Below are 70,999 nucleotides of genomic sequence, written 5' to 3' on the forward strand. Positions count from 1 at the left end.
TAAGATGACTTTAGTTCAACATGTTTCTGCGTGTCTGTCTGTCTGTCTGTTTCTGTTGGGCTGGCTGTCTGTTGGGCTGTGTGTCTGTTGAGCTGTGTGTCTGTTGGGCTGGCTGTCTGTGTGTCTGTCTGTCTGTGTGTCTGTTGGGCTGTCTGTGTGTCTGTTGGGCTGGCTGTCTGTTGGGCTGGCTGTCTGTCTGTGTGTCTGTCGGGCTGGCTGTCTGTCTGTGTCTGTCGGACTGGCTGTCTGTCTGTGTTTCTGTTGGGCTGGCTGTCTGTCTGTCTGTCTGTTTCTGTTGGGCTGGCTGTCTGTCTGTCTCTGTCTGTCTGTCTGTTTCTGTTGGGCTGTGTGTCTGTTGGGCTGTGTGTCTGTTGGGCTGTCTGTGTGTCTGTTGGGCTGGCTGTCTGTTGGGCTGGCTGTCTGTCTGTGTGTCTGTCGGACTGGCTGTCTGTCTGTGTCTGTCGGACTGGCTGTCTGTGTGTCTGTCGGGCTGGCTGTCTGTCTGTGTGTCTGTTGGGCTGGCTGTCTGTCTGTGTGTCTGTTGGGCGGGCTGTCTGTCTGTCTGTGTGTCTGTTGGGCTGGCTGTCTGTGTGTCTGTTGGGCTGTCTGTTGGGCTGTCTGTCTGTGTGTCTGTTGGGCTGTCTGTCTGTGTGTCTGTTGGGCTGTCTGGCTGTGTGTCTGTTGGGCTGTCTGGCTGTCTGTCTGTGTGTCTGTTGGGCTGTCTGGCTGTCTGTCTGTTGGGCTGTCTGTCTGTCTGTCTGGCTGTGTGTCTGTTGGGCTGGCTGTCTGTCTGTGTGTCTGTTGGGCTGGCTGTCTGTCTGTGTGTCTGTTGGGCTGGCTGTCTGGCTGTCTGTTGGTCTGTGCGTCTGTTGGTCTGTGCGTCTGTTGGTCTGTGCGTCTGTTGGTCTGTGCGTCTGTTGGTCTGTGCGTCTGTTGGTCTGCGTCTGTTGGTCTGTGCGTCTGTTGGTCTGTGCGTCTGTTGGTCTGTGCGTCTGTTGGTCTGTGCGTCTGTTGGTCTGTGCGTCTGTTGGTCTGTGCGTCTGTTGGTCTGTGCGTCTGTTGGTCTGTGCGTCTGTTGGTCTGTGCGTCTGTGTACCCTGTGTGTGTGTAGGTGGTGGAGTGTTTCCCAGCCCAGTGGTTTGTAGGGTTGAAAGGTCAGCAGACCCTGCCTCAGCTGGAGCCCTTCTGTCGTTACCTCACGCACCTGGCCTCTGCTCTGCTGAGAGGCTCTCTGGGGGGGTCCGACATCGACAAGAGGAACGCCAAGTACGTGATTACATGTTATAAAGGCTTTTTTAAAGGAGGTTATATACACATTATGGATGCTATATACCTGCACTAGCGCCCTACACCACGGGCCAGCTCAGTTCCCTACACCACGGGCCAGCTCAGTTCCCTACACCACGGGCCAGCTCAGTTCCCTACACCACGGGCCAGCTCAGTTCCCTACACCACGGGCCAGCTCAGTTCCCTACACCACGGGCCAGCTCAGTTCCCTACACCACGGGCCAGCTCAGTTCCCTACACCACGGGCCAGCTCAGTTCCCTACACCACGGGCCAGCTCAGTTCCCTACACCACGGGCCAGCTCAGTTCCCTACACCACGGGCCAGCTCAGTTCCCTACACCACGGGCCAGCTCAGTTCCCTACACCACGGGCCAGCTCAGTTCCCTACACCACGGGCCAGCTCAGTTCCCTACACCACGGGCCAGCTCAGTTCCCTACACCACGGGCCAGCTCAGTTCCCTACACCACGGGCCAGCTCAGTTCCCTACACCACGGGCCAGCTCAGTTCCCTACACCACGGGCCAGCTCAGTTCCCTACACCACGGGCCAGCTCAGTTCCCTACACCACGGGCCAGCTCAGTTCCCTACACCACGGGCCAGCTCAGTTCCCTACACCACGGGCCAGCTCAGTTCCCTACACCACGGGCCAGCTCAGTTCCCTACACCACGGGCCAGCTCAGTTCCCTACACCACGGGCCAGCTCAGTTCCCTACACCACGGGCCAGCTCAGTTCCCTACACCACGGGCCAGCTCAGTTCCCTACACCACGGGCCAGCTCAGTTCCCTACACCACGGGCCAGCTCAGTTCCCTACACCACGGGCCAGCTCAGTTCCCTACACCACGGGCCAGCTCAGTTCCCTACACCAGCGCCCAGCGCCCTTCCCTACACTAGGGCCCAGCGCCCTACACCAGCGCCCTACACTAGCGCCCAGCGCCCTACACCACTGCAGGCTAGCAGTGAGTTTTTAGATGCTTAATAGACTAGTTATAACTGTCTCTCGTTCTCTAGGGAGCAGATCAAGGAGGTGGTGAAGCTCTTAGCTCGGCTCAACGCTCTGGATCACCTCATCACCGTGGCAACGGAACACGGCATCAAGGACATCACACCTCTACTGGACTCCAAGTGACATCACTGCACCGCTGTGTGTGTGTGTGAGGACATCTGAACTCTGTTGTTGGGTCAAACTGCAAGGTTTATCATAATGGACTTTAGTGTGTGTCTGAGAGTGAGAGGTGTGTGTGTGTGTGTGTGTATATATTGTGAATATTGTACATGTGTGAAAATGTGTCGGGAGAACTAGGAGACTAAGAGCAGGTCTGTTAGATCAGGAGGACTACAGATCATCACACACTTCCTCATCTGGAAGTGCTCTACAGGGGAATTCTGGGAGATGTAGTTTCTCTCTACAGTCCCCAGATGGGAGTATTGCTACTTTCTACACCAGAACTAATTTAACCATAAACCAACACCTTCCCTCGTCACCTGAACTGAAAACTTCTAACATGGTGTTTTGTCTCATAGCATGACCCCTCCCCTCTCGCTCTCTCTCTCCCGTCCTCCTCATGACGATCAGATTAATCCGCACGAAGAAGACTACTTTATTGTCCAACGGACACTTGTCTTTTTATTTAAACTGTCAGCTGTCCTCTCGCCTGCTCTTCTCGTGTTTTACCCCCTATGCCATGATTTCTCTGCTTCACTGATCCCAGATCAGCTTATTGGTTGTCGCCCTAATTTGAAAGGGTTGAATGTAACTGATCCTAGATCAGTACCTAGAGTCAACTTCATTCTGTTGACTGGTGTCACACGAGCCGTTCTCCACCACGATCCTCTGATTGGATGAGGATGTAGGAGGATGACCCTCTGATTGGATGAGGATGTGGGAGGAAGGGTTTCTATTTTCATTTGGCTGATTTTTGTGTACAATGTTTTTTTGTTTTGAATAAAAAAATAGCTTTGGAATAAGATTTGTAGCTGTGTGAACCACGTGTCTGAGAGGAGGGAATGCTGGGATACGTCCCACCTTGCTGTCCAGATATTGGATATTTTTTATTCACTACGATCTATAAGGAAACGCTGATCCTAGAGCAGCGCTCCGACTCGGATACATACAGCCTCTGGTTTTCATTGGCGCGTTTGGAATGTCCTACTGTTCCCGTGTCTGTTGGGTCTCGTTCATAGGCTTCATTTACACAGGCAGCCCAATTCTGATCTTTTATTAAACCATTATCTTTTTGACGAATTTAGATCGGCTCTGAGAAAGAGCTAATGTGAATTGGTCAAAAGACCAATAATGGTGAATTAAATATCATAAACCAATATGGGGCTGAAGTGTAGCCTAGTGGTTAGATCATTGGGCCAGGAACCGAAAGGTTGCAAGATTGAATCCCTGAGTTGACACGGTAAGAATCTGTTGTACTGCCCCTGAACAAGGCAGTTAACCCACTGTTCCCTGAACAAGGCAGTTAACCCACTGTTCCCTGAGAACAAGGCAGTTAACCCGCTGTTCCCCTGAACAAGGCAGTTAACCCACTGTTCCCTGAACAAGGCAGTTAACCCACTGTTCCCCTGAACAAGGCAGTTAACCCACTGTTCCCTGAACAAGTCAGTTAGCCCACTGTTCCCCTGAACAAGGCAGTTAGCCCACTGTTCCCCTGAACAAGGCAGTTAGCCCACTGTTGTTGGAACAAGGCAGTAAGCCCACTGTTCCCCTGAACAAGGCAGTTAACCCACTGTTCCCTGAACAAGGCAGTTAGCCCACTGTTCCCCTGAACAAGGCAGTTAGCCCACTGTTCCCCTGAACAAGGCAGTAAGCCCACTGTTCCCCCTGAACAAGGCAGTAAGCCCACTGTTCCCCTGAGAACAAGGCAGTTAACCCACTGTTCCCCTGAGAACAAGGCAGTTAACCCACTGTTCCCCTGAGAACAAGGCAGTTAACCCACTGTTCCCCTGAGAACAAGGCAGTTAACCCACTGTTCCCCTGAGAACAAGGCAGTTAACCCACTGTTCCCCTGAGAACAAGGCAGTTAACCCACTGTTCCCCTGAGAACAAGGCAGTTAACCCACTGTTCCCCTGAGAACAAGGCAGTTAACCCACTGTTCCCCTGAGAACAAGGCAGTTAACCCACTGTTCCCTGAGAACAAGGCAGTTAACCCACTGTTCCCCTGAGAACAAGGCAGTTAACCCACTGTTCCCTGAGAACAAGGCAGTTAACCCACTGTTCCCCTGAGAACAAGGCAGTTAACCCACTGTTCCCCTGAGAACAAGGCAGTTAACCCACTGTTCCCCTGAGAACAAGGCAGTTAACCCACTGTTCCCCTGAGAACAAGGCAGTTAACCCACTGTTCCCTGAGAACAAGGCAGTTAACCCACTGTTCCCTGAGAACAAGGCAGTTAACCCACTGTTCCCCTGAGAACAAGGCAGTTAACCCACTGTTCCCCTGAGAACAAGGCAGTCAACCCACTGTTCCCCTGAACAAGGCAGTCAACCCACTGTTCCCCTGAACAAGGCAGTTAACCCACTGTTCCCCCGAGAACAAGGCAGTTAACCCACGGTTCCCCTGAGAACAAGGCAGTTTAACCCACGGTTCCCCTGAGAACAAGGCAGTTTAACCCACTGTTCCCGAGAACAAGGCAGTTTAACCCACTGTTCACCCGAACAAGGCAGTTTAAACCACTGTTCCCCTGTGAACAAGGCAGTTTAACCCACTGTTCCCCTGAGAACAAGGCAGTTTTACCCACTGTTCCCCTGAGAACAAGGCAGTTTTACCCACTGTTCCCCTGAGAACAAGGCAGTTTAACCCACTGTTCCCCTGAGAACAAGGCAGTTTAACCCACTGTTCCCCTGAGAACAAGGCAGTTAACCCACTGTTCCCCTGAGAACAAGGCAGTTAACCCACTGTTCCCCTGAGAACAAGGCAGTTAACCCACTGTTCCCCTGAGAACAAGGCAGTTAACCCACTGTTCCCCTGAGAACAAGGCAGTTAACCCACTGTTCCCCTGAGAACAAGGCAGTTAGCCCACTGTTCCCCTGAACAAGGCAGTTAGCCCACTGTTCCCCTGAACAAGGCAGTTAGCCCACTGTTCCCCTGAACAAGGCAGTTAGCCCACTGTTCCCCTGAACAAGGCAGTTAGCCCACTGTTCCCCTGAACAAGGCAGTTAGCCCACTGTTCCCCTGAACAAGGCAGTTAACCCACTGTTCCCCTGAACAAGGCAGTTAGCCCACTGTTCCCCTGAACAAGGCAGTTAGCCCACTGTTCCCCTGAACAAGGCAGTAAGCCCACTGTTCCCCTGAGAACAAGGCAGTAAGCCCACTGTTCCCCTGAGAACAAGGCAGTAAGCCCACTGTTCCCTGAGAACAAGGCAGTTAACCCACTGTTCCCCTGAGAACACGGCAGTTAACCCACTGTTCCCCTGAGAACACGGCAGTTAACCCACTGTTCCCCTGAGAACACGGCAGTTAACCCACTGTTCCCCTGAGAACACGGCAGTTAACCCACTGTTCCCCTGAGAACACGGCAGTTAACCCACTGTTCCCTGAGAACACGGCAGTTAACCCACTGTTCCCCTGAGAACACGGCAGTTAACCCACTGTTCCCCTGAGAACACGGCAGTTAACCCACTGTTCCCCTGAGAACAAGGCAGTTAACCCACTGTTCCCCTGAGAACAAGGCAGTTAACCCACTGTTCCCCTGAGAACAAGGCAGTTAACCCACTGTTCCCCTGAGAACAAGGCAGTTAACCCACTGTTCCCCTGAGAACAAGGCAGTTAACCCACTGTTCCCCTGAGAACAAGGCAGTTAACCCACTGTTCCCCTGAGAACAAGGCAGTTAACCCACTGTTCCCCTGAGAACAAGGCAGTTAACCCACTGTTCCCCTGAACAAGGCAGTTAACCCTCTGTTCCCTGAACAAGGCAGTTAACCCTCTGTTCCCCTGAACAAGGCAGTTAACCCTCTGTTCCCCTGAACAAGGCAGTTAACCCACTGTTCCCCTGAGAACAAGGCAGTTAACCCACTGTTCCCCTGAGAACAAGGCAGTTTAACCCACTGTTCCCCTGAGAACAAGGCAGTTAACCCACTGTTCCACCAACCAGGCCTTGTCTCCATGCTCCACCAACCAGTGCCCGTCTTCATGCTCCACCAACCAGGGCCCGTCTCCATGCTCCACCAACCAGGGCCCGTCTCCATGCTCCACCAACCAGGGCCCGTCTCCATGCTCCACCAACCAGGGCCCGTCTCCATGCTCCACCAACCAGGGCCCGTCTCCATGCTCCACCAACCAGGGCCCGTCTCCATGCTGCACCAACCAGGGCCCGTCTCCATGCTGCACCAACCAGGGCCCGTCTCCATGCTGCACCAACCAGGGCCCGTCTCCATGCTGCACCAACCAGGGCCCGTCTCCATGCTCCACCAACCAGGGCCCGTCTCCCTGCTCCACCAACCAGGGCCCGTCTCCATGCTCCACCAACCAGGGCCCGTCTCCATGCTCCACCAACCAGGGCCCGTCTCCATGCTCCACCAACCAGGGCCCGTCTCCCTGCTCCACCAACCAGGGCCCGTCTCCCTGCTCCACCAACCAGGGCCCGTCTCCCTGCTCCACCAACCAGGGCCCGTCTCCATGCTGCACCAACCAGGGCCCGTCTCCATGCTGCACCAACCAGGGCCCGTCTCCATGCTGCACCAACCAGGGCCTGTCTCCCTGCTCCACCAACCAGGGCCTGTCTCCCTGCTCCACCAACCAGGGCCCGTCTCCCTGCTCCACCAACCAGGGCCCGTCTCCCTGCTCCACCAACCAGGGCCCGTCTCCCTGCTCCACCAACCAGGGCCCGTCTCCCTGCTCCACCAACCAGGGCCCGTCTCCCTGCTCCACCAACCAGGGCCCGTCTCCCTGCTCCACCAACCAGGGCCCGTCTCCATGCTCCACCAACCAGGGCCTGTCTCCATGCTCCACCAACCAGGGCCCGTCTCCATGCTGCACCAACCAGGGCCCGTCTCCATGCTCCACCAACCAGGGCCCGTCTCCATGCTGCACCAACCAGGGCCCGTCTCCATGCTGCACCAACCAGGGCCCGTCTCCATGCTGCACCAACCAGGGCCCGTCTCCATGCTCCACCAACCAGGGCCCGTCTCCATGCTCCACCAACCAGGGACCGTCTCCCTGATCCACCAACCAGGGCCCGTCTCCCTGCTCCACCAACCAGGGCCCGTCTCCATGCTCCACCAACCAGGGCCCGTCTCCATGCTGCACCAACCAGGGCCCGTCTCCATGCTGCACCAACCAGGGCCCGTCTCCATGCTCCACCAACCAGGGCCCGTCTCCATGCTCCACCAACCAGGGCCCGTCTCCATGCTCCACCAACCAGGGCCCGTCTCCATGCTCCACCAACCAGGGCCCGTCTCCATGCTCCACCAACCAGGGCCCGTCTCCATGCTCCACCAACCAGGGCCCGTCTCCCTGCTCCACCAACCAGGGCCCGTCTCCCTGCTCCACCAACCAGGGCCCGTCTCCCTGCTCCACCAACCAGGGCCCGTCTCCATGCTCCACCAACCAGGGCCCGTCTCCATGCTGCACCAACCAGGGCCCGTCTCCATGCTGCACCAACCAGGGCCCGTCTCCATGCTGCACCAACCAGGGCCCGTCTCCATGCTGCACCAACCAGGGCCCGTCTCCATGCTCCACCAACCAGGGCCCGTCTCTATGCTCCACCAACCAGGGCCCGTCTCCATGCTCCACCAACCAGGGCCCGTCCGTCTCCATGCTCCACCAACCAGGGCCCGTCTCCCTGCTCCACCAACCAGGGCCCGTCTCCCTGCTCCACCAACCAGGGCCCGTCTCCATGCTCCACCAACCAGGGCCCGTCTCCCTGCTCCACCAACCAGGGCCCGTCTCCCTGCTCCACCAACCAGGGCCCGTCTCCCTGCTCCACCAACCAGGGCCCGTCTCCATGCTCCACCAACCAGGGCCCGTCTCCATGCTCCACCAACCAGGGCCCGTCTCCCTGATCCACCAACCAGGGCCCGTCTCCCTGATCCACCAACCAGGGCCCGTCTCCATGCTCCACCAACCAGGGCCCGTCTCCATGCTCCGCCAACCAGGGCCCGTCTCCATGCTGCGCCAACCAGGGCCCGTCTCCCTGCTCCGCCAACCAGGGCCCGTCTCCCTGCTCCGCCAACCAGGGCCCGTCTCCCTGCTCCGCCAACCAGGGCCCGTCTCCCTGCTCCGCCAACCAGGGCCCGTCTCCCTGCTCCGCCAACCAGGGCCCGTCTCCCTGCTCCGCCAACCAGGGCCCGTCTCCCTGCTCCGCCAACCAGGGCCCGTCTCCATGCTCCGCCAACCAGGGCCCGTCTCCATGCTCCACCAACCAGGGCCCGTCTCCATGCTCCGCCAACCAGGGCCCGGCCCAACCAGGGCCCGTCTCCATGCTCCGCCAACCAGGGCCCGTCTCCATGCTCCGCCAACCAGGGCCCGTCTCCATGCTCCGCCAACCAGGGCCCGTCTCCATGCTCCGCCAACCAGGGCCCGTCTCCATGCTCCGCCAACCAGGGCCCGTCTCCATGCTCCGCCAACCAGGGCCCGTCTCCTCCCTGCTCCGCCAACCAGGGCCCGTCTCCCTGCTCCGCCAACCAGGGCCCGTCTCCCTGCTCCGCCAACCAGGGCCCGTCTCCCTGCTCCGCCAACCAGGGCCCGTCTCCCTCCGCCAACCAGGGCCCGTCTCCCTGCTCCGCCAACCAGGGCCCGTCTCCCTGCTCCGCCAACCAGGGCCCGTCTCCCTGCTCCGCCAACCAGGGCCCGTCTCCATGCTCCGCCAACCAGGGCCCGTCTCCATGCTCCGCCAACCAGGGCCCGTCTCCATGCTCCGCCAACCAGGGCCCGTCTCCAGGGCCCCGTCTCCATGCTCCGCCAACCAGGGCCCGTCTCCATGCTCCACCAACCAGGGCCCGTCTCCCTGCTCCACCAACCAGGGCCCGTCTCCCTGCTCCACCAACCAGGGCCCGTCTCCCTGCTCCACCAACCAGGGCCCGTCTCCCTGCTCCACCAACCAGGGCCCGTCTCCCTGCTCCACCAACCAGGGCCCGTCTCCATGCTCCACCAACCAGGGCCCGTCTCCATGCTCCACCAACCAGGGCCTGTCTCCATGCTCCACCAACCAGGGCCTGTCTCCATGCTCCACCAACCAGGGCCTGTCTCCATGCTCCACCAACCAGGGCCTGTCTCCCTGCTCCACCAACCAGGGCCTGTCTCCATGCTCCACCAACCAGGGCCTGTCTCCATGCTCCACCAACCAGGGCCCGTCTCCATGCTCCACCAACCAGGGCCCGTCTCCATGCTCCACCAACCAGGGCCCGTCTCCATGCTCCACCAACCAGGGCCCGTCTCCATGCTCCACCAACCAGGGCCCGTCTCCCTGCTCCACCAACCAGGGCCCGTCTCCATGCTCCACCAACCAGGGCCCGTCTCCCTGCTCCACCAACCAGGGCCTGTCTCCATGCTCCACCAACCAGGGCCCGTCTCCATGCTCCACCAACCAGGGCCCGTCTCCATGCTCCACCAACCAGGGCCCGCTCCACCAACCAGGGCCCGTCTCCCTGCTCCACCAACCAGGGCCCGTCTCCATGCTCCACCAACCAGGGCCCGTCTCCATGCTCCACCAACCAGGGCCCGTCTCCATGCTCCACCAACCAGGGCCCGTCTCCATGCTCCACCAACCAGGGCCCGTCTCCATGCTCCACCAACCAGGGCCCGTCTCCATGCTCCACCAACCAGGGCCCGTCTCCATGCTCCACCAACCAGGGCCCGTCTCCATGCTCCACCAACCAGGGCCCGTCTCCATGATCCACCAACCAGGGCCCGTCTCCATGATCCACCAACCAGGGCCCGTCTCCCTGCTCCACCAACCAGGGCCCGTCTCCCTGCTCCACCAACCAGGGCCCGTCTCCCTGCTCCACCAACCAGGGCCCGTCTCCATGCTCCACCAACCAGGGCCCGTCTCCATGCTCCACCAACCAGGGCCCGTCTCCATGCTCCACCAACCAGGGCCCGTCTCCATGCTCCACCAACCAGGGCCCGTCTCCCTGCTCCACCAACCAGGGCCCGTCTCCCTGCTCCACCAACCAGGGCCTGTCTCCCTGCTCCACCAACCAGGGCCTGTCTCCCTGCTCCACCAACCAGGGCCTGTCTCCCTGCTCCACCAACCAGGGCCCGTCTCCATGCTCCACCAACCAGGGCCCGTCTCCCTGCTCCACCAACCAGGGCCCGTCTCCCTGCTCCACCAACCAGGGCCCGTCTCCCTGCTCCACCAACCAGGGCCTGTCTCCATGCTCCACCAACCAGGGCCTGTCTTGGTTCAAGTCAGGATTTGAAATAAACATAAAAGAATCGGTGATATGCACATCCTAATATAAATGTATAAACAGAATATTTCCTACTTTATTAAAGTAGCTCCCTAGACCTCTGTTTATCTTGTTCTATTTCCATAGTGTGTGTGTGTGTGTGTGTGTGTGTGTGTGTGTGTGTGTGTGTGTGTGTGTGTGTGTGTGTGTGTGGCCCCCTCTGTAAGGGTTAATTCTATATCCTGTCTGTCATCAGTGCTGTAGTCATGTACAGCTGTAAATAAACCTAGCTTTTCAGGATGTTGACTCCATTGAGTGTGTTCCGATGCCTCGGTCATAATAGTAACCAATGATATGATCGTAACACTGCGGGGTTTATTAAATAGAATGACATATTATGAATCATTTTAAAATATTATTTTGTGTTCAGAATGCCTGTCTGTGACAGAACATGCTAATGATTGACAGTTATTGGCTCTTACTTCACATGGTGTTATGAAGTAAGTCACTACGCTCCAGCCATGTGCCCGTTGACCCCCGTTACAGTGATGACTTCACATGACTGACTGTTAGTCACCACTGGTTGGGCTAGTTACCCGACCCTCAAGGAAGTATTTTTTTTCTCTCCAGCAATCTACCTTGTGTTCAATCAGGTAAGTTATTCAATAATAATTCAACAAATAATCATTTTTACTCTAATATTTGTCAATAATAACCTGGTTGTTGAAATATACACTCGGGTTTACCAACGGTTGACAATGAACATGTTCAGTTTCATTTACAGCAGAACCAACATGCGCTCATCAGTCAAACATTTTCATGGATAAGGCTTATGACTTATGACCTTAGATCACCTGTCATGTGATGTAAATCGTTGCCAGTCAACATTCCATGAGGCTGTTTATACTTCACGACACGGGTTTGAACGATAAAGATGTATTTACCGCTCAACTACTGTGATATCCGTTGGAACAACTGTTGGGACACATTTACCGAAGGTAAACACTTTAAAACCTCTTGAGCTAACAAACAAATGAATGTGCAGGCTAGAGGCTGTTTTTAAACCTCTCAAATAAAACACAAACTACAAGTGTGACTGGTTTGTTGTACATGATACTATTGTGACCAATAAGCGATACCAGACCTCCCGACGCATCGCGCCAGTAGATAAAGACCACTTGATGCTCGTGGATATATGTATACGGTATTACATGACGGTGTCGTAACAGTTCCTGGAAAGTATGTATTGCCTCATAGAAGGTATTGTAAGGTCAACAGCTACACACGGAGTTCCGTGAGAGGTAGAGGGGATTGGAAGATACCGTTTAATCAGCTGTTCCGGGAGTATCCAAAAATATCGATTGCTTTGTAGGAATTGACATCAGCCCCCCCCAACAGACCTATACAAAGCTCAAATACAATAACATGTTCAATAAATGTGCGTGTGTTTGTTATATAATTATGGACACCAGTTGTACCAAACAAAGCGTCTGGGTCCGGTGAGTGTTATGACAGCGCGAGCCGACGCTACAGTGACATTCACGGTGCCTCAACATTTTACATTTTAATTGAACAATTACTCATAACTTCATAATACATTTGAACAGTATAAGACGAATAATCTTTAATGTAAGGTCATGAAAAAACACTCCCGTTTTGAAAGATTATTTGTAAAAGAAGGGGTAAAAGCCTTATTTATTCACAAAATTATTGTTGTGATGAATTTGAGCCCGCGCTGTGCCATTTCAGTAAACCTCACACAGATATGGACCGATCCACTATTCTACAGCTCTCAGGCATTCTGTCTGTATACGTGTTTACTCGTCTATTTTTCATGGCCTCCTCTATCCTTTCTTATATCCACTTAAATATAGGTGAATGTTAGGATGGCTGTAGACAGTTGGTACAGGACAGAGTATTTACACGCGTTAACAGTGTATCCATAGAAATCGAATTATATTTACAGGCACTGAGGCTAATTTGATATGTATATAAATATATTTTAAACTGATGTAAATTCACTATGTGAATAATAATAATTCTTAAATATTGATGTTTAAATAATCGGAGGAATTTGTAACGGTTTAGGTGTTGTACCTAGCCCCCCCCCCCTCCTCCCCCAATCCAGTCACATTCCTGTTACCTTCAACTTTTTCTGATATGGTTTGAGAGATATCAAGTGATCATTTCCTTTATGGAACTTCCTGACTGGTTGGTTATCAGGTTGTACTTAAAGAGAGAGGACCGGGATGCCATTATGGAACTTCCTGACTGGTTGGTTATCAGGTTGTACTTAAAGAGAGAGGACCAGGATGCCATTATGGAACTTCCTGACTGGTTGGTTATCAGGTTGTACTTAAAGAGAGAGGACCAGGATGTCATTATGGAACTTCCTGACTGGTTGGTTATCAGGTTGTACTTAAAGAGAGAGGACCAGGATGCCATTATGGAACTTCCTGACTGGTTGGTTATCAGGTTGTACTTAAAGAGAGAGGACCAGGATGTCATTATGGAACTTCCTGACTGGTTGGTTATCAGGTTGTACTTAAAGAGAGAGGACCAGGATGTCATTATGGAACTTCCTGACTGGTTGGTTATCAGGTTGTACTTAAAGAGAGAGGACCAGGATGTCATTATGGAACTTCCTGACTGGTTGGTTATCAGGTTGTACTTAAAGAGAGAGGACCAGGATGTCATTATGGAACTTCCTGACTGGTTGGTTATCAGGTTGTACTTAAAGAGAGAGGACCAGGATGTCATTATGGAACTTCCTGACTGGTTGGTTATCAGGTTGTACTTAAAGAGAGAACCAGGATGTCATTATGGAACTTCCTGACTGGTTGGTTATCAGGTTGTACCAGGACCAGCATGTCATTATGGAACTTCCTGACTGGTTGGTTTATGGAACAGGATTCATTATGGAACTTCCTGACTGGTTGGTTATCAGGTTGTACTTAGGACCAGATGTCATTATGGAACTTCCTGACTGGTTGGTTATCAGGTTGTACTTAAAGACTGGTTGGTTATCAGGTTGTACTTAAAGAGAGGACCAGGATGTCATTATGGAACTTCCTGACTGGTTGGTTATCAGGTTGTACTTAAAGAGAGAGGACCAGGATGTCATTATGGAACTTCCTGACTGGTTGGTTATCAGGTTGTACTTAAAGAGAGAGGACCAGGATGTCATTATGGAACTTCCTGACTGGTTGGTTATCAGGTTGTACTTAAAAGAGAGGACCAGGATGTCATTATGGAACTTCCTGACTGGTTGGTTACCATTTAAGGATGTCATTACAAATTGTGCATACACTTATGACAACCAGTGGAACAGCCACTTGCATCTAAATCTTGGTTGAAGGATTACTTACCCTTATGGAACTTCCTGACTGGTTGGTTATCAGGTTGTACTTAAAGAGAGAGGACCAGGCTGTCATTATGGAACTTCCTGACTGGTTGGTTATCAGGTTGTACTTAAAGAGAGAGGACCAGGATGTCATTATGGAACTTCCTGATGGGTTGGTTATCAGGTTGTACTCAAAGAGAGAGGACCAGGATGCCATTATGGAACTTCCTGACTGGTTGGTTATCAGGTTGTACTCAAAGAGAGAGGACCAGGATGTCATTGTTGTGGCCAAGGTTAATGAAGTAAGTACCTATGACCTTTACACTGACAACACAAAGAAAACAGCATTATGCTCAGAGTGACGTTCAGGACTTTAAAATAGTAAAAATCTTTCTGTTTTTGGAATCTTGTACTTGTCCCACAGTAAAACAGCACTACCTCCTAAAATGAGTCTCTCAGAGGTGAACGAGGCAGGCGCTGACGCAAACAGGCGTATCTTTCAGGACCGTGACGCTGTAAAAGAGGCTGAAAGGTGAGTGCAAACAACCACAACAAGACAAGACAAGAGTGCGCTTGTGTACAGTTGATACTTTTAAAAAAAAATGCTTTGCGATCCAACATAATACATTTTTAATGTTTCTAATGCTATTCTTTAAGAACTTGAGATTTCATCCATAATTATATAGTCATTAAATGAACGTCTCTGTTGTGCCTGTTGCGTCTATGGATTCAACTTACAACTTAAGAGACAAAGACAGGTAAGAGCATGAATGAGTTAATTGATCCTCCTGAGATTTTCCCACTGAACTAGTTTCTCTATCGACAGTCTAGATATTGAATCACAGACTCTGTATTCTACAGACCAGTCTCCCCTGTACCCAGCTGTCTGTCCATGAAGAGTGACCAGTCTAAGGATGTACCTGTGTTTTTCGGACCGGAGAGGCCAGTCTCCCCTGTACCCAGCTGTCTGTCCATGAAGAGTGACCAGTCTAAGGATGTACCTGTGTTTTTCGGACCGGAGAGGCCAGTCTCCCCTGTACCCAGCTGTCTGTCCATGAAGAGTGACTGGTCTATGGATGTACCTGTATTTTTCGGACCGGAGAGGCCAGTCTCCCCTGTACCCAGCTGTCTGTCCATAAAGAGTGACCAGTCTAAGGATGCACCTGCAATAACAGAACCAAAGTAAGCTGTATCTGTATGTGTTTTCGGGGCGACAACAATGTTAGCAGGGGGTTCAGGTAACCTAGCGGTTAGAGAGGCAAGCTAGCAACTGGATGATTGTTAGTTCGAATCCTGTGTCTGACAGTAAAAATCTAGCCTAAAGTGAGCTGGAAACTGGAAGGTTTCTGGTATAAAATTGTAGATGCCACATTGCTTTCCGTTGTGTCCTTGAGCATGGTACTTTCCAGAGGCATCCGGTGTAGAAATGATTGGCTAATTTGATAAAGAGTGCATAAAATATATCATGCAAATACTGAGCTATATTGTACACAAAAAACATTTGGAAAATTATATAATTTTATACTTATAAAAGTAATCTTTAAAAACAAACAAATGTAATCATATTTTTTTCTCTCAAAAGATAAGGGTCAAAATGATTAACCACCACGGCTTTCCATACTACGGCCCCTCCCCCTTATGAGGATAATGTCCCAGAACCTTTCCATACTACGGCCCCCTCCCCCTTACGAGGATAATGTCCCAGAACCTTTCCATACTACGGCCCACTCCCCTTACGAGGATAATGTCCCAGAACCTTTCCATACTACGGCCCCCTCCCCCTTACGAGGATAATGTCCCAGAACCTTTCCATACTACGGCCCCCTCCCCCTTACGAGGATAATGTCCCAGAACCTTTCCATACTACGGCCCCCTCCCCCTTACGAGGATAATGTCCCAGAACCTTTCCATACTACGGCCCCTCCCCTTACGAGGATAATGTCCCAGAACCTTTCCATACTACGGCCCCCTCCCCCTTACGAGGATAATGTCCCAGAACCTTTCCATACTACGGCCCCTCCCCCTTACGAGGATAATGTCCCAGAACCTTTCCATACTACGGCCCCCTCCCCTTACAGGTGTAGGAGGATAATGTCCCAGAACCTTTCCATACTACGGCCCACTCCCCTTACGAGGATAATGTCCCAGAACCTTTCCATACTACGGCCCCTCCCCCTTACGAGGATAATGTCCCAGAACCTTTCCATACTACGGCCCCCTCCCCCTTACGAGGATAATGTCCCAGAACCTTTCCATACTACGGCCCCCTCCCCCTTACGAGGATAATGTCCCAGAACCTTTCCATACTACGGCCCCGTCCCCCTTACGAGGATAATGTCCCAGAACCTTTTTCTAAAATATCCTTCTTTTTGAGGCTAAACCCACCAATCCAGGTGCTGTTTAGTAATATGACCGGTTCTAATCTAGGTGCTGTTTAGTAAACTGACCGGTTCTAATCCAGGTGCTCTGTAGTAATCTGACCGGTTCTAATCCAGGTGCTGTTTAGTAAACTGACCGGTTCTAATCCAGGTGCTGTTTAGGAAACTGACCGGTTCTAATCCAGGTGCTGTTTAGTAAACTGACCGGTTCTAATCCAGGTGCTGTTTAGGAAACTGACCGGTTCTAATCCAGGTGCTGTTTAGTAAACTGACCGGTTCTAATCCAGGTGCTGTTTAGGAAACTGACCGGTTCTAATCCAGGTGCTGTTTACTAACCTCCAGGGGCCTCATTTATAACTATTGCGTAAATGTTACACTATTTCCGAAAAGCATGCATGTTTTTGCGTTATAATTCAGACCTCTGTCGTAAAACACTGCTCGTGTGAACAAGCATTATATCTCCTTCTAAAAAAAAAATATTTTTGACTTTTACGGTGACATTAACACGCTTAATTTGCTGTAGGATTAGGATCTATTGGCCATTACACCGTGGCCGTTTCTATAAACAACAACAATCTGATCACATTTCTATAGAGCTGGGAGCAGAATGGTTTGGTGTTTTTACTTTCTCAAGCGAAACATGCATGCTGCTTATAATCGATCAATAAATCAATCAATCAAACGTTATTTGTCACATGCTTGGTAAACAACAGGTGTAGACTAACAACAACAGGTGTAGACTAACAACAACAGGTGTAGACTAACAGTGAAATGCTTGGTAAACAACAGGTGTAGACTAACAACAACAGGTGTAGACTAACAGTGAAATGCTTGGTAAACAACAGGTGTAGACTAACAACAACAGGTGTAGACTAACAGTGAAATGCTTGGTAAACAACAGGTGTAGACTAACAGTGAAATGCTTGGTAAACAACAGGTGTAGACTAACAGGGAAATGCTTGGTAAACAACAGGTGTAGACTAACAGTTAAATGCTTGGTAAACAACAGGTGTAGACTAACAGTGAAATGCTTGGTAAACAACAGGTGTAGACTAACAGAGAAATGCTTGGTAAACAACAGGTGTAGACTAACAGTGAAATGCTTGGTAAACAACAGGTGTAGACTAACAGAGAAATGCTTGGTAAACAACAGGTGTAGACTAACAGTGAAATGCTTGGTAAACAACAGGTGTAGACTAACAGTGAAATGCTTGGTAAACAACAGGTGTAGACTAACAGGGAAATGCTTGGTAAACAACAGGTGTAGACTAACAGTGAAATGCTTGGTAAACAACAGGTGTAGACTAACAGAGAAATGCTTGGTAAACAACAGGTGTAGACTAACAACAACAGGTGTAGACTAACAGTGAAATGCTTGGTAAACAACAGGTGTAGACTAACAGTGAAATGCTTGGTAAACAACAGGTGTAGACTAACAGTGAAATGCTTGGTAAACAACAGGTGTAGACTAACAACAACAGGTGTAGACTAACAGTGAAATGCTTGGTAAACAACAGGTGTAGACTAACAGGGAAATGCTTGGTAAACAACAGGTGTAGACTAACAGTTAAATGCTTGGTAAACAACAGGTGTAGACTAACAACAACAGGTGTAGACTAACAGTGAAATGCTTGGTAAACAACAGGTGTAGACTAACAGTGAAATGCTTGGTAAACAACAGGTGTAGACTAACAGTGAAATGCTTGGTAAACAACAGGTGTAGACTAACAACAACAGGTGTAGACTAACAGTGAAATGCTTGGTAAACAACAGGTGTAGACTAACAGAGAAATGCTTGGTAAACAACAGGTGTAGACTAACAGAGAAATGCTTGGTAAACAACAGGTGTAGACTAACAGTGAAATGCTTGGTAAACAACAGGTGTAGACTAACAGTGAAATGCTTGGTAAACAACAGGTGTAGACTAACAGTGAAATGCTTGGTAAACAACAGGTGTAGACTAACAGGGAAATGCTTGGTAAACAACAGGTGTAGACTAACAACAACAGGTGTAGACTAACAACAACAGGTGTAGACTAACAACAACAGGTGTAGACTAACAGTGAAATGCTTGGTAAACAACAGGTGTAGACTAACAGGGAAATGCTTGGTAAACAACAGGTGTAGACTAACAGAGAAATGCTTGGTAAACAACAGGTGTAGACTAACAGTGAAATGCTTGGTAAACAACAGGTGTAGACTAACAACAACAGGTGTAGACTAACAGAGAAATGCTTGGTAAACAACAGGTGTGGACTAACAGGGAAATGCTTGGTAAACAACAGGTGTAGACTAACAGAGAAATGCTTGGTAAACAACAGGTGTAGACTAACAACAACAGGTGTAGACTAACAGTGAAATGCTTGGTAAACAACAGGTGTAGACTAACAGGGAAATGCTTGGTAAACAACAGGTGTAGACTAACAGTGAAATGCTTGGTAAACAACAGGTGTAGACTAACAGTGAAATGCTTGGTAAACAACAGGTGTAGACTAACAGGGAAATGCTTGGTAAACAACAGGTGTAGACTAACAGGGAAATGCTTGGTAAACAACAGGTGTAGACTAACAACAACAGGTGTAGACTAACAGTGAAATGCTTGGTAAACAACAGGTGTGGACTAACAGGGAAATGCTTGGTAAACAACAGGTGTAGACTAACAGTGAAATGCTTGGTAAACAACAGGTGTAGACTAACAGAGAAATGCTTGTAAACAACAGGTGTAGACTAACAGGGAAATGCTTGGTAAACAACAGGTGTAGACTAACAGTGAAATGCTTGGTAAACAACAGGTGTAGACTAACAACAACAGGTGTAGACTAACAGTGAAATGCTTGGTAAACAACAGGTGTAGACTAACAGAGAAATGCTTGGTAAACAACAGGTGTAGACTAACAGAGAAATGCTTGGTAAACAACAGGTGTAGACTAACAGAGAAATGCTTGGTAAACAACAGGTGTAGACTAACAGAGAAATGCTTGGTAAACAACAGGTGTAGACTAACAGAGAAATGCTTGGTAAACAACAGGTGTAGACTAACAGAGAAATGCTTGGTAAACAACAGGTGTAGACTAACAACAACAGGTGTAGACTAACAACAACAGGTGTAGACTAACAGTGAAATGCTTGGTAAACAACAGGTGTAGACTAACAGGGAGATGCTTGGTAAACAACAGGTGTAGACTAACAGTGAAATGCTTGGTAAACAATAACAGTGAAATGCTTGGTAAACAGGTGTAGACTAACAGTGAAATGCTTGGTAAACAACAGGTGTAGACTAACAGTGAAATGCTTGGTAAACAACAGGTGTAGACTAACAGTGAAATGCTTGGTAAACAACAGGTGTAGACTAACAGTGAAATGCTTGGTAAACAACAGGTGTAGACTACCAGGGAAATGCTTGGTAAACAACAGGTGTAGACTAACAGTTAAATGCTTGGTAAACAACAGGTGTAGACTAACAACAACAGGTGTAGACTAACAGTGAAATGCTTGGTAAACAACAGGTGTAGACTAACAGTGAAATGCTTGGTAAACAACAGGTGTAGACTAACAGTGAAATGCTTGGTAAACAACAGGTGTAGACTAACAGGGAGATGCTTGGTAAACAACAGGTGTAGACTAACAGTGAAATGCTTGGTAAACAACAGGTGTAGACTAACAGTGAAATGCTTGGTAAACAACAGGTGTAGACTAACAGTGAAATGCTTGGTAAACAACAGGTGTAGACTAACAGGGAAATGCTTGGTAAACAACAGGTGTAGACTAACAGGGAAATGCTTGGTAAACAACAGGTGTAGACTAACAGAGAAATGCTTGGTAAACAACAGGTGTAGACTAACAACAACAGGTGTAGACTAACAGTGAAATGCTTGGTAAACAACAGGTGTAGACTAACAGAGAAATGCTTGGTAAACAACAGGTGTAGACTAACAGGGAAATGCTTGGTAAACAACAGGTGTAGACTAACAGGGAAATGCTTGGTAAACAACAGGTGTAGACTAACAGAGAAATGCTTGGTAAACAACAGGTGTAGACTAACAGGGAAATGCTTGGTAAACAACAGGTGTAGACTAACAGTGAAATGCTTGGTAAACAACAGGTGTAGACTAACAGTGAAATGCTTGGTAAACAACAGGTGTAGACTAACAACAACAGGTGTAGACTAACAGAGAAATGCTTGGTAAACAACAGGTGTAGACTAACAGTGAAATGCTTGGTAAACAACAGGTGTAGACTAACAGTGAAATGCTTGGTAAACAACAGGTGTAGACTAACAGTGAAATGCTTGGTAAACAACAGGTGTAGACTAACAGTGAAATGCTTGGTAAACAACAGGTGTAGACTAACAGTGAAATGCTTGGTAAACAACAGGTGTAGACTAACAGAGAAATGCTTGGTAAACAACAGGTGTAGACTAACAGAGAAATGCTTGGTAAACAACAGGTGTAGACTAACAGTGAAATGCTTAGTAAACAACAGGTGTAGACTAACAGTGAAATGCTTGGTAAACAACAGGTGTAGACTAACAGTTAAATGATTGGTAAACAACAGGTGTAGACTAACAGTTAAATGCTTGGTAAACAACAGGTGTAGACTAACAACAACAGGTGTAGACTAACAGTGAAATGCTTGGTAAACAACAGGTGTAGACTAACAGTGAAATGCTTGGTAAACAACAGGTGTAGACTAACAGAGAAATGCTTGGTAAACAACAGGTGTAGACTAACAGTGAAATGCTTGGTAAACAACAGGTGTAGACTAACAGTGAAATGTTAAATGACTTGAAATGTAAACAACAGGTGTAGACTAACAGTTAAATGCTTGGTAAACAACAGGTGTAGACTAACAACAACAGGTGTAGACTAACAGTGAAATGCTTGGTAAACAACAGGTGTAGACTAACAGTGAAATGCTTGGTAATCAACAGGTGTAGACTAACAGGGAGATGCTTGGTAAACAACAGGTGTAGACTAACAGTGAAATGCTTGGTAAACAACAGGTGTAGACTAACAGAGAAATGCTTGGTAAACAACAGGTGTAGACTAACAGTGAAATGCTTGGTAAACAACAGGTGTAGACTAACAGTGAAATGCTTGGTAAACAACAGGTGTAGACTAACAACAACAGGTGTAGACTAACAGGGAAATGCTTGGTAAACAACAGGTGTAGACTAACAGTGAAATGCTTGGTAAACAACAGGTGTAGACTAACAACAACAGGTGTAGACTAACAGAGAAATGCTTGGTAAACAACAGGTGTAGACTAACAGTGAAATGCTTAGTAAACAACAGGTGTAGACTAACAGAGAAATGCTTGGTAAACAACAGGTGTAGACTAACAGTGAAATGCTTGGTAAACAACAGGTGTAGACTAACAACAACAGGTGTAGACTAACAGTGAAATGCTTGGTAAACAACAGGTGTAGACTAACAGTGAAATGCTTGGTAAACAACAGGTGTAGACTAACAGGGAAATGCTTGGTAAACAACAGGTGTAGACTAACAGTGAAATGCTTGGTAAACAACAGGTGTAGACTAACAGGGAAATGCTTGGTAAACAACAGGTGTAGACTAACAGAGAAATGCTTGGTAAACAACAGGTGTAGACTAAAACAACAGGTGTAGACTAACAGAGAAATGCTTGGTAAACAACAGGTGTAGACTAACAGTGAAATGCTTGGTAAACAACAGGTATAGACTAACAGTGAAATGCTTGGTAAACAACAGGTGTAGACTAACAGTGAAATGCTTGGTAAACAACAGGTGTAGACTAACAGTGAAATGCTTGGTAAACAACAGGTGTGGACTAACAGGGAAATGCTTGGTAAACAACAGGTGTAGACTAACAGAGAAATGCTTGGTAAACAACAGGTGTAGACTAACAACAACAGGTGTAGACTAACAGTGAAATGCTTGGTAAACAACAGGTGTAGACTGACAGTGAAATGCTTGGTAAACAACAGGTGTAGACTAACAGTGAAATGCTTGGTAAACAACAGGTGTAGACTAACAGAGAAATGCTTGGTAAACAACAGGTGTAGACTAACAACAACAGGTGTAGACTAACAGAGAAATGCTTGGTAAACAACAGGTGTAGACTAACAGTGAAATGCTTGGTAAACAACAGGTGTAGACTAACAGGGAAATGCTTGGTAAACAACAGGTGTAGACTAACAGGGAAATGCTTGGTAAACAACAGGTGTAGACTAACAGAGAAATGCTTGGTAAACAACAGGTGTAGACTAACAACAACAGGTGTAGACTAACAGAGAAATGCTTGGTAAACAACAGGTGTGGACTAACAGGGAAATGCTTGGTAAACAACAGGTGTAGACTAACAGAGAAATGCTTGGTAAACAACAGGTGTAGACTAACAACAACAGGTGTAGACTAACAGAGAAATGCTTGGTAAACAACAGGTGTAGACTAACAGAGAAATGCTTGGTAAACAACAGGTGTAGACTAACAGTGAAATGCTTGGTAAACAACAGGTGTAGACTAACAGGGAAATGCTTGGTAAACAACAGGTGTAGACTAACAGTGAAATGCTTGGTAAACAACAGGTGTAGACTAACAACAACAGGTGTAGACTAACAGTGAAATGCTTGGTAAACAACAGGTGTAGACTAACAGTGAAATGCTTGGTAAACAACAGGTGTAGACTAACAGGGAAATGCTTGGTAAACAACAGGTGTAGACTAACAGTGAAATGCTTGGTAAACAACAGGTGTGGACTAACAGGGAAATGCTTGGTAAACAACAGGTGTAGACTAACAGAGAAATGCTTGGTAAACAACAGGTGTAGACTAACAACAACAGGTGTAGACTAACAGAGAAATGCTTGGTAAACAACAGGTGTAGACTAACAGTGAAATGCTTGGTAAACAACAGGTATAGACTAACAGTGAAATGCTTGGTAAACAACAGGTGTAGACTAACAGTGAAATGCTTGGTAAACAACAGGTGTAGACTAACAGTGAAATGCTTGGTAAACAACAGGTGTGGACTAACAGGGAAATGCTTGGTAAACAACAGGTGTAGACTAACAGAGAAATGCTTGGTAAACAACAGGTGTAGACTAACAACAACAGGTGTAGACTAACAGTGAAATGCTTGGTAAACAACAGGTGTAGACTAACAGTGAAATGCTTGGTAAACAACAGGTGTAGACTAACAGTGAAATGCTTGGTAAACAACAGGTGTAGACTAACAGAGAAATGCTTGGTAAACAACAGGTGTAGACTAACAACAACAGGTGTAGACTAACAGAGAAATGCTTGGTAAACAACAGGTGTAGACTAACAGTGAAATGCTTGGTAAACAACAGGTGTAGACTAACAGGGAAATGCTTGGTAAACAACAGGTGTAGACTAACAGGGAAATGCTTGGTAAACAACAGGTGTAGACTAACAGTTAAATGCTTGGTAAACAACAGGTGTAGACTAACAACAACAGGTGTAGACTAACAGAGAAATGCTTGGTAAACAACAGGTGTGGACTAACAGGGAAATGCTTGGTAAACAACAGGTGTAGACTAACAGAGAAATGCTTGGTAAACAACAGGTGTAGACTAACAACAACAGGTGTAGACTAACAGAGAAATGCTTGGTAAACAACAGGTGTAGACTAACAGTGAAATGCTTGGTAAACAACAGGTGTAGACTAACAGTGAAATGCTTGGTAAACAACAGGTGTAGACTAACAGGGAAATGCTTGGTAAACAACAGGTGTAGACTAACAACAACAGGTGTGAAAGACTAACAGACTAACAGAAATGCTTGGTAAACAACAGGTGTAGACTAACAGTGAAATGCTTGGTAAACAACAGGTGTAGACTAACAGTGAAATGCTTGGTAAACAACAGGTGTAGACTAGAAATGCTTGGTAAACAACAGGTGTAGACTAACAGTGAAATGCTTGGTAAACAACAGGTGTAGACTAACAGGGAAATGCTTGGTAAACAACAGGTGTAGACTAACAGAGAAATGCTTGGTAAACAACAGGTGTAGACTAACAACAACAGGTGTAGACTAACAGAGAAATGCTTGGTAAACAACAGGTGTAGACTAACAGTGAAATGCTTGGTAAACAACAGGTGTAGACTAACAGTGAAATGCTTGGTAAACAACAGGTGTAGACTAACAGGGAAATGCTTGGTAAACAACAGGTGTAGACTAACAACAACAGGTGTAGACTAACAGAGAAATGCTTGGTAAACAACAGGTGTAGACTAACAGTGAAATGCTTGGTAAACAACAGGTGTAGACTAACAGTGAAATGCTTGGTAAACAACAGGTGTAGACTAACAGTGAAATGCTTGGTAAACAACAGGTGTAGACTAACAGTGAAATGCTTGGTAAACAACAGGTGTAGACTAACAACAACAGGTGTAGACTAACAGTGAAATGCTTGGTAAACAACAGGTGTAGACTAACAGTGAAATGCTTGGTAAACAACAGGTGTAGACTAACAGTGAAATGCTTGGTAAACAACAGGTGTAGACTAACAGTGAAATGCTTGGTAAACAACAGGTGTAGACTAACAGGGAAATGCTTGGTAAACAACAGGTGTAGACTAACAGTGAAATGCTTGGTAAACAACAGGTGTAGACTAACAGTGAAATGCTTGGTAAACAACAGGTGTAGACTAACAGTTAAATGCTTGGTAAACAACAGGTGTAGACTAACAACAACAGGTGTAGACTAACAGTGAAATGCTTGGTAAACAACAGGTGTAGACTAACAGTGAAATGCTTGGTAAACAACAGGTGTAGACTAACAGTGAAATGCTTGGTAAACAACAGGTGTAGACTAACAGTGAAATGCTTGGTAAACAACAGGTGTAGACTAACAGGGAAATGCTTGGTAAACAACAGGTGTAGACTAACAGTGAAATGCTTGGTAAACAACAGGTGTAGACTAACAGTGAAATGCTTGGTAAACAACAGGTGTAGACTAACAACAACAGGTGTAGACTAACAGTGAAATGCTTGGTAAACAACAGGTGTAGACTAACAGTGAAATGCTTGGTAAACAACAGGTGTGAAATGCTTAAAACAACAGGTGTAGACTAACAGTGAAATGCTTGGTAAACAACAGGTGTAGACTAACAGTGTAGACTAACAGTGAAATAAACAACAGGTGTAGACTAACAGTGAAATGCTTGGTAAACAACAGGTGTGACTAACAGTGAAATGCTTGGTAAACAACAGGTGTAGACTAACAGTGAAATGCTTGGTAAACAACAGGTGTAGACTAACAGTGAAATGCTTGGTAAACAACAGGTGGTAAACAACAGGTGTAGACTAACAGTGAAATGCTTGGTAAACAACAGGTGTAGACTAACAGTGAAATGCTTGGTAAACAACAGGTGTAGACTAACAGTGAAATGCTTGGTAAACAACAGGTGTAGACTAACAGTGAAATGCTTGGTAAACAACAGGTGTAGACTAACAGGGAAATGCTTGGTAAACAACAGGTGTAGACTAACAGTGAAATGCTTGGTAAACAACAGGTGTAGACTAACAGTGAAATGCTTGGTAAACAACAGGTGTAGACTAACAGTGAAATGCTTGGTAAACAACAGTGTGTAGACTAACAGAGAAATGCTTGGTAAACAACAGGTGTAGACTAACAGTGAAATGCTTGGTAAACAACAGGTGTAGACTAACAGAGAAATGCTTGGTAAACAACAGGTGTAGACTAACAACAACAGGTGTAGACTAGCTGATTTATCTGCCTCTTCCGAACAAAGAAAAACTGAAAAATGACACAAAGGAATAAATACACGATGAGGATACCGGGAGCTGTAAGAAAAGGCCAATGATCAAAGATCTTGAACTATTTTTTAAACTCCACATTTGAAGTTTTAATTTCTATTTTATGTCTATCTTTTCAATTATATTTAAATCGTATTCTGATTGTTTCATAATTTTCGATGATATTCTGATTTAATGTCTTCAGTTTCGGTTGGAAAGGAAAGGGTTAACGAGGGGGGGGGATCCAATCATGAGTTTTCTATGCCGGTCTCCGGGGAGATAAAACTAGCTATCTAGTTTAGCCATTGTAAAGGAAAAATGTATCCTACACTATGATTTCTTCCGTTAATATAAAGTGTGTTGAAAACAAATTTTTATTGTAGATTTGACGTGGTAAACGAGGCAATTAAAGAATTTCTTTAATTTCTACGGCATCATCTTCAAATAGATAAATCACTTTTAGTCTGCTCAAGAAGAACGTATTAAACATGACATTTTCCGCTTAACGATAGATCAGCTGGCGATTAATTCATTGGTAGATCAGCTGGCGATTAATTCATTGGTAGATCAGCTGGCGATTAATTCATTGGTAGATCAGCTGGCGATTAATTCATTGGTAGATCAGCTGGCGATTAATTCATTGGTAGATCAGCTGGCGATTAATTCATTGGTAGATCAGCTGGCGATTAATTCATTGGTAGATCAGCTGGCGATTAATTCATTGGTAGATCAGCTGGCGATTAATTCATTGGTAGATCAGCTGGCGATTAATTCATTGGTAGATCAGCTGGCGATTTAATGAATTGGTCGTCAGTGATTGGTCCATGGATGGCTTCCTTATAACCAGGAAACAAGACTTGTAACCTGTTTTATTCTGTCCACAGAGTCCAATGTGAGAAACTACAGGTTGAGGCTGCCCAGAATCAACGAACGGATCTGAACTCAATATTCAGGGTTTCGCTGATTTATCATACAAACTTATATCAAATTAACTCCACAAATAACACACCAGAGTACATTTAGTTTTGATGAACTGTTCTGGGTTTGTTGTCCATTTCAGGTGCTTGAAGACCGGGTCGTTGTTTTGGTAAAACGTGAGTTGAAGAGGTTCAAGAGGATACTGAGTGAAGTTCAGAGGGAGGATGAGGAAGATGGTGAAGATGAGAAGCAGGAGAGCAGTGCCAGAGATGGTGCTCTGAAGATCACACTGCACATCCTGAGGAACATGAACCAGAAGGAGCTCGCTGACACACTGGAGAACAGTAAGACCGACCATTAATGTCTACAAATGATTAACATACCGAGAGAGATCTCTACAATTTTCCTGCTATTCACAAGCAATTTACATGTCCACAGGAAAAAAAACTAGTAGAATAATTTATAATATATTCTTCATTGAAACTTTTGACTTTGTTGTGTGACATGTTAACGTGGATGATCTGCATTGTCAGGTCTTCTAGGAGAACTTGTTGCATGTCAACAGAAACTCAAATACAATCTGAAGAGGAAATGTAAGAATGTGTTTGAGGGAATAGCCAAGCAAGGAAACCCAACCCTTCTCAGTAAGATCTACACAGAGCTTTACATCACAGAGGGTGGAAGTGGAGATGTCAATCATGAACATGAGGTGAGACAGATCGAGGTAACGTCCAAGAGACCAGCAACACAAGAGACGCCAATCAAATGCAACGACATCTTTAAAGCTTTACCTGGACAAGACAAAGAAATCAGGACTGTGTTGACAAAGGGTGTCGCTGGCATTGGAAAAACTATCTCTGTGCAGAAGTTAATTCTGGACTGGGCTGAAGGAAAAGGAAATCAGGATATCCAATTGATATTTCCACTTCCTTTTCGAGATCTGAATATGATGAAGGGGAATAAATACACCTTGATGGAATTTCTTCATCACTTTTTCACGGAAACCAAAGAATCAGGAATCTCCAACTTTGACAAGTACAAGGTTCTGTTTGTTTTAGATGGTCTGGATGAGTGTCGACTTCCTCTGGAATTCAAGACCAATGAGCACTGTTGTGATGTCACAAAGTCAACGTCAGTGGACGTGCTGCTGACAAACCTCATCAAGGGGAATCTTCTTCCGTCCGCTCTCCTCTGGATAACCTCCCGACCAGCAGCAGCCAATCAGATCCCTCCTGAGTGCGTTGACCAGGTGACAGAGATACGAGGGTTCAATGACCAACAGAAGGAGGAGTACTTTAAGAAGAGATACCACGACGAGCAGAACATGGCCAACAGAATCATCTCGCACATAAAGACATCAAGAAGCCTCTACATCATGTGCCACATCCCAGTGTTCTGTTGGATCTCTGCCACTGTCCTAGAGACACTGTTGGGTGACGCACTGAGCGGAGAGATGCCCAAGACTCTGACTCAAATGTACAAACACTTCCTCATCTTTACCATACTGCACAAAAAACAGAAATTTCCCCAAGGACCAGAGGAAGCTGAGTCAGATTCACAGATGAAAACAGACGAGGAGATCCTCCTGAAACTGGGAGAACTGGCTTTCAGACAGCTGGAAAAGGGGAATCTGATATTCTACGAGAAAGACCTGAGAGAGTGTGGCATTGATGTCGCAGAAGCGTCCGTCTACTCAGGAGTGTGTACACAGATCTTCAGAGAGGAGAATGGGCTGTACCAGGAGAAGCTGTACTGCTTTGTTCATCTGAGCATCCAGGAGTTTCTGGCTGCTGTGTACGTGTTTGTCACATTCAACAACGACCGTTTAAATCTAATGGCAGAACCTGAAACCACCACCAGAAACCACCAGATGTCTGGTGACAACCTACAGACGAACCTCCACAAGAGTGCAGTGGATAAGGCCTTACAGAGTGAGAACGGTCACCTGGACCTGTTCCTCCGCTTCCTTCTGGGTCTCTCGCTGGACTCCAATCAGACTTTTCTACCAGGCCTACTGACACAGATAGGAAGCAAGTCACAGACCAATGAGATGACAATCAATCACATCAAGGAGAAGATCAGGGAGAATCTCTCTCCAGAGAGGAGCATCAATCTGTTCCACTGTCTGAATGAGCTGAATGACCGTTCTCTAGTGGAGGAGATCCAAAGCTACCTGAGATCAGGAAGTCTCTCAGAAGACACACTGTCACCTGCACAGTGGTCAGCTCTGGTCTTTGTGTTGCTGACTTCAGAAGAGGAGCTGGATGTGTTTGACCTGAAGAAATACTCCAGATCAGAGGAAGGTCTTCTGAGGCTGATGCCAGTGGTCAAAGCCTCCAGGACAGTCCTGTAAGTGTCGATTTGATTAATAATATTCTGTTTTGAAGTAGATGAAGCTTCCATGACAGAATTTAATTACTACAATCTAAAGTTGACAGCAATATTGGCACGGGGGATGAGGTTACACCCAGAATTGATAATCACAACAGACACCCATTATTGAACATGACTGATTCTGAACTGGTTTGCCATTATCTAGGCTAAACGGATGTAACCTCACAGAGAGATGCTGTGAAGCGTTAGCCTCTGTTCTCAGTTCAAACCCCTCCCAGCTGAGAGAACTGGACCTGAGTGAAAATGACCTGCAGGATTCAGGAGTGAAGCTGCTCTCTGCTGGACTGGAGAGTCCGAACTGTAAACTGGAGACACTGAGGTTAGTATTTTCCTCTTTGTGTTTGTGATCTTGGAGTAAAAAAGGGTCTTGCATACATACCAGGTAACACTTCAAAAAGGCAGGTAGCCTAGTGGTTAGAGTGTAGGGGCGGCAGGTAGCCTAGTGGTTAGAGTGGAGGGGAGGCAGGTAGCCTAGTGGTTAGAGTGGAGGGGCGGCAGGTAGCCTAGTGGTTAGAGTGGAGGGGCGGCAGGTAGCCTAGTGGTTAGAGTGGAGGGGCGGCAGGTAGCCTAGTGGTTAGTGGAGGGGCGGCAGGTAGCCTAGTGGTTAGAGTGGAGGGGCGGCAGGTAGCCTAGTGGTTAGAGTGGAGGGGCGGCAGGTAGCCTAGTGGTTAGAGTGGAGGGGCGGCAGGTAGCCTAGTGGTTAGAGTGGAGGGGCGGCAGGTAGCCTAGTGGTTAGAGTGGAGGGGCGGCAGGTAGCCTAGTGGTTAGTGTGGAGGGGCGGCAGGTAGCCTAGTGGTTAGTGTGGAGGGGCGGCAGGTAGCCTAGTGGTTAGTGTGGAGGGGCGGCAGGTAGCCTAGTGGTTAGAGTGAGGGGCGGCAGGTAGCCTAGTGGTTAGAGTGGAGGGGCGGCAGGTAGCCTAGTGGTTAGTGTGGAGGGGCGGCAGGTAGCCTAGTGGTTAGTGTGGAGGGGCGGCAGGTAGCCTAGTGGTTAGTGTGGAGGGGCGGCAGGTAGCCTAGTGGTTAGAGTGGAGGGGCAGGTAGCCTAGTGGTTAGAGTGGAGGGGCGGCAGGTAGCCTAGTGGTTAGTGTGGAGGGCGGCAGGTAGCCTAGTGGTTAGAGTGGAGGGGCGGCAGGTAGCCTAGTGGTTAGAGTGGAGGGGCGGCAGGTAGCCTAGTGGTTAGAGTGGAGAGGCGGCAGGTAGCCTAGTGGTTAGTGTGGAGGGGCGGCAGGTAGCCTAGTGGTTAGAGTGGAGGGCGGCAGGTAGCCTAGTGGTTAGAGTGGAGGGGCGGCAGGTAGCCTAGTGGTTAGAGTGGAGGGGCGGCAGGTAGCCTAGTGGTTAGAGTGGAGGGGCGGCAGGTAGCCTAGTGGTTAGAGTGGAGGGGCGGCAGGTAGCCTAGTGGTTAGAGTGGAGGGGCGGCAGGTAGCCTAGTGGTTAGAGTGGAGGGGCGGCAGGTAGCCTAGTGGTTAGAGTGGAGGGGCGGCAGGTAGCCTAGTGGTTAGAGTGGAGGGGCGGCAGGTAGCCTAGTGGTTAGAGTGGAGGGGCGGCAGGTAGCCTAGTGGTTAGTGTGGAGGGGCGGCAGGTAGCCTAGTGGTTAGAGTGGAGGGGCGGCAGGCAGCCTAGTGGTTAGAGTGGAGGGGCGGCAGGCAGCCTAGTGGTTAGAGTGGAGGGGCGGCAGGTAGCCTAGTGGTTAGAGTGGAGGGGCGGCAGGTAGCCTAGTGGTTAGAGTGGAGGGGCGGCAGGTAGCCTAGTGGTTAGAGTGGAGGGGCGGCAGGTAGCCTAGTGGTTAGAGTGGAGGGGCGGCAGGTACCTAGTGGTTAGATTGGAGGGGCGGCAGGTAGCCTAGTGGGTAGAATGGAGGGGCGGCAGGTAGCCTAGTGGTTAGAGTGGAGGGGCGGCAGGTAGCCTAGTGGTTAGAGTGTAGAGGCGGTAGTTGGCCTAGTGGTTAGAGTGGAGGGGCGGCAGGTAGCCTAGTGGTTAGAGTGTAGAGGCGGCAGTTGGCCTCGTGGTTAGAGCGTTGGACTAGTAACCAAAAGGTTGCTAGATCAAATCCCTGAGCTGACAAGATAAAAATCTGTCGTTCTGTCCCTGAACAAGGCAGTTAACCCACTGTTCCTAGACCAGTTAACCCACTGTTCCTAGACCAGTTAACCCACTGTTCCTAGGCCAGTTAACCCACTGTTCCTAGACCAGTTAACCCACTGTTCCTAGGCCAGTTAACCCACTGTTCCTAGGCCAGTTAACCCACTGTTCCTAGGCCAGTTAACCCACTGTTCCTCGGCCAGTTAACCCACTGTTCCTAGGCCAGTTAACCCACAGTTCCTAGGCCAGTTAACCCACAGTTCCTAGGCCAGTTAACCCACAGTTCCTAGGCCAGTTAACCCACTGTTCCTAGACCAGTTAACCCACTGTTCCTAGACCAGTTAACCCACTGTTCCTAGACCAGTTAACCCACTGTTCCTAGACCAGTTAACCCACTGTTCCTAGCCCAGTTAACCCACTGTTCCTAGCCCAGTTAACCCACTGTTCCTAGCCCAGTTAACCCACTGTTCCTAGACCAGTTAGCCCACTGTTCCTAGACCAGTTAGCCCACTGTTCCTAGACCAGTTAGCCCACTGTTCCTAGACCAGTTAGCCCACTGTTCCTAGACCAGTTAACCCACTGTTCCTAGACCAGTTAACCCACTGTTCCTAGACCAGTTAACCCACTGTTCCTAGACCAGTTAACCCACTGTTCCTAGACCAGTTAACCCACTGTTCCTAGATCAGTTAACCCACTGTTCCTAGACCAGTTAACCCACTGTTCCTAGGCAGTCATTGTAAACAAGAATATGTTCTTAACTGCCTAGTTTAAATAAAGGTTAAATCACATTTTGAGAATGAAATGAAATCCATTCTGCAGGTTGTCATTCTGTTTAGTCACAGAGGAAGGCTGTGGTTCTCTGGCTTCAGCTCTGAGGTCAAACCCCTCCCACCTAAGAGAGCTGGACCTTACCCACAATCACCCAGGAGACTCCGGAGTGAAGCTGCTCTCTGCTGTCGTGGAAGATCCACAATATAAACTGGAGAAACTCAGGTAAACACTGCAACTCCTATACAACTAAATATTCAGACTTTTTTTTTAAACATGAAAAATAGTAGGGGAAGAAAAATAAAATGTTTTATTTATTTATTTATTTATTTATTTACAAACTGTTGTTTTTTAGATAATTATTTATGCATGGGCTAAAATAGTTTTGCATCAAATGAGGTCTGGTATTATCCAAATAATAATATAATCAAATATGATATCACTTGTCTAAAACCCATAAAATGTGTGTCTCTTCTTCTGATTTCTCAGTGTGGATCATAATTCCGAGTGTTGGTTAAAATCAGCACTTAAGAAATGTAAGTTTGGGTGTAAATTAAACACTGCTTCTGACAAGACTTCTTGCCTCCTGTTCCTGTTCCTGTTCCTCTTCCTGTTTATGTTCTTGTTTCTCTTCCTGTTCCTCTTCCTGTTCCTCTTCCTGTTTCTGTTCCTGTTTCTGTTCCTCTTCCTGTTCTTGTTTCTGTTCCTCTTCCTCTTCCTGTTTCTGTTCTTGTTTCTGTTCCTCTTCCTGTTCCTCTTCCTGTTCCTCTTCCTGTTCCTGTTCCTGTTCCTGTTCCTGTTCCTCTTCCTGTTCCTCTTCCTGTTCCTCTTCCTGTTCCTGTTCCTGTTTCTGTTTCTGTTCCTGTTCCTCTTCCTCTTTCTGTTCCTGTTCCTCTTCCTGTTTCTGTTCCTCTTTCTGTTCCTGTTCCTCTTCCTCTTTCTGTTCCTCTTCCTGTTCTGTTCCTGTTTCTGTTTCTCTTCCTGTTCCTCTTCCTGTTCCTCTTCCTGTTCCTCTTCCTGTTCCTGTTCCTCTTCCTGTTCCTCTTCCTGTTCCTCTTCCTGTTCCTCTTCCTGTTTCTGTTCCTGTTTCTGTTCCTGTTCCTGTTTCTGTTCCTTTTCCTGTTCCTCTTTCTGTTCCTGTTCCTCTTCCTCTTTCTGTTCCTGTTCCTCTTCCTGTTCCTGTTCCTCTTTCTGTTCCTGTTCCTGTTCCTGCCCATTAATGGACCATTCTAAATGGAAACACATTTTTACATATTAGTAAAGAGAATAGTTTGATTGGTTAAAATATAATCATTTGATGAGAGAACAGTGGTTAGAGTCTAGTGGTTAGAGTCTAGTGGTTAGAGTCTAGTGGTTAGAGTCTAGTGGTTAGAGTCTAGTGGTTAGAGTCTAGTGGTTAGAGTCTAGTGGTTAGAGTCTAGTGGTTAGAGTCTAGTGGTTAGAGTCTAGTGGTTAGAGTCTAGTGGTTAGAGTCTAGTGGTTAGGGAGTCTAGTGGTTAGAGTCTAGTGGTTAGAGTCTAGTGGTTAGAGTCTAGTGGTTAGAGTCTAGTGGTTAGAGTCTAGTGGTTAGAGTCTAGTGGTTAGAGTCTAGTGGTTAGAGTGTAGGGGTGACAGGGTTAGAGTCTAGTGGTTAGAGTCTAGTGGTTAGAGTCTAGTGGTTAGAGTCTAGTGGTTAGAGTCTAGTGGTTAGAGTCTAGTGGTTAGAGTCTAGTGGTTAGAGTCTAGTGGTTAGAGTCTAGTGGTTAGAGTGGAGGGGTGACAGGGTAGCCTAGTGGTTAGAGTCTAGTGGTTAGAGTCTAGTGGTTAGAGTGGAGGGGTGGCAGGTAGCCTAGTGGTTAGAGCGTTGGACTAGTAACCGGAAGGTTGCAAGTTCAAATGCCTGAGCTGACAAGGTACAAATGAGACAAGAGTGTAACTACTACCATGAAATTGGGGATAACATTAGTGGTTATTTATACAATAAATAATGAATAAAATAGAAAGTTTAATTATATTCCTTTTATCTGAATAAAATAGGATGTTTTTCCCATTCCGGAGCGAGTGCATGAAGTAGATATTTAAAAGAGTAAAAGTGATCATTTGAAAAGGTCATAAAAGGTCATAAAAGGTCAATTTAGAGTTATTTGTCCTATTTAGTTGTGAATGATAGCAACCTTTAGACATTTACATTTACATTTAAGTCATTTAGCAGACGCTCTTATCCAGAGCGACTTACAAATTGAATGTGTTAGAAATCAAACCATATATTTGGGCTGCATGACGGGACTGTAGACTATTGATGATAATAGCACCGGATGATATGTTATTATTTTAAAATAAAAAATAGTATACTATAAAATCATATCATTTTAAAATAATAGCACCGGACTTAACATACAGTATCTAGTCTGATAAATTAACAAGTCTATAGTCTATAGTCAGATAACATACAGTATCTAGTCTGATAAATGAACAAGTCTACAGCCTACAGTCTATAGCCAGATAACATACAGTATCTAGTCTGATAAATGAACAAGTCTACAGCCTACAGTCTATAGCCAGATAACATACAGTATCTAGTCTGATAAATGTATCTAGTCTGAAAAATGAACAAGTCTACAATAGACAGATAACAAGTCTACAGCCTACAGTCTATAGCCAGATAACATACAGTATCTAGTCTGATAAATGAACAAGTCTACAGTCTATAGCCAGATAACATACAGTATCTAGTCTGATAAATGAACAAGTCTACAGCCTACAGTCTATAGCCAGATAACATACAGTATCTAGTCTGATAAATGAACAAGTCTACAGCCTACAGTCTATAGCCAGATAACATACAGTATCTAGTCTGATAAATGAACAAGTCTACAGCCTACAGTCTATAGCCAGATAACATACAGTATCTAGTCTGATAAATGAACAAGTCTACAGTCTATAGCCAGATAACATACAGTATCTAGTCTGATAAATGAACAAGTCTACAGCCTATAGCATATAGCCAGATAACATACAGTATCTAGTCTGATAAATTAACAAGTCTACAGTCTATAGCCAGATAACATACAGTATCTAGTCTGATAAATGAACAAGTCTACAGCCTATAGCATATAGCCAGATAACATACAGTAGACCAAGTCATATTCTGTTCTTCCTATCATAATGTCTCTTTAGACCTGAATAAAATTAAATCATGGATTTATTGACATCAATGGCTCGTATTTAGCTTGGAGGCCTGGAGATACTAAATGTGTTTATGTTAATTAACGGTAAATTACCGTGAGACCAGCAGTCTTTTGCATGACAATAACCGGCTGACAAAATGTCTTAGCGCCAGCGGCTTGGTTGGGTTGTGTTTCAGAGGACGCACACCTCTCCCGAGTCCGTACGGGAGTTGCAGCGATGAGACAAGAGTGTAACTACTACCATGAAACAGCCATATAAAATATATTAAAAAAAAAAAAAATGTTATCCCCAATTTCATGGTAGTAGTTACACTCTTGTCTCATCGCTGAAACTCCCGTACGGACTCGGGAGAGGCGTGCGTCCTCTGAAACACAACCCAGCCAAGCCGCACTGCTTCTTGACACAATGCACATCCAACCCAGAAGCCAGCCGCACCAATGTGTCCGAGGAAACACCTAGCGACCTGGTGAATGTGCACTGCACCTTACACGCCACAGGAGTCGCGAGTGCGCGATGAGACAAGGATATCCCTGCTGGCCAAACCCTCCCTAAGCCGGACGACGCTGGGTCAATTGTGCATCGCCCCACGGACCTCACGGTCGCGGCCGGCTGCGACAGAACCTGGACTCGAACCCAGAGTGTCTGGTGTCACAGCTAGCGCTGCGATGCAGTGCCTTAGACTCACCCGGGAGGCCACTGCCATATAAAATATAACTAACCATATTATTAGCTTGAACAACAATGACTAGCTAACTACGGATTCTGATTTTTCCGAGTACTCGGCCCACCCCGAGTTACCAGAACTCATCCTGTAAAGTCTTGTTTTCAGTTGCTTTGTATATCCAAAAATTTGCTTGAGATAATCTGACTGCAACACTGCTGACTGAGTCCACATTGCTTGACATGGGTCGTATTCAAAGAACCGCCAGTCCACGTTGCTTGACATGGGTCGTATTCAAAGAACCGCCAGTCCATGTTGCTTGACATGGGTCGTATTCAAAGAACCGCCAGTCCATGTTGCTTGACATGGGTCGTTTTCAAAGAACCGCCAGTCCACGTTGCTTGACATGGGTCGTATTCAAAGAACCGCCAGTCCATGTTGCTTGACATGGGTCGTATTCAAAGAACCGCCAGTCCATGTTGCTTGACATGGGTCGTATTCAAAGAACCGCCAGTCCATGTTGCTTGACATGGGTCGTTTTCAAAGAACCGCCAGTCCGTTGCTTGACATGGGTCGTATTCAAAGAACCGCCAGTCCGTTGCTTGACATGGGTCGTATTCAAAGAACCGCCAGTCCATGTTGCTTGACATGGGTCGTATTCAAAGAACCGCCAGTCCGTTGCTTAACATGGGTCGTATTCAAAGAACCGCCAGTCCATGTTGCTTGACATGGGTCGTATTCAAAGAACCGCCAGTCCATGTTGCTTGACATGGGTCGTATTCAAAGAACCGCCAGTCAAGGTGAGCTTCCTGCCCACTCAGTCTGTCTTTCCAGACTTCCTAGTAGTTTGACATGAGAAGAAAAAAGTACTTCTTCAATATTATGGGTGATGTTTTAGCCATTCAAAAGTCTGGGATTCAGAAATATTTTTCTGTTGTTGTGACTTTTAACTCTCCCAGATTCTGAGGTGAAATTGAATTGATGATTTTATTGTCTTTCTGTCAGATGCCTGTCAATTGACACTGGATCCAAACACAGCATTCAAAAACCTCTCTCTGTCTGAGGAGAACAGAAAGGTGACACGGGTGGAAGAGGAGCAGACGTATCCTGACCACACAGAGAGATTTGAGAACTGGGATCAGGTGCTGTGTAGAGAGGCTCTGACTGGACGCTGTTACTGGGAGGTGGAGTGGATGGGGCACGAGGTCCATATTGGTGTAACATACAGTGGAATAGGAAGAGAAGGAAGGGGTCATGACTGTGGGCTTGGATACAATAACAAGTCCTGGACTCTTAGTTGTAATAATGATATTTACACTGCCAGGTACAATAAGAAGCCCACAACCGTACCTGACCACGCCTTCCGCTCCCACAGAATAGGAGTGTATCTGGACTGGCCGGCCGGCACTCTGTCCTTCTACAGCGTTTCCTCTGACACAATGACCCACCTGCACACATTCCACTCCACATTCACTGAGCCCCTCTATCCAGCATTTCGGATCTGGTACTGTGGCGCCTCTCTGTCCCTGTGCCAGGTACTGCTGAGCCAGGTACTGCTGAGCCAGGTACCGCTGAGCCAGGTACCGCTACCGCTGAGCCAGGTACCGCTGAGCCAGGTACCGCTAAGCCAGGTATCGCTGTGCCCCAGTGAATACAAAGAAAGTATTTAAATGACAAATTAACTGAAGCTTTGACAAACAGAACCAAATCTTGTGGGAGCTCTGGCCTCAGGCCAGTGACATGTTTTCATCTGTCACAAGGGGAACTGTAGAGCACTTTAAAGCTTAGATGTAGTTGGCATATATCCATTGTGCACTTATCAGGAGTTGACTGTATTTTGTGTTTGAGTTATTCAAGTATCAAACTATCAGTATTCTGAGTTCAGTTATATGCTAGATTTGTAGAATGTAAAATATGACATTTTCAGTTCTAGATCTGTTATATTATTACTAGTTAAAAAAAAGCCTTTGTTTTGTAGATCAAACTTTGATGCGACAACACATTTTTTTGTGTGTAGAGATTCTGACGTTTAACCTGAGTTTTATTCTTGGATCGCTGATTCGCTCGTTCATGCCTGCCTTCACAGCAAAGGGAATGAGTTCGTTCATGCCTGCCTTCACAGCAAAGGCAATGAGTTCGTTCATACCTGCCTTCACAGCAAAGGGAATGAGTTCGTTCATACCTGCCTTCACAGCAAAGGGAATGAGTTCATTCATGCCTGCCTTCACAGCAAAGGGAATGAGTTCGTTCATGCCTGCCTTCAGAGCAAAGGGAATGAGTTCGTTCATGCCTGCCTTCACAGCAAAGGGAATGAGTTCGTTCATACCTGCCTTCACAGCAAAGGGAATGAGTTCATTCATGCCTGCCTTCACAGCAAAGGGAATGAGTTCATTCATGCCTGCCTTCACAGCAAAGGGAATGAGTTGGTTCATGCCTGCCTTCACAGCAAAGGGAATGAGTTCATTCATGCCTGCCTTCACAGCAAAGGGAATGAGTTCATTCATGCCTGCCTTCACAGCAAAGGGAATGAGTTCATTCATGCCTGCCTTCACAGCAAAGGGAATGAGTTGGTTCATGCCTGCCTTCACAGCAAAGGGAATGAGTTCATTCATGCCTGCCTTCACAGCAAAGGGAATGAGTTCGTTCATGCCTGCCTTCACAGCAAAGGGAATGAGTTCGTTCATGCCTGCCTTCACAGCAAAGGGAATGAGTTTGTTCATGCCTGCCTTCACAGCAAAGGGAATGAGTTCGTTCATGCCTGCCTTCACAGCAAAGGGAATGAGTTCGTTCATGCCTGCCTTCACAGCAAAGGGAATGAGTTCGTTCATGCCTGCCTTCACAGCAAAGGGAATGAGTTCGTTCATGCCTGTCTTCACAGCAAAGGGAATGAGTTCGTTCATGCCTGCCTTCACAGCAAAGGGAATGAGTTCATTCATGCCTGCCTTCACAGCAAAGGGAATGAGTTCATTCATGCCTGCCTTCACAGCAAAGGGAATGAGTTCATTCATGCCTGCCTTCACAGCAAAGGGAATGAGTTCATTCATGCCTGCCTTCACAGCAAAGGGAATGAGTTCATTCATGCCTGCCTTCACAGCAAAGGGAATGAGTTCGTTCATGCCTGCCTTCACAGCAAAGGGAATGAGTTCGTTCATGCCTGCCTTCACAGCAAAGGGAATGAGTTCGTTCATGCCTGCCTTCACAGCAAAGGGAATGAGTTCGTTCATGCCTGCCTTCACAGCAAAGGGAATGAGTTGGTTCATGCCTGCCTTCACAGCAAAGGGAATGAGTTGGTTCATGCCTGCCTTCACAGCAAAGGGAATGAGTTGGTTCATGCCTGCCTTCACAGCAAAGGGAATGAGTTGGTTCATGCCTGCCTTCACAGCAAAGGGAATGAGTTGGTTCATGCCTGCCTTCACAGCAAAGGGAATGAGTTCGTTCATGCCTGCCTTCACAGCAAAGGGAATGAGTTGGTTCATGCCTGCCTTCACAGCAAAGGGAATGAGTTCGTTCATGCCTGCCTTCACAGCAAAGGGAATGAGTTCGTTCATGCCTGCCTTCACAGCAAAGGGAATGAGTTCGTTCATGCCTGCCTTCACAGCAAAGGGAATGAGTTCGTTCATGCCTGCCTTCACAGCAAAGGGAATGAGTTCGTTCATGCCTGCCTTCACAGCAAAGGGAATGAGTTCGTTCATGCCTGCCTTCACAGCAAAGGGAATGAGTTCGTTCATGCCTGCCTTCACAGCAAAGGGAATGAGTTCGTTCATGCCTGCCTTCACAGCAAAGGGAATGAGTTCGTTCATGCCTGCCTTCACAGCAAAGGGAATGAGTTCGTTCATGCCTGCCTTCACAGCAAAGGGAATGAGTTCGTTCATGCCTGCCTTCACAGCAAAGGGAATGTCAGTTACCTTGTTCATGCCTGCCTTCACAGCAAAGGGAATGAGTTCGTTCATGCCTGCCTTCACAGCAAAGGGAATGAGTTCGTTCATGCCTGCCTTCACAGCAAAGGGAATGAGTTCGTTCATGCCTGCCTTCACAGCAAAGGGAATGAGTTCGTTCATGCCTGCCTTCACAGCAAAGGGAATGAGTTCGTTCATGCCTGCCTTCACAGCAAAGGGAATGAGTTCGTTCATGCCTGCCTTCACAGCAAAGGGAATGAGTTCGCCTCATGCCTGCCTTCACAGCAAAGGGAATGAGCGTTCATGCCTGCCTTCACAGCAAAGGGAATGAGTTCGTTCATGCCTGCCTTCACAGCAAAGGGAATGAGTTCGTTCATGCCTGCCTTCACAGCAAAGGGAATGAGTTCGTTCATGCCTGCCTTCACAGCAAAGGGAATGAGTTCGTTCATGCCTGCCTTCACAGCAAAGGGAATGAGTTCGTTCATGCCTGCCTTCACAGCAAAGGGAATGAGTTCATTCATGCCTGCCTTCACAGCAAAGGGAATGAGTTCATACATACCTGCCTTCACAGCAAAGGGAATACGTTAATTTAACTGTGGATTTAAAATACAGTGAATATTATGTGTTGTCTCAATGTAAAACTACACCACAAAGGAAGATTCCTTAGACAACACTCAGGGAGAAAGACCGTGGCAGGTGGGGGCGTGGAGTAATGGAGTGATGTTTTTACATAGAATATGTACATAAAAAATATCTAATCAATTTTAATTTTTATATGCCAAAGAAAATGAAAGCGGTTCTTTTTTTTCTTTTTTTTTATCTTTTCAATAAATAAAAAAGAAACAAAGTCATTTTCTGGTACCTTGTTTATTCTTTTTTTTTTTACTCAGAAAAGTAACTGTCAGAATGTACTCAGACCCCACAGGGTTTAGGAACGACCATGATTCGATCCACTACGGCCTATGCGTGATCCACTACGGCCTATGCGTGATCCACTACGGCCTATGCGTGATCCACTACGGCCTATGCGTGATCCACTACGGCCTATGCGTGATCCACTACGGCCTATGCGTGATCCACTACGGCCTATGCGTGATCCACTACGGCCTATGCGTGATCCACTACGGCCTATGCGTGATCCAACGGCCCATCAATGATCCACTACGGCCTATGCGTGATCCACTACGGCCTATGCGTGATCCACTACGGCCTATGCGTGATCCACTACGGCCTATGCGTGATCCACTACGGCCTATGCGTGATCCACTACGGCCTATGCGTGATCCACTACGGCCTATGCGTGATCCACTACGGCCTATGCGTGATGGTGTGCTGCCATCAGTCATCTGAAAAGTGAAACCTCACATTATCTGAAGAAGTAGCTGACACACATTCGATTGGAACTAACACGGAACCCAACCCGGCTGCGCCATCGTGCATAAATCAAACACGATCACGACACGCAGGTTAAAATATCAAAACAAACTCAACCAATTACATTAATTTGGGGACAGGTCGAAAAGCATTAAACATTTATGGCAATTTAGCTAGTTAGCTTGCACTTGCTAGCTAATTTGTCCTATTTATTTAGCTTGCTGTTGCTAGCTAATTTGTTCTGGGATATAAAGAGTTTTTATTTGACCTGAAATGCACAAGGTCCTCTACTCTGACAATTAATCCACACATAAAACGGTCAACTGAAATCGTTTGTCATCTCTCCTCCTTCCAGGTATTTTCATCTTTGAACTAACTATCTTTGTTACTGCCAAACTGTGCACTAGTGCACTATAGGGGTGTGTCTTATATGGATTCTAGGGATGTGTCTTATATAGACTCTAGGGGTGTGTCCTATATAGACACTAGGGTTTTATACTACTGTAAACTATAGGCCTTATGAAGGGTTTATACTACTGTAAACTAAATATATAGGCCTTATGAAGGGTTTATACTACTGTAAACTATAGGCCTTATGAAGGGTTTATACTACTGTAAACTATAGGCCTTATGAAGGGTTTATACTACTGTAAACTATAGGCCTTATGAAGGGTTTATTCTACTGTAAACTAAATATATATGCCTTACGAAGGGTTTATACTACTGTAAACTAAATATATAGGCCTTATGAAGGGTTTATACTACTGTAAACTATAGGCCTTATGAAGGGTTTATACTACTGTAAACTATAGGCCTTATGAAGGGTTTATACTACTGTAAACTATAGGCCTTATGAAGGGTTTATACTACTGTAAACTATAGGCCTTATGAAGGGTTTATACTACTGTAAACTATAGGCCTTATGAAGGGTTTATACTACTGTAAACTATAGGCCTTATGAAGGGTTTATACTACTGTAAACTATAGGCCTTATGAAGGGTTTATACTACTGTAAACTAAATATATACGCCTTATGAAGGGTTTATACTACTGTAAACTAAATATATAGGCCTTATGGTTTATACTACTGTAAACTATAGGCCTTATGAAGGGTTTATACTACTGTAAACTATAGGCCTTACGAAGGGTTCATTAACCAGTGGATGGTGAATACAGTACAATAAATCGCTGGGCCTGTGTTCCCACCTATCCAGGTCATCTACTTTAAGCTGTGCCTGAAGAAGGCCCGCAGCATCATCAAGGACCCCACACACCAGCCACGAGCTGGTCACGACCTTACTGTCAAGGCAGTCGATATCGGAGAATGAGGTCACATACCGCACGCACACCACAGCTGGTGCTACCAGACTCTTACTATTGTTGGAATCGGCTAAACTTTGAACATTAAGAGGGTAAATGAATGGAAATTAAACAGACTGGGTGTTAGAATGGTTTGGAATGGAGGTATTAGGTGAGAGGGGGAGGGGAGAGGAGAGCGATGTGCTGATACAGGGAGACAGATGGACATCTGTGGATTAGGTGAAGGAGGGGTTGAGGTCAGGAGAGCGATGTGCTGATACAGGGAGACAGATGGACATCTGTGGATTAGGTGAAGGAGGGGTTGAGGTCAGGAGAGCGATGTGTTGATACAGGGAGACAGATGGACATCTGGGTATTAGGTGAAGGAGGGGTTGAGGTCAGGAGAGCGATGTGCTGATATAGGGGAGACAGATGGACATCTGTGTATTAGGTGAAGGAGGGGTTGAGGTCAGGAGAGCGATGTGCTGATACAGGGAGACAGATGGACATCTGTGGATTAGGTGAAGGAGGGGTTGAGGTCAGGAGGAGAGGAGAGCGATGTGCTGATACAGGGGAGACAGATGGACATCTGGGTATTAGGTGAAGGAGGGGTTGAGGTCAGGAGGAGAGGAGAGCGATGTGTTGATACAGGGGAGACAGATGGACATCTGGGTATTAGGTGAAGGAGGGGTTGAGGTCAGGAGGTGAGGAGAGCGATGTGCTGATACAGGGGAGACAGATGGACATCTGGGTATTAGGTGAAGGAGGGGTTGAGGTCAGGAGGAGAGGAGAGCGATGTGCTGATACAGGGGAGACAGATGGACATCTGGGTATTAGGTGAAGGAGGGGTTGAGGTCAGGAGGTGAGGAGAGCGATGTGCTGATACAGGGGAGACAGATGGACATCTGTGGATTAGGTGAAGGAGGGGTTGAGGTCAGGAGAGCGATGTGCTGATACAGGGGAGACAGATGGACATCTGTGGATTAGGTGAAGGAGGGGTTGAGGTCAGGAGAGCGATGTGCTGATACAGGGAGACAGATGGACATCTGTGGATTAGGTGAAGGAGGGGTTGAGGTCAGGAGAGCGATGTGTTGATACAGGGGAGACAGATGGACATCTGGGTATTAGGTGAAGGAGGGGTTGAGGTCAGGAGAGCGATGTGCTGATACAGGGGAGACAGATGGACATCTGTGGATTAGGTGAAGGAGGGGTTGAGGTCAGGAGAGCGATGTGCTGATACAGGGGAGACAGATGGACATCTGTGGATTAGGTGAAGGAGGGGTTGAGGTCAGGAGGAGAGGAGAGCGATGTGCTGATACAGGGGAGACAGATGGACATCTGGGTATTAGGTGAAGGAGGGGTTGAGGTCAGGAGGAGAGGAGAGCGATGTGCTGATACAGGGGAGACAGATGGACATCTGGGTATTAGGTGAAGGAGGGGTTGAGGTCAGGAGGTCAGGAGAGGATGTGTTGATACAGGGAGACAGATGGACATCTGGGTATTAGGTGAAGGAGGGGTTGAGGTCAGGAGGAGAGGAGAGGAGAGGATGTGTTGATACAGGGAGACAGATGGACATCTGGGTATTAGGTGAAGGAGGGGTTGAGGTCAGGAGGTCAGGAGAGCGATGTGTTGATACAGGGGAGACAGATGGACATCTGGGTATTAGGTGAAGGAGGGGTTGAGGTCAGGAGGAGAGGAGAGCGATGTGCTGATACAGGGGAGACAGATGGACATCTGGGTATTAGGTGAAGGAGGGGTTGAGGTCAGGAGAGCGATGTGCTGATACAGGGGAGACAGATGGACATCTGGGTATTAGGTGAAGGAGGGGTTGAGGTCAGGAGGTGAGGAGAGCGATGTGCTGATACAGGGGAGACAGATGGACATCTGGGTATTAGGTGAAGGAGGGGTTGAGGTCAGGAGAGCGATGTGCTGATACAGGGGAGACAGATGGACATCTGGGTATTAGGTGAAGGAGGGGTTGAGGTCAGGAGGTGAGGAGAGCGATGTGCTGATACAGGGGAGACAGATGGACATCTGGGTATTAGGTGAAGGAGGGGTTGAGGTCAGGAGAGCGATGTGCTGATACAGGGGAGACAGATGGACATCTGGGTATTAGGTGAAGGAGGGGTTGAGGTCAGGAGGAGAGGAGAGCGATGTGCTGATACAGGGGAGACAGATGGACATCTGGGTATTAGGTGAAGGAGGGGTTGAGGTCAGGAGGTGAGGACAGATTCTCTTGAGAGTAATACATGTTTGGAATCCTGTTACCCTCTTTATTAGCTTCCTGTGGAGCCATCAAATGTAAGGATTAGAGAGAAAGGGGAGTGTCTTGAGTAGGATGTATATAAACTGTGAAGTCTGAAATCTTTAGCTGTCTGTTTTCAGCTGTACAGAACCTTTGGGATGAATAAACTTGGTTAAAGCTTCTCTAGTGTCCGTGGGTTATTTACTCTGAAAAATAAGAACCTAACATTATAATAGCTAAATACTGCACAATTTAAAACTCTTGCTCCCCCCAATCCCTCTTCCTCAACCTGTAAATATTGGGCTTGTTGAAGACGACATCATCCTCAGTGACCATACACAGTGTCTTCAGAAAGTATTCAGACCCCTTGACTTTTTCCACATGTTGTTACATTACAGCCTTATTCTAAAATTGATTACATCGTTTTCCCCCCTCATTAATCAACACACAATACCCCATAATGACATCACAAAATCTCAATGACATCATAATACCCCATAATGACAAAGCAAAAACAGGTTTTTATACATTTTTGCTAATTTCTAATTCAGACCCTTTACTCAGTACTTTGTTGAAGCACCTTTGGCAGCGATTACAGCCTCAAATCTTCTTGGGTATGACGCTACAAGCTTGGCACACCTGTATTTGGGGAGTTTCTCCCATTCTTCTCTGCAGATCCTCTCAAGCTCTGTCAGGTTGGATGGGGAGCGTTGCTGCACAGCTATTTTCAGGTCTCCCCAGAGAAGACTGATTAACAACCCATATTAAATATATTATTAATAAAATGTTAGTTTTTTGTAAATTAAAGAAAATATACATCAAAAAGAAAGGAGGACCAAGGCACTCTTCATTTAATTAATTAAAATGCCTTTATTAGTATGTCATGTTCCAGAGAAACAAAGTTTTAAAAATCCGATGCGTTTCAGCTGCATGGCCTTCGTCAGGGATGAAATAATAGAATGTCCCCTATTGAACAGCTTTTCCAATTAGCCCTAATTAGAAGAGGGAGTGGTTACACAATTGATTGGACAACACCTAGTAAGCAATACGATACACATTAAACAGTGAAATGCTGTAGCAATGTTATCATAAACATACAACTCCAAACTAGAAGTATGAGAACACTTAGAAAGGTAGTTCTAACATTAACTATGACTGGGGGAAGAGTCAAGAATAAGAAAGCAATATATTCCATAGTCCACTATTCTAACTCTCTTTTTGGTTTAACTGGTTAAGACTGTCCCCTTTTCTAATAGAGGTCGGAATATGATCAATACCCAAAGCTTGTAGGGAGACAGGGTTGCCATGGTGTAGGGAGGCAGGGTTGCCATGGTGTAGGGAGGCAGGGTTGCCATGGTGTAGGGAGGCAGGGTTGCCATGGTGTAGGAAGGCAGGGTTGCCATGGTGTAGGGAGGCAGGGTTGCCATGGTGTAGGGAGGCAGGGTTGCCATGGTGTAGGGAGGCAGGGTTGCCATGGTGTAGGGAGGCAGGGTTGCCATGGTGTAGGGAGGCAGGGTTGCCATGGTGTAGGGAGGCAGGGTTGCCATGGTGTAGGGAGGCAGGGTTGCCATGGTGTAGGGAGGCAGGGTTGCCATGGTGTAGGGAGGCAGGGTTGCCATGGTGTAGGGAGGCAGGGTTGCCATGGTGTAGGGAGGCAGGGTTGCCATGGTGTAGGGAGGCAGGGTTGCCATGGGGTAGTCTTCATTACCTACCTGTATGGCATACTTGTGTTCCGCTAAGCGGTCTTGAAGGCATCTCTTTGTCCGTCCAATGTAGAACACCTTTCACTGTGGACATTCCAATCTATAGATGACATGAGTGGTTTTGACGTAATACTCCATTTCAGAAGCTGTGTCAATAAAATACTTTTTTCTGTGCAATATTTCTGCAATGGTTGTAATATTTACATTAAAAAGAGCCACTGGGTTTGTGGTCCAGCCAAGTTTTTTTGAGAGTCACCCGGAAGATAACTGTGGACTAATTTGTCATTTAGGGTAGGACATCTCTTAAAGGGTAGGACATCTCTTAAAGGGTAGGACATCTCTTAAAGGGTAGGACATCTCTTAAAGGGTGGGACATCTCTTAAAGGGTGGGACATCTCTTAAAGGGTAGGACATCTCTTAAAGGGTAGGACATCTCTTAAAGGGTAGGACATCTCTTAAAGGGTGGGACATCTCTTAAAGGGTGGGACATCTCTTAAAGGGTAGGACATCTCTTAAAGGGTGGGACATCTCTTAAAGGGTAGGACATCTCTTAAAGGGTGGGACATCTCTTAAAGGGTAGGACATCTCTTAAAGGGTGGGACATCTCTTAAAGGGTAGGACATCTCTTAAAGGGTAGGACATCTCTTAAAGGGTGGGACATCTCTTAAAGGGTAGGACATCTCTTAAAGGGTAGGACATCTCTTAAAGGGTAGGACATCTCTTAAAGGGTAGGACATCTCTTAAAGGGTGGGACATCTCTTAAAGGGTGGGACATCTCTTAAAGGGAGGGACATCTCTTAAAGGGTAGGACATCTCTTAAAGGGAGGGACATCTCTTAAAGGGTGGGACATCTCTTAAAGGGTGGGACATCTCTTAAAGGGTAGGACATCTCTTAAAGGGTGGGACATCTCTTAAAGGGTAGGACATCTCTTAAAGATTATGACTGGTGGCTTTAGGAAAGACTTGGTGTAGTAGCGTATCACTTTGAATGATTCCCCAATTATTTTTAATTATTATTTTAATGTTCTCTGCTTCAGTGTTGTATCTTGTAACAAAATACACTCTCTCTGATGCATCACAAGGCTCTCCCCTTCGCAACAAGTTCTCTCTGTCAAGTAATCCAGCCCTTATACCTGCATCTTTCAGGACCTGAACGCTGTAGCAGTTTAAATGAATAGTGTACTTCCTGTTCTGAAATCAGTTTAAATGAATAGTGTACTTCCTGCTCTGAAATCAGTTTAAATGAATAGTGTACTTCCTGTTCTGAAATCAGTTTAAATGAATAGTGTACTTCCTGCTCTGAAATCAGTTTAAATGAATAGTGTACTTCCTGCTCTGAAATCAGTTTAAATGAATAGTGTACTTCCTGTTCTGATATCAGTTTAAATGAATAGTGTACTTCCTGCTCTGAAATCAGTTTAAATGAATAGTGTACTTCCTGCTCTGAAATCAGTTTAAATGAATAGTGTACTTCCTGTTCTGATATCAGTTTAAATGAATAGTGTACTTCCTGCTCTGATATCAGTTTAAATGAATAGTGTACTTCCTGTTCTGATATCAGTTTAAATGAATAGTGTACTTCCTGCTCTGAAATCAGTTTAAATGAATAGTGTACTTCCTGTTCTGATATCAGTTTAAATGAATAGTGTACTTCCTGCTCTGAAATCAGTTTAAATGAATAGTGTACTTCCTGTTCTGCACTTCCTGTTCTGATATCAGTTTAAATGAATATCTGAAATCAGTTTAAATGAATAGTGTACTTCCTGTTCTGATATCAGTTTAAATGAATAGTGTATCAGTTTAAATGAATAGTGTACTTCCTGCTCTGAAATCAGTTTAAATGAATAGTGTGATATCAGTTTAAATGAATAGTGTGCTTCCTGCTCTGAAATCAGTTTAAATGAATAGTGTACTTCCTGCTCTGAAATCAGTTTAAATGAATAGTGTACTTCCTGCTCTGAAATCAGTTTAAATGAATAGTGTACTTCCTGCTCTGAAATCAGTTTAAAAGAATAGTGTACTTCCAGTTTAAATGTTCTTCTGAAATCAGTTTAAATGAATAGTGTACTTCCTATCAGTTTAAATGAATAGTGTACTTCCTGTTCTGAAATCAGTTTAAATGAAATCAGTTTAAATGAATAGTGTACTTCCTGCTCTGAAATCAGTTTAAATGAATAGTGTACTTCCTGCTCTGAAATCAGTTTAAATGAATAGTGTACTTCCTGTTCTGATATCAGTTTAAATGAATAGTGTACTTCCTGCTCTGAAATCAGTTTAAATGAATAGTGTACTTCCTGCTCTGAAATCAGTTTAAATGAATAGTGTACTTCCTGTTCTGATATCAGTTTAAATGAATAGTGTACTTCCTGCTCTGAAATCAGTTTAAATGAATAGTGTACTTCCTGCTCTGAAATCAGTTTAAATGAATAGTGTACTTCCTGTTCTGATATTAGTTTAAATGAATAGTGTACTTCCTGTTCTGATATCAGTTTAAATGAATAGTGTACTTCCTGTTCTGATAGTTTAAATGAATAGTGTACTTCCTGTTCTGATAGTTTAAATGAATAGTGTACTTCCTGTTCTGATCAGTTTAAATGAATAGTGTACTTCCTGTTCTGATAGTTTAAATGAATAGTGTACTTCCTGTTCTGATATCAGTTTAAATGAATAGTGTACTTCCTGTTCTGATATCAGTTTAAATGAATAGTGTACTTCCTGTTCTGATAGTTTAAATGAATAGTGTACTTCCTGTTCTGATATCAGTTTAAATGAATAGTGTACTTCCTGTTCTGATATCAGTTTAAATGAATAGTGTACTTCCTGTTCTGATATCAGTTTAAATGAATAGTGTACTTCCTGTTCTGATATCAGTTTAAATGAATAGTGTACTTTCTGTTCTGATATCAGTTTAAATGAATAGTGTACTTCCTGCTCTGATACTTCCTGTTCTGATAGTTTAAATGAATAGTGTACTTCCTGTTCTGATATCAGTTTAAATGAATAGTGTACTTCCTGTTCTGATAGTTTAAATGAATAGTGTACTTCCTGTTCTGATATCAGTTTAAATGAATAGTGTACTTCCTGCTCTGAAATCAGTTTAAATGAATAGTGTACTTTCTGTTCTGATATCAGTTTAAATGAATAGTGTACTTCCTGTTCTGATATCAGTTTAAATGAATAGTGTACTTCCTGCTCTGATATCAGTTTAAATGAATAGTGTACTTCCTGTTCTGATAGTTTAAATGAATAGTGTACTTCCTGTTCTGATATCAGTTTAAATGAATAGTGTACTTTCTGTTCTGATAGTTTAAATGAATAGTGTACTTCCTGCTCTGAAATCAGTTTAAATGAATAGTGTACTTCCTGTTCTGATATCAGTTTAAATGAATAGTGTACTTCCTGCTCTGATATCAGTTTAAATGAATAGTGTACTTCCTGTTCTGATATCAGTTTAAATGAATAGTGTACTTCCTGCTCTGAAATCAGTTTAAATGAATAGTGTACTTCCTGCTCTGAAATCAGTTTAAATGAATAGTGTACTTCCTGTTCTGATATCAGTTTAAATGAATAGTGTACTTCCTGTTCTGATATCAGTTTAAATGAATAGTGTACTTCCTGCTCTGAAATCAGTTTAAATGAATAGTGTACTTCCTGTTCTGATATCAGTTTAAATGAATAGTGTACTTCCTGTTCTGATATCAGTTTAAATGAATAGTGTATCAGTTTAAATGAATAGTGTACTTCCTGTTCTGATAGTTTAAATGAATAGTGTACTTCCTGTTCTGATAGTTTAAATGAATATATCAGTTTAAATGAATAGTGTACTTCCTGCTCTGATATCAGTTTAAATGAATAGTGTATCAGTTTAAATGAATAGTGTACTTCCTGTTCTGATATCAGTTTAAATGAATAGTGTACTTCCTGCTCTGATATCAGTTTAAATGAATAGTGTACTTCCTGCTCTGATATCAGTTTAAATGAATAGTGTACTTCCTGTTCTGATATCAGTTTAAATGAAGTGTACTTCCTGTTCTGATATCAGTTTAAATGAATAGTGTACTTCCTGCTCTGAAATCAGTTTAAATGAATAGTGTACTTCCTGTTCTGATATCAGTTTAAATGAATAGTGTACTTCCTGCTCTGATATCAGTTTAAATGAATAGTGTACTTCCTGTTCTGATAGTTTAAATGAATAGTGTACTTCCTGTTCTGATATCAGTTTAAATGAATAGTGTACTTCCTGTTCTGATATCAGTTTAAATGAATAGTGTACTTCCTGTTCTGATATCAGTTTAAATGAATAGTGTACTTTCTGTTCTGATATCAGTTTAAATGAATAGTGTACTTCCTGCTCTGATATCAGTTTAAATGAATAGTGTACTTCCTGTTCTGATAGTTTAAATGAATAGTGTACTTCCTGTTCTGATATCAGTTTAAATGAATAGTGTACTTCCTGCTCTGATATCAGTTTAAATGAATAGTGTACTTCCTGTTCTGATATCAGTTTAAATGAATAGTGTACTTTCTGTTCTGATAGTTTAAATGAATAGTGTACTTCCTGCTCTGATATCAGTTTAAATGAATAGTGTACTTCCTGCTCTGATATCAGTTTAAATGAATAGTGTACTTCCTGTTCTGATATCAGTTTAAATGAATAGTGTACTTCCTGTTCTGATATCAGTTTAAATGAATAGTGTACTTCCTGTTCTGATATCAGTTTAAATGAATAGTGTACTTCCTGTTCTGATATCAGTTTAAATGAATAGTGTACTTCCTGTTCTGATATCAGTTTAAATGAATAGTGTACTTCCTGCTCTGATATCAGTTTAAATGAATAGTGTACTTCCTGTTCTGATATTATCACAAGTAAAGAATCAGAAAGAGACATCCTTCTTCATCTATCACAGTACAAGTTATATTTTATTTAAATTCCCAGTCTGACGTAATATACTGTTAAGACATTGACATTCACAATACAGTAACAGATTATTACCCTAAACACTGTTTTGACAGCTGGGGCACCAATACCTCCCTGTGTCCCTACATAGCGCTCTACAGTTGACCGGAATCCCCATTAGAAGGGAATCGGGTGCCATTGAGACAGATCCCATCGTGTTTCTACAGCACAAACTGCACAAACAGCACAAACAGCACAAACTGCACAAACAGCACAAACAGCACAAACAGCACAAACTGCACAAACAGCACAAACTGCACAAACAGCACAAACTGCATTCGAAACACAATAAAAAGTCTATTATAAACTAACACATGGAAGTCTGGAACATAAATCTGTGTCCCTTTATTTTACTCATAAGGCTGAATGAAGTCAACTTGGTGTAAAACTAATATCAGAAATATGACTAAAATGGCCTTGGCTTTCTGTGTGTGGAAGACGAGGTCTATTAAACTGCAGTGAAAAAGGTGCCTCTGCAAACTATTTAGATCTAGACTAGCTGAACATGCAACACAATGATTCAGTGTGTGTGTGTGTGTGTGTGTGTGTGTGTGTGTGTGTGTGTGTGTGTGTGTACAGTAGGTCTTTCTGATCGACATCCTCTCCCCTCTGGTGGTATCAGGTTATTACGGGACACATCCAACGACCAGGAGCCCTCAACCCCTCTTCCTTAGTAACAGTAATCTAGCTCCTCATTGGCCAGAACCAGCGCTGTCCGGCAGGGAATGTAGATCTGAGAGAGAGGGACAGAGAGAGGGAGGGACAGAGAGAGAGGGAGGGACAGAGAGACAGAGAGAGAGAGAGAGACAGAGGGACAGAGAGAGTGGAGAGAGAGAGGAGAGAGAGACAGAGGGACAGAGAGAGGGACAGAGAGAGAGGGACAGAGAGAAAGGGACAGAGAGAGAGACAGAGGGACAGAGAGAGAGGAGAGAGAGAGGACAGAGAGAGGGACAGAGAGAGAGAGAGAGAGAGGGACAGAAAGACAGAGAGAGAGGGACAGAAAGACAGAGAGAGAGAGGAGAGAGAGGGACAGAGAGAGAGGAGAGAGAGGGACAGAGAGAGAGGGACACAGAGAGAGGAGAAGAAAATCATACTGTGCTGTTAGGAGCTCTGTAATACATTGTTGATCACTCAGCCAAGATTCCACAGTGGAACAGTTCCTGGGGATCACCAGAGGAAAAAGGCCTGACAACCATTTTTTTCTCTCTCCACACACACACACACACACACACACACACACACACACACACACACACACACACGGAAGGGGAACAGCCCACTGTCTGGGACTGAACACCTCCACACCCCCCTCACTTCTCCATCCCCACTCTCCTCTACTCCCCATCCTCTCCTCTACTCCCCATCCTCTCCTCTACTCCCCATCCTCTCCTCTACTCCCCATCCTCTCCTCTACTCCCCATCCTCTCCTCTACTCCCCATCCTCTCCTCTACTCCCCATCCTCTCCTCTACTCCCCATCCTCTCCTCTACTCCCCATCCTCTCCTCTATTCCCCATCCCTCTACTCAACCTGTGATTCTCCTCTATCCCCATCCTCTCCTCTACTCCCCATCCTCTCCTCTACACCCCATCCTCTCCTCTACTCCCCATCCTCTCTACTCCCCATCCTCTCCTCTACTCCCCATCCTCTCCTCTACTCCCCATCCTCTCCTCTACTCCCCATCCTCTCCTCTACTCCCCATCCTCTCCTCTACTCCCCATCCTCTCCTCTACTCCCCATCCTCTCCTCTACTCCCCATCCTCTCCTCTATTCCCCATCCTCTCCTCTATTCCCCATCCTCTCCTCTACTCCCCATCCTCTCCTCTACTCCCCATCCTCTCCTCTACTCCCCATCCTCTCCTCTACTCTACTCCCCATCCTCTCCTCTCCTCCCCATCCTCTCCTCTACTCCCCATCCTCACTACTCCCCATCCTCTCCTCTACTCCCCATCCTCTCCTCTATTCCCCATCCTCTCCTCTCCTCTACTCCCCATCCTCTCCTCTACTCCCCATCCTCTCCTCTACTCCCCACCCTCTCCTCTACTCCCCATCCTCTCCTCTATCCTCTCCTCTCTCCCCCCCCTCCTCTCCTCTACTCCCCTCCTCTCCTCTACTCCCCATCCTCTCCTCTCCTCTACTCCCCATCCTCTCCTCTACTCCCCATCCTCTCCTCTACTCCCCACCCTCTCCTCTACTCCCCATCCCTCCTCTCTACTCCTCTCCTCTACTCCCCCTCCTCTCCTCTACTCCCCATCCTCTCCTCTACTCCCCATCCTCTCCACATCCCCACTCTACTCCCCATCCTCTCCTCTACTCCCCATCCTCTCCTCTACTCCCCATCCTCTCCTCTACTCCCCACCCTCTCCTCTACTCCCCCCCCTCTCCTCTACTCCCCCCCCTCTCCTCTACTCCCCACCCTCTCCTCTACTCCCCACCCTCCCCACCCTCTCCTCTACTCCCCATCCTCTCCACATCCCCACTCTCCACATCCCCACTCTCCTCTACTCCCCATCCTCTCCACATCCCCACTCTCCTCTACTCCCATCCTCCCCTCTACTCCCCATCCTCCCCTCTACTCCCCATCCTCTCCACATCCCCACTCTCCTCTACTCCCCACTCTCCTCTACTCCCCATCCCCACAGACATTGGCCAGACTACGTTGACCAGACTACGTTGACCAGACTACATTGGCCAGACTACCAGACTACGTTGACTAGGCTACCAGACTACGTTGGCCAGACTACCGAACTACGTTGGCCAGAGTAAATAAACTACCTCTACCCTCATTTCTATTGGCGAACATACAATCACAGGAGAATAAACTGGATGAGCTCCATTGGAGACGATCCTATCAATGAGACCTGAACAGCTGTAATATCCTGTTTCTCTGAGTCGTGGATGAACAAGGACATGAATAATATATAATATCTCGCTGGCTTTTCTGTGCATCGTCAGGACCGAGCGGCAGCCTCGGATAAGACTAACGGGGAAGAGGTGTGTCTCTCTGTTGACAACAGCTGGTGCGTGATCTCATATTAAGGAAGTCTCGAGGTTTTGCTCACCCGAGTTAGAATACCTCATTATAAACTGTAGACAGTTTATCAAGAGAGTTTATCTATATCTATATTTTTTGCAGTATTATTTCAGTAACACTTTACTTGACAGGTATTAGGACATACGACATGGTTATGACCATATTATAACAAGTTATAATATGCTGTCAGCTGTTAAGACACGGTGAAAGAGTGGGGTAACATCTCACAGCAAGAACTGGCAAATGTGGTGCAGTCCATGATGAGGAGATGCACTGCAGTACTTAATGCAGCTGGTGGCCACACCAGATACTGACTGTTAATTTTGATTTTGACCCCCCTTTTGTCCAGGGACACATTATTCCATTTCTGTTAGTCACATGTCTGTGGAACTTGTTCAGTTCATGGAACTGTTAAACTTGTTAAATCTTATGTTATGTTCATACAAATATTTATAAATGTAAAGTTTGCTGAAAATAAACACAGTTGACATTGAGAAGACTTTTTCTTTTTTTGCTGAGTTTATTTATCTGTACATGGAATTTGTATATTTGGCACTATCTGATGTGTGGAGACATTTTCACTTTTTGTTAACTAGTAAATAGTAGCCTACAGCAAAGTGTGTTTAAATAATTTCTTGTTAACTTGTTAACAATTTCTGCTTGTTTGTTTTTATTACCATGTTGTGTTTTAGTTTGGTTGAGCCTGCTGAGGAGTGTTAATTCACCTGTTTCCATACATGTTCTATTTAAAAACATTTATCTTACAAAGGAGTTGTTTAATCTAACTGCTTAAATATTTATCTGTACGTGGGATTGTATTTGGGGTTTCCTAATCTTTAAAGGAAAATGCCACGGGCCCTATCTGATGTGAGAAGTTGTTTTGACTCAATGGAGGAATGTAGTCAGAGAAATGCTGATGAATGTCTTGCTGCTCAAGCTGTGTGTACAACTGGTTCACCTCTGATGATCACAGGCAATGTGTATTAGAAGAGATTTCTGAACATTCTTCGTCCAGCATACACCTCTACAACCAGACATGCTTTATCTACTCATTTGCTGGATGCAGAGTTCAACATAGTTCAAGTGAAGGTCAAGCAAATCATAGAGAAAAGCAGACTGTATTGCAATCATCTCTGATAGGTGGTTGAATGTTCTTAGGCAAGGAATAATTAAGTACATCATCTCCACCTCAACAGACACACCGGTCTCTACATTGCAGATGAGCTGAAGGCAGTCATCAATGACCTTGGACCACAGAAGGTATTTGCACTGGTGACAGACAATGCTGCGAACATGAAGGCTGCTTGGTCTAAAGTGGAGGAGTCCTACCCTCACATCACACCCATTGGCTGTGCTGCTCATGTATTGACTCTGCTCCTCAAGGACATCATGGTACTGAAAACAATGGATACACTCGACAAGAGAGCCAAGGAAATGGTTAGGTATGTGACGGTTCATCAAGTTACAAGTGTTGTTATCATGTTTGTTTCCTGGAGGGGAATGAGTCTCTCCAAGAAATGGCCATATCACAGTCTGCCGATATGGACAGCCCCATCAAGAGGATCCTCCTGGATGATGTATTTTGGCAGAGCAGCCTGAAACTCCTGAAACCTATAGCAGTAGCCGTTGCAAGGATTGAGGGAGACATTTTGTCTGATGTTCAGACTCTGCTTGTAGATGTAAGTGAAGAAATCCGTACTGCCCTGCCCATTTCACTGTTGCTCCAAGCAGAGGAAACTGCAGTTCTGAAATACATCAAAAAGCGTGACAACTTCTGCCAGAAGCCCTTACACACCGCAGCGTACATGTTGGACCCCAAGTATGCTGGTAAGAGCATCCTGTCCGGTGCAGAGATCAACAAGGCCTATGGTGTCATCACAAATTACCGTACGACAGACCATGTATTCACCCTGCACACCCTGATTGACAAACAAACTGATGGAAGGTGGTGTTGAGACAAATTCAACCCCAATAACTACCCAATAACAGTAACCTTGAGGAAATCCTCTGCATTATCATTAACACAGAGTACATTTCCTCAGTGAAAACAATATACTGAGGTCAAATAGCCTTTTACCAGAAACACATACGGAATTAAAACATCAATCTACACAAACAAGTGTGCGGATAAAATTGGCAACAACAAAACATTTCTTTCCACAGGGCCGTGGGGTGAGACAGGGATGCAGCTTAAGCCCCACCCTATTCAACAGAGTTGAAGTTGGAAGTACACAGACACCTTAACCAAATACATTTAAACTCAGTTTTTCCACAATTCCTGACATTTAATCCTCGTAAAAGTTCCCTGTCTTAGGTCAGTTAGGATCACCACTTTATTTTAAGAATGTGAAATGTCAGAATAATAGTAGAGAGAATAATTTATTTCAGCTTTTATTTCTTTAATCACATTCCCAGAAGTTTACATACACTCAATTAGTATTTGGTAGCATTACCTTTAAATTGTTTATCTTGGGTCAAATGTTTTGGGTTGCCTTCCACAAGCTTCTGGCCTTCAAAATTCTGGCCCATTCCTCCTGACAGAGCTGGTGTAACTGAGTCAGGTTTGTAGGCCTCCTTGCTCGCACACACTTTTTCAGTTCTGCCCACAGATTTTCTATAGGATTGAGGTCAGGGCTCTGTGATGGCCACTCCAATACCTTGACTTTGTTGTCCTTAAGCCATTTTGCAACAACTTTGGAAGGATGCTTGGGGTCATTGTCCATTTGAAAGACCCATTTGTGACCAAGCTTTAACTTCCTCACTGATGTCTTGAAATGTTGCCTCAATCTATCCACATAATTTTCCTTACTCATAATGCCATCTAGTTTGTGAAGTGCACCAGTCCCTCCTGCAGCACTCCCACAACATGATGCTGCCACCCCCATGCTTCACGGTTGGGATGGTATCGTTCGTCGGCTTGTAAGCATCCCCCTTTTTCCTCCAAACACAACGATGGTCATTACAGCCAAACAGTTATATTTTTGTTTCATCAGACCAGAGGACGATTCTCCAAAAAGTACAATCTTTGTCCCCATGTGCAGTTGCAAACCGTAGTCTGGCTTTTTTTTATATATATACTTGGTACTTGTTTCCTCCAGCATCTTCACAAGGTCCTTTGCTGTTGTTCTGGGATTGATTTGCACTTTTCGCACCAAAGTACATTCATCTCCAGGAGACAGAATGTGTCTCCTTCCTGAGCGGTTTGACGGCTGCGTGGTCCCATGGTGTTTATACTTGCGTACTCTTGTTTGTACAGATGAACATGGTACCTTCAGGCGTTTGAAAATTGCTCCCAAAGACGAACCAGACATGTAGAGGTCTACAATTCTTTTTCTGAGGTCTTGGCTAATTTCTTTTCATTTTCCCATGATGTCAAGCAAGGAGGCACTGAGTTTGAAGGTAGGCCTTGAAATACATCCACAGGTACACCTCCAATTGACTCAAATGACGTCAATTAGCTTATCAGAAGCTTCTAAAGCCATGACATCATTTTCTGGAATTTTCCAAGCTGTTTAAAGGCATAGTCAACTTAGTGTATGTAAACTACTGACCCACTGGAATTGTGATACAGTGAATTATAAGTGAAATAATCTGTCTGTAAACAATTGTTGTAAAAATGACTTGTGTCACGCACAAAATGACTTGTGTCATGCACAAAGTAGATGTCCTAACTGACTTGTTAAAACTATAGTTTAACAAGATGTGTGGAGTGGTTGAAAAATGAGTTTTAATGACTCCAGCCTAAGTGTATGTAAACTTCCGACTTCAATTGAAAATGTCAACGACTTGGCGAGGGCAGTCTGCAGCACCTGGCCTCACCCTACTAAAATCTGAAGTCAAATGTCTACGTGTTTGCTGATGATATGGTGCTTCTGTCACCAACCAAGGAGGGCCTACAGCAGCACCTAGATCTTCTGCACAGATTCTGCCAGACCTGGGCCCTGACAGTAGGTCTCAGTAAGACCAAATTAACGGTGTTCCAAAAAAGGTCCAGTCTCCAGGACCACAAATACAAATTCCATCAAGATACTGTAGAGCAACAAAAAACTGGCCTAAACATCCGCGCCACAGGTAACTCCCGAGTGGTGCAGCGGTCTAAGGCACTGCATCGCAGTGGTAGAGGCATCACTACAGTCCCTGGTTCGAATCCAGGCTGTATCACAAACCGGCTGTGATTGGGGCGGTGCACAATTGGCTCAGCATCGTTCGGGTTCGGCCATCATTGTAAATAAACATTTGTTCTTAATTGACCTAGTTAAATAAAGGTTAAAAAAATAAATAAAATAAGCTGTGAACGATCTGAGAGACAAGGCAAGAAGGGCCTTCAAAAGGAACATACAATTCAACATACCAATTAGTATCTGGCTAATAGTACTTGAATCAGTTATAGAAGCCATTGCCCTTTATGGTTGTGAGGTCTGGGGGCCGCTCACCAACCAAGTGTTTCACAAAATGGGACAAACACCAAATTGAGACTCTGCATGCAGAATTCTGCAAAAATATCTTCAGTGTACAACGTAAAACATAAAATAATGCATGCAGAGCAGAATTAGGCCAATACCCACTAATTATCATTCCATTCAATTCACAGCCATTCAATTCCACAACAACCTAAAAGGAAGCGATTCCCAAACCTTCCATAACAAAGCCATCACCTACAGAGAGATGAACCTGGAGAAGAGTCCCCTAAGCAAGCTGGTCCTGGGGCTCTGTTCACAAACAGACCCCACAGAGCCCCAGGACAACAACACAATTAGACCCAACCAGATCATGAGAAAACAAAAAGATAATTACTTGACACATTGGAAAGAATGAACAAAAACAGAGCAAACTAGAATGCTATTTGGCCTTAAACAGAGAGTACACAGTGGCAGAATACTTGACCACTGTGACTGACCCAAACTTAAGGAACGCTTTGACTATGTACAGACTCAGTGAGCATAGCCTTGCTATTGAGAAAGGCCGCCGTAGGCCCTATATATATATATGACATTATATGACATATATGACATTTGTAATGTCTGTATTCTGTTGGAACTTCTGTAAGTGTAAATGTAATTTATTTCACTTTGTATATTATCTACCTCACTTGCTTTGGCAATGTTAACATGTTTCCCATGCCAATAAAGTCCCTTGAATTGAATTGAGAGAAAGATATATATATATATATATATCTGAGAGAGCCAGAGCCAGAGAGCCAGAGCCAGAGAGCCAGAGCCAGAGCGAGAGCCAGAGCGAGAGCCAGAGAGAGAGAGAGAGAGCCAGAGCGAGAGAGAGAGCCAGAGAGAGAGAGAGAGAGAGAGAGAGAGAGCCAGAGAGAGAGAGAGAGAGCCAGAGAGAGAGAGAGAGAGCCAGAGAGAGAGAGAGAGAGAGCCAGAGAGAGAGAGAGAGAGAGCCAGAGCGAGAGAGAGAGCCAGAGCGAGAGAGAGAGAGAGAGAGAGAGAGAGCCAGAGAGAGAGAGAGAGAGACAGAGAGAGAGCCAGAGCGAGAGCCAGAGAGAGAGAGAGAGAGAGAGAGACAGAGAGAGAGCCAGAGAGAGAGAGAGAGAGAGCCAGAGCGAGAGAGAGAGAACCGACTTGGACCCGACTTGGACCCAACACCCACCGGTACCTACCTTCCAAAGAGTGTGGCTGCAACCGAGAGCGAGAGAGAGAGCCAGAGCGAGAGAGAGAGCCAGAGCGAGAGAGAGAGCCAGAGAGAGAGAGAGAGCCAGAGAGAGAGAGAGAGCCAGAGAGAGAGAGAGAGCGAGAGAGAAAGAGCCAGAGAGAGAGCGAGAGAGAAAGACAGTAATTGGGAGCAGAAACTGCATATTCAGTATTAGGTACCTTTATTTTATAAGATGTGTGTTTGTATGTGCGTCTGCCACAACCTGCCTCTGCCAACAACATGGGTAAAAAGCTCCGCACATTTTCAAAAGTGGATGAAAGCAAAGCAGAATCATACAGGGGCTGCAGAGGAACCGACTTGGACCCAACACCCACCCAGCGGTACTGTAGCCTACCTTCAAAGAGTGTGGCTGCAGAGGAACCGACTTGGACCCAACACCCACCCAGCGGGACTGTAGCCTACCTTCAAAGAGTGTGGCTGCAGAGGAACCGACTTGGACCCAACACCCCACCCAGCGGTACTGTAGCCTACCTTCAAAGAGTGTGGCTGCCATTGGTCGTTCACGTCTTTAAATGGTTCCTGTTCGGTGAAGAACTCTGTGTCTGTGTCCAGTCGACCATGTCCCCCATACTGCTCAGCATCACTGTCCAGCTTGATACGATATCTGAGGGGGGTTAAGGAAGGATAGAGGGTGGGTGGGAGAGATGGAGGGAGGGAGGGAGAGATGGAGGGAGGGAGGGAGAGATGGAGGGAGGAATGGGGGAGGGAGGGAGAGATGGAGGGTGGGAGAGATGGAGGGAGAGATGGAGGGTGGGAGAGATGGAGGGTGGGAGAGATGGAGGGAGAGATGGAGGGTGGGAGAGATGGAGGGAGAGATGGAGGGTGGGAGAGATGGAGGGATGGGGGAGGGAGGGAGAGATGGAGGGTGGGAGGGAGGGATATAAGGATGGATGGAAGGAGAGATGGAGGGTGGGGGAGGGAGAGATGGAGGGAGGGAGGGAGGGAGGGAGGGGAGAGATGGAGGGAGGGAGGGAGAGATGGAGGGGGAGATGAAGGGAGGGAGATGGAGGGAGGGAGAGATGGAGGGAGAGATGGAGGGTGGGAGAAATGGAGGGAGGGTGGGAGAAATGGAGGGAGGGAGGGAGAGATGGAGGGTGGGAGGGGATGGAGAGATGGAGGGAGGGAGAGAGGGAGGGAGGGAGATGGAGGGAGGGAGAGGGAGGGAGAGATGGAGGGAGGGATGGAGGGTGGGAGGGAGGGATATAAGGATGGAGGGAGGAAGAGATGGAGGGTGGGATATAGCCATCGATAAAAGACAGTACTGTGCAGCCGTCTTCATCGACCTTGCCAAGGCTTTCGACTCTGTCAATCACCATATTCTTATCGGCAGACTCAGTAGCCTCGGTTTTTCTGATGACTGCCTTGCCTGGTTCACCAACTACTTTGCAGACAGAGTTCAGTGTGTCAAATCGGAGGGCATGCTGTCCTAACCCTAACCCTAACCCTACTTTGAAGAATCTAAAATATTTATTTAACACTTTCTTGGTTACTACATGATTCCATATGTGTTATTTCATAGTTTTGATGTCTTCACTATTATTCTACAATGTAGAAAATAGTAAAAATAAAGAAAAACCCTTGAATGAGTAGGTGTTCTAAAACCCTTGAATGAGTAGGTGTTCTAAAACCCTTGAATGAGTAGGTGTTCTAAAACCCTTGAATGAGTAGGTGTTCTAAAACCCTTGAATGAGTAGGTGTTCTAAAACCCTTGAATGAGTAGGTGTTCTAAAACCCTTGAATGAGTAGGTGTTCTAAAACCCTTGAATGAGTAGGTGTTCTAAACCCTTGAATGAGTAGGTGTTCTAAAACCCTTGAATGAGTAGGTGTTCTAAAACCCTTGAATGAGTAGGTGTTCTAAAACCCTTGAATGAGTAGGTGTTCTAAAACCCTTGAATGAGTAGGTGTTCTAAAACCCTTGAATGAGTAGGTGTTCTAAAACCCTTGAATGAGTAGGTGTTCTAAAACCCTTGAATGAGTAGGTGTTCTAAACCCTTGAATGAGTAGGTGTTCTAAAACCCTTGAATGAGTAGGTGTTCTAAAACCCTTGGCTGAGTAGGTGTTCTAAAACCCTTGAATGAGTAGGTGTTCTAAAACCCTTGAATGAGTAGGTGTTCTAAAACCCTTGAATGAGTAGGTGTTCTAAAACCCTTGAATGAGTAGGTGTTCTAAAACCCTTGAATGAGTAGGTGTTCTAAAACCCTTGAATGAGTAGGTGTTCTAAAACCCTTGAATGAGTAGGTGTTCTAAAACCCTGGAATGAGTAGGTGTTCTAAAACCCTTGAATGAGTAGGTGTTCTAAAACCCTGGAATGAGTAGGTGTTCTAAAACCCTGGAATGAGTAGGCCTGTAAACTTTTGACTGGTACTGTATATTTCCGTTACAAAATGTTTTTTTATACGGTGTACTAATGAAAGATCTTCCAAACACAACTGTCAGTGACCAATCCTCACCACTAGGGGTCCTCAGCTGCTACAGAGATCAAGAGATGGAGTCTGGCTTCAACACAACATGACATACCGAATACTTCCTCCTGAAGTACATTTCAAAGCAATGGTTTGGGTTTAGTGGGACCATCATTTTTGTTATTACCAGTCATTTTCCTTTCAAATCAGTGAAGTGGACACTTTGGGAGAAAGGTGAGATTATTGGGATGTACTCTCAACCTCTCTAGATGTCAGTGACCAGTCATCACCACTAGGGGTCCTCAGTGATTTATCTACAGAAAACAGTTCAGGGAATGACTGGCTTTGATAACATTACATATATATATTTATTTTTTATTTTTATTTATTTAACCCTTTATTTAACCAGGCAAGTCAGCTAAGAACAAATTCTTATTTACGATGATGGCCGACGGTGTTATGTGCCGTCCTATGGGACTCCCAATCACGGCCGGATGTGATACACCATGGAATCGAACCAGGGTCTGTAGTGACGCCTCTAGCACTGAGATGCAGTGCCTTAGACCACTCTGGAGCTTATAGGCTACTCGGGAGCCCACTCCCACTCTGGAGCTTATAGGCTACTCGGGAGCCCACTCCCACTCTGGAGCTTATAGGCTACTCGGGAGCCCACTCCCACTCGGGAGCCCACTCCCACTCGGGAGCGCAGCGGTCTAAGGCACATACTGAATGTTGACACCGGATATGATAAGACAAAGCGTGCTAAAGCGTGCTAAAGGCACGTACGCACGTGGACACGCAACCGGAGGCAATTAATGCTTCCCTTGCCCCTGCTCTCAACCTGCCTGGCTCGTAATTTAGAACAAAGATTATACCACCTCTGTCCTTTGTCAACTGCTAGGAGAGGGAGAAGGATCACACAGAGAGAGAGAGAAAACAGATCAGAGGGAGAGAGAGGGAAGAAAAAGAGGGGATTCAGAAGGAAATTGGAGCTTCTGGATGGATTTCTCCTAAAACCTGTAAACACAAGACAATATCCTGCTGTTCTGTCCAAAGCTACCTGCACTCGTCCTCTCGAGGCCTTTTGAATTCCTTGCTGAAGTTACACTGGTGAAATGGAGGACGAATACAGCACAATTACACCTAACAGTACGGACTGGGTCTCTCTCTCTCTCTCTCTCTCTCTGAGGACACCTGCCACACAATGTAAGAGAACAAGTAGAATCTTCCTCTGTTCTTTCCCTCCTCCTCTCTGATTCTGGGTGAATCTCCCACAGTCTGAAAACAAACCAGCAAAATGTAAATCTCTGCCTTCTTTTCTCTTTCCACCTGCAGTCTCCTCTCTCTTTGTCTTCTAGCTGCAGTTCACCGTTTCCCTCTCTCTCCCTAGTTAACATGACACCGTTTCCCTCTCTCTCCCTGGTTAACATGACACAGTTTCCCTCTCTCTCCCTGGTTAACATGACACCGTTTCCCTCTCTCCTTAGTTAACATGACACCGTTTCCCTCTCTCCCTAGTTAACATGACACCGTTTCCCTCTCTCTCCCTGGTTAACATGACACCGTTTCCCCTCTCTCCCTAGTTAACATGACACCGTTTCCTCTCTCTCCCTAGTTAACATGACACCGTTTCCCTCTCTCTCCCTAGTTAACATGACACCGTTTCCCTCTCTCTCCCTAGTTAACATGACACCGTTTCCCTCTCTCTCCCTAGTTAACATGACACAGTTTCCCTCTCTCTCCCTAGTTAACATGACACCGTTTCCCTCTCTCCTTAGTTAACATGACACCGTTTCCCTCTCTCCTTAGTTAACATGACACCGTTTCCCTCTCTCCTTAGTTAACATGACACCGTTTCCCTCTCTCCTTAGTTAACATGACACCGTTTCCCTCTCTCCCTAGTTAACATGACACAGTTTCCCTCTCTCCTTAGTTAACATGACACCGTTTCCCTCTCTCTCCCTGGTTAACATGACACAGTTTCCCTCTCTCTCCCTGGTTAACATGACACAGTTTCCCTCTCTCTCCCTGGTTAACATGACACTGTTTCCCTCTCTCTCCCTAGTTAACATGACACCGTTTCCCTCTCTCTCCCTAGTTAACATGACACCGTTTCCCTCTCTCCTTAGTTAACATGACACCGTTTCCCTCTCTCTCCCTGGTTAACATGACACAGTTTCCCTCTCTCTCCCTGGTTAACATGACACCGTTTCCCTCTCTCCTTAGTTAACATGACACCGTTTCCCTCTCTCCTTAGTTAACATGACACCGTTTCCCTCTCTCCCTGGTTAACATGACACCGTTTCCCTCTCTCCTTAGTTAACATGACACCGTTTCCCTCTCTCCTTAGTTAACATGACACCGTTTCCCTCTCTCCCTAGTTAACATGACACAGTTTCCCTCTCTCCTTAGTTAACATGACACCGTTTCCCTCTCTCCTTAGTTAACATGACACCGTTTCCCTCTCTCCTTAGTTAACATGACACCGTTTCCCTCTCTCCTTAGTTAACATGACACCGTTTCCCTCTCTCCTAGTTAACATGACACCGTTTCCCTCTCTCCTTAGTTAACATGACACCGTTTCCCTCTCTCCTTAGTTAACATGACACAGTTTCCCTCTCTCCCTAGTTAACATGACACCGTTTCCCTCTCTCCTTAGTTAACATGACACCGTTTCCCTCTCTCTCCTTAGTTAACATGACACAGTTTCCCTCTCTCTCCCTAGTTAACATGACACCGTTTCCCTCTCTCCCTAGTTAACATGACACAGTTTCCCTCTCTCCTTAGTTAACATGACACCGTTTCCCTCTCTCCTTAGTTAACATGACACCGTTTCCCTCTCTCTCCTTAGTTAACATGACACTGTTTCCCTCTCTCTCCCTAGTTAACATGACACCGTTTCCCTCTCTCTCACTGGTTAACATGACACCGTTTCCCTCTCTCTCACTGGTTAACATGACACCGTTTCCTCTCTCTCCCTAGTTAACATGACACCGTTTCCCTCTCTCCTAGTTAACATGACACCGTTTCCCTCTCTCTCACTGGTTAACATGACACCGTTTCCCTCTCTCACTGGTTAACATGACACCGTTTCCTCTCTCTCACTAGTTAACATGACACCGTTTCCTCTCTCTCACTGGTTAACATGACACCGTTTCCTCTCTCTCCCTAGTTAACATGACACAGTTTCCCTCTCTCCTTAGTTAACATGACACCGTTTCCCTCTCTCCTTAGTTAACATGACACCGTTTCCCTCTCTCTCCTTAGTTAACATGACACCGTTTCCCTCTCTCTCCCTAGTTAACATGACACCGTTTCCCTCTCTCTCACTGGTTAACATGACACCGTTTCCCTCTCTCTCCTTAGTTAACATGACACTGTTTCCCTCTCTCTCCCTAGTTAACATGACACCGTTTCCCTCTCTCTCACTGGTTAACATGACACCGTTTCCCTCTCTCTCACTGGTTAACATGACACCGTTTCCCTCTCTCTCCTTAGTTAACATGACACCGTTTCCCTCTCTCTCACTGGTTAACATGACACCGTTTCCCTCTCTCCTTAGTTAACATGACACAGTTTCCCTCTCTCCTTAGTTAACATGACACCGTTTCCCTCTCTCTCCTTAGTTAACATGACACAGTTTCCCTCTCTCTCCTTAGTTAACATGACACCGTTTCCCTCTCTCCCTAGTTAACATGACACAGTTTCCCTCTTCCTTAGTTAACATGACACCTCTCCCTAGTTAACATGACACCGTTTCCCTCTCTCCTTAGTTAACATGACACAGTTTCCCTCTCTCTCCCTAGTTAACATGACACCGTTTCCCTCTCTCCCTAGTTAACATGACACCGTTTCCCTCTCTCCTTAGTTAACATGACACTGTTTCCCTCTCTCTTCCCTAGTTAACATGACACCGTTTCCCTCTCTCTCCCTAGTTAACATGACACCGTTTCCCTCTCTCCTTAGTTAACATGACACCGTTTCCCTCTCTCTCCCTAGTTAACATGACACCGTTTCCCTCTCTCCTTAGTTAACATGACACTGTTTCCCTCTCTCTCCCTAGTTAACATGACACCGTTTCCCTCTCTCTCCTTAGTTAACATGACACCGTTTCCCTCTCTCCTTAGTTAACATGACACCGTTTCCCTCTCTCTCCTTAGTTAACATGACACAGTTTCCCTCTCTCCCTAGTTAACATGACACAGTTTCCCTCTCTCCCTAGTTAACATGACACTGTTTCCCCTCTCTCCTTAGTTAACATGACACTGTTTCCTCTCTCTCCTAGTTAACATGACACCGTTTCCTCTCTCTCCCTAGTTAACATGACACCGTTTCCCTCTCTCCCTAGTTAACATGACACCGTTTCCCTCTCTCCCTAGTTAACATGACACCGTTTCCCTCTCTCCTTAGTTAACATGTTTCCCCTCTCTCCTTAGTTAACATGACACCGTTTCCCTCTCTCTCCTAGTTAACATGACCGTTTCTCTCTCTCCCTAGTTAACATGACACCTCTTTCCCTAGTTAACTCTCTCCTCTAGTTAACATGACACCGTTTCCCTCTCTCTCCTAGTTAACATGACACCGTTTCCCTCTCTCCTTAGTTAACATAGTTAACATGACACCGTTTCCTCTCTCTCCCTAGTTAACATGACTAGTTAACATGACACCGTTTCCCTCTCTCCTTAGTTAACATGACACCGTTTCCTCTCTCTCCTTAGTTAACATGACACATGTTAACACACCGTTTCCCTCTCTCCTTAGTTAACATGACACCGTTTCCCTCTCTCTCCCTAGTTAACATGACACCGTTTCCTCTCTCTCCCTAGTTAACATGACACCGTTTCCCCTCTCTCCCTAGTTAACATGACACCGTTTCCCTCTCTCCTTAGTTAACATGACACGTTTCCCTCTCTCTCCTTAGTTAACATGACACAGTTTTTCCCTGACACTGTTTCTCTCTCACTGGTTAACATGACACCGTTTCCTCTCTCTCCTAGTTAACATGACACCGTTTCCCTCTCTCCTTAGTTAACATGACACCGTTTCCCTCTCTCCTTAGTTAACATGACACCGTTTCCTCTCTCTCCTTAGTTAACATGACACCGTTTCCTCTCTCCCTAGTTAACATCCCTCTCTCTCCTTAGTTAACATGACACCGTTTCCTCTCTCTCCTTAGTTAACATGACACAGTTTCCCTCTCTCCTTAGTTAACATGACACCGTTTCCTCTCTCTCCCTAGTTAACATGACCAGTTTCTCTCTCCTTAGTTAACATGACACCGTTTCCCTTTCCTTAGTTAACATGACACTGTTTCCCTCTCTCCTTAGTTAACATGACACCTCTCTCTCCCTAGTTAACATGACACCGTTTCCCTCTCTCCTTAGTTAACATGAACAGTTTCCCTCTCTCCTTAGTTAACATGACACCGTTTCCCTCTCTCCTTAGTTAACATGACACCGTTTCCCTCTCTCCTTAGTTAACATGACACAGTTTCCCTCTCTCTCCCTGGTTAACATGACACCGTTTCCCTCTCTCCTTAGTTAACATGACACCGTTTCCCTCTCTCCTTAGTTAACATGACACAGTTTCCCTCTCTCTCCCTGGTTAACATGACACCGTTTCCCTCTCTCCTTAGTTAACATGACACCGTTTCCCTCTCTCCTTAGTTAACATGACACCGTTTCCCTCTCTCCCTAGTTAACATGACACCGTTTCCCTCTCTCCTTAGTTAACATGACACCGTTTCCCTCTCTCTCCTTAGTTAACATGACACCGTTTCCCTCTCTCCTTAGTTAACATGACACCGTTTCCCTCTCTCCCTAGTTAACATGACACCGTTTCCCTCTCTCCTTAGTTAACATGACACAGTTTCCCTCTCTCCCTGGTTAACATGACACAGTTTCCCTCTCTCCTTAGTTAACATGACACAGTTTCCCTCTCTCCTTAGTTAACATGACACCGTTTCCCTCTCTCCCTAGTTAACATGACACCGTTTCCCTCTCTCCTTAGTTAACATGACACCGTTTCCCTCTCTCTCCTTAGTTAACATGACACCGTTTCCCTCTCTCCTTAGTTAACATGACACCGTTTCCCTCTCTCTTAGTTAACATGACACCGTTTCCCTCTCTCTCCCTAGTTAACATGACACCGTTTCCCCTCTCTCCTTAGTTAACATGACACCGTTTTCTCTCTCCTTAGTTAACATGACACCGTTTCCCTCTCTCTCCCTAGTTAACATGACACCGTTTCCCTCTCTCTCCCTAGTTAACATGACACCGTTTCCCTCTCTCTCCCTAGTTAACATGACACAGTTTCCCTCTCTCTCCCTAGTTAACATGACACCGTTTCCCTCTCTCCTTAGTTAACATGACACCGTTTCCCTGTCTCTCCCTAGTTAACATGACACCGTTTCCCTCTCTCTCTCCCTAGTTAACGTCTCACTGTTTCCCTTTACCATCCCTCCCTATCCCTCCTATCCCACACCTCTCCACCTTCCTCCCCCCTCTCTTCCTTCCTTCCTCCCTCTCCCTCCCTCCTCTCTTCCTCCCTCCCTCCCTCCCTCCCTCCCCCCCATCGCCTCTTCCTCCCTCTCTCCCCCTCCTCTCTCCATGCAACCACTCATCTCCCTAGGGGACGACACAGGTGTGTGTGTAGATGCTTGGTAGATCCTCCTGTGTATTTCTTCTCTCATAGACAGACAGACAGAGAAGAGGTCTATCTATCTAGATGTCAATCCGTCAAGTCTGTATGTCCGTCCGTCCGTCCGTCCGTCCGCTGTGATCTACACCATTACACATCTCTATCAGTTTACAGTACCTACCCCCTCGCTCCTCAGGGTGTGCGTGTCTGTGTGCGTGACAGAGAGCGAGAGTTGCTGTGAGACGGCGGGATGAAAGGAAATATAAAGTAAATATGAGCCTGGGTAAAACAGCAGGAAGACAGTTTTGGAGAATAGATTTAGTGAAGTCTGTGTGTGACACCACAGTGTGTGATAAACCTGGACTACTGAACAGAGCTGTTAGAATGACCAGTTCAGCTGATGGGCAGTTAGTAGCATGTTACTACAGTCCTGTAACACACACAGGCGAGAGCCAGGCACGTTCCGACACTGACTCACCCGGTGCGTGTGTGTGCGTGAGCACGCGTGTGTGTCTGGTCCGATTGGCTAAAAGCTCCTTGGCCTAGTGGTTGCCCCTAGAGACCAATAATCTCGATAAACACCAGCAGGGGATTTGATTGATCCTCAGCTACCTACCGCCATCTCTCCTCAGCTACCTCTCCATCCATCCCTCCCTCCTCCATCCATCCATCCATAGATATCTACACTACATAACACAAAAGTATGTGGACACCTGCTTATCGAACATCTCATTCCAAAATCATGGGTATTTAATATGGAGTTGGTCCCCCCTTCACTGCTATAACAGCCTCCACTCTTCTGGGAAGGCTTTCCACTAGATGTTGGAACATTGCTGCTATAACAGCCTCCACTCTTCTGGGAAGGCTTTCCACTAGATGTTGGAACATTGCTGCTATAACAGCCTCCACTCTTCTGGGAAGGCTTTCCACTAGATGTTGGAACATTGCTGCTATAACAGCCTCCACTCTTCTGGGAAGGCTTTCCACTAGATGTTGGAACATTGCTGCTATAACAGCCTCCACTCTTCTGGGAAGGCTTTCCACTAGATGTTGGAACATTGCTGCTATAACAGCCTCCACTCTTCTGGGAAGGCTTTCCACTAGATGTTGGAACATTGCTGCTATAACAGCCTCCACTCTTCTGGGAAGGCTTTCCACTAGATGTTGGAACATTGCTGCTATAACAGCCTCCACTCTTCTGGGAAGGCTTTCCACTAGATGTCGGAACATTGCTGCTATAACAGCCTCCACTCTTCTGGGAAGGCTTTCTACTAGATGTTGGAACATTGCTGCTATAACAGCCTCCACTCTTCTGGGAAGGCTTTCCACTAGATGTTGGGACATTGCTGCTATAACAGCCTCCACTCTTCTGGGGAGGCTTTCCACTAGATGTTGGAACATTGCTGCTATAACAGCCTCCACTCTTCTGGGAAGGCTTTCCACTAGATGTTGGAACATTGCTGCTATAACAGCCTCCACTCTTCTGGGAAGGCTTTCCACTAGATGTTGGAACATTACTGCTATAACAGCCTCCACTCTTCTGCATTAGTGAGGTCGGCACTGATGTTGGGCGATTAGGCCTGACTCGCAGTTGGCGTTGCAATTCATGCCAAAGTCAAGTTCTTCCACACCGATCTTGACAAAACATTTCGGTATGGACCTCGCTTTGTGCACGGGGGGGGAGGGGCATTGTCA

The 70,999-nt window shown here is 46.0% G+C and overlaps 3 protein-coding genes and 2 long non-coding RNA genes across 30 annotated transcripts in view; 3 read left to right on the forward strand and 2 right to left on the reverse strand.

The window, feature by feature from the left end:
• The window catches only part of paxbp1 (PAX3 and PAX7 binding protein 1), an 87,982-nt gene extending 84,726 nt beyond the window's left edge, over positions 1-3,256 (forward strand). Inside the window, 2 exon segments of the mRNA XM_052520108.1 lie at positions 1,112-1,266; positions 2,298-3,256. Of these exon segments, the coding sequence (XP_052376068.1) occupies positions 1,112-1,266; positions 2,298-2,415 (273 nt within the window). The 3' untranslated portion in view covers positions 2,416-3,256.
• Positions 3,257-17,358: 14,102 nt separating this feature from the next.
• LOC118380157 (protein NLRC3-like) lies at positions 17,359-38,199 on the forward strand. 25 transcript variants are annotated; one of them, XM_052520125.1, is made up of 11 exons: positions 18,948-18,992; positions 20,138-20,409; positions 21,418-21,509; positions 24,477-24,512; positions 26,060-27,364; positions 27,554-29,369; positions 29,560-29,733; positions 32,312-32,485; positions 32,750-32,796; positions 37,095-37,654; positions 37,691-38,199. In XM_052520125.1, exons 5-11 carry the CDS (start codon positions 27,328-27,330, stop codon positions 37,757-37,759), a joined length of 2,877 nt encoding a protein of 958 aa, XP_052376085.1. In that variant the 5' UTR covers positions 18,948-18,992; positions 20,138-20,409; positions 21,418-21,509; positions 24,477-24,512; positions 26,060-27,327; the 3' UTR covers positions 37,760-38,199. The 25 variants fall into 25 exon arrangements, 24 of the variants coding, with proteins under 24 accessions (XP_052376087.1, XP_052376086.1, XP_052376085.1 ...); XM_052520127.1 differs by lacking the exons at positions 18,948-18,992; positions 20,138-20,409 and adding an exon at positions 17,359-17,604; XM_052520126.1 differs by lacking the exons at positions 18,948-18,992; positions 20,138-20,409 and adding an exon at positions 18,557-18,756.
• A 5,013-nt stretch (positions 38,200-43,212) lies between these two features.
• LOC127930838 (uncharacterized) lies at positions 43,213-44,248 on the forward strand. Of its 2 annotated transcripts, none has more exons than XR_008139589.1 (3): positions 43,213-43,645; positions 43,716-44,086; positions 44,164-44,248. It is a non-coding gene; the product is annotated as an uncharacterized LOC127930838 (long non-coding RNA). The 2 variants fall into 2 exon arrangements; XR_008139590.1 differs by having other exon boundaries at positions 43,213-43,574.
• A 16,160-nt stretch (positions 44,249-60,408) lies between these two features.
• gbe1a (glucan (1,4-alpha-), branching enzyme 1a) overlaps positions 60,409-70,999 on the reverse strand; it is a 177,107-nt gene continuing 166,516 nt past the window's right edge. Inside the window, exons 15-16 of the mRNA XM_052520135.1 lie at positions 60,666-60,867; positions 60,409-60,597 (exon numbers count right to left, since the gene is read on the reverse strand). Coding sequence (XP_052376095.1) covers positions 60,424-60,597; positions 60,666-60,867 — 376 coding nt within the window. The 3' untranslated portion in view covers positions 60,409-60,423. The remainder of the gene's footprint in view (positions 60,598-60,665; positions 60,868-70,999) is intronic.
• The window catches only part of LOC127930588 (uncharacterized), a 3,167-nt gene continuing 2,125 nt past the window's right edge, over positions 69,958-70,999 (reverse strand). The window contains exon 4 of the long non-coding RNA XR_008138282.1: positions 69,958-70,999. This exon is cut by the window's right edge and continues 1,095 nt beyond it. This is a non-coding gene — a long non-coding RNA (uncharacterized LOC127930588).

Source organism: Oncorhynchus keta, chromosome 6, assembly GCF_023373465.1.
Source record: "Oncorhynchus keta strain PuntledgeMale-10-30-2019 chromosome 6, Oket_V2, whole genome shotgun sequence".
In the NCBI taxonomy this organism is placed as follows: Eukaryota; Metazoa; Chordata; class Actinopteri; order Salmoniformes; family Salmonidae; genus Oncorhynchus; species Oncorhynchus keta.

Bases quoted from the DNA above. Each gene is read 5' to 3' on its own strand.
- LOC118380157 (XM_052520127.1), top strand. From the start codon at position 27,328: ATGAACCAGAAGGAGCTCGCTGACACACTGGAGAACA. The intron at 32,797-37,094 runs GTAAGTTTGGGT...TCTTTCTGTCAG, and splicing joins AAAATCAGCACTTAAGAAAT to ATGCCTGTCAATTGACACTG. The intron at 37,655-37,690 runs GTACCGCTGAGC...CCGCTGAGCCAG, and splicing joins GCCAGGTACTGCTGAGCCAG to GTACCGCTGAGCCAGGTACC.